The sequence below is a fragment of the Eleginops maclovinus genome, chromosome 20 (assembly GCF_036324505.1).
Source record: "Eleginops maclovinus isolate JMC-PN-2008 ecotype Puerto Natales chromosome 20, JC_Emac_rtc_rv5, whole genome shotgun sequence".
Taxonomy (NCBI): Eukaryota; Metazoa; Chordata; class Actinopteri; order Perciformes; family Eleginopidae; genus Eleginops; species Eleginops maclovinus.
The window spans coordinates 31287834-31358955 of NC_086368.1; the positions used below are offsets into that span (position 1 = coordinate 31287834).

The 71122-nt window shown below is 47.4% G+C and overlaps 4 protein-coding genes across 9 annotated transcripts in view; 2 read left to right on the forward strand and 2 right to left on the reverse strand.

The window, feature by feature from the left end:
• LOC134882942 (52 kDa repressor of the inhibitor of the protein kinase-like) overlaps positions 1–12825 on the reverse strand; it is a 439430-nt gene extending 426605 nt beyond the window's left edge. Inside the window, exons 1-4 of one of the 5 annotated variants that reach the window (XR_010168205.1) lie at positions 12052–12825; positions 11059–11560; positions 10603–10714; positions 10263–10460 (exon numbers count right to left, since the gene is read on the reverse strand). Coding sequence is in view for 2 of the 5 variants with exons in the window: in XM_063910976.1 (XP_063767046.1) it covers positions 11092–11560; positions 12052–12662 (1080 nt within the window). In the remaining 3 variants the exon portion in view is untranslated. Of the gene's footprint in view, positions 1–10262; positions 11561–12051 lie in introns of those variants that run through there. The other 4 variants (XR_010168204.1, XM_063910976.1, XR_010168206.1 and 1 more) reach the window with 4 other exon arrangements.
• A 22122-nt stretch (positions 12826–34947) lies between these two features.
• nicn1 (nicolin 1) lies at positions 34948–41081 on the reverse strand. Of its 2 annotated transcripts, none has more exons than XM_063911315.1 (7): positions 40940–41081; positions 39808–39945; positions 38876–39055; positions 36506–36619; positions 35779–35847; positions 35557–35661; positions 34948–35261 (listed from the first exon to the last, which is right to left on the reverse strand). In XM_063911315.1, exons 2-7 carry the CDS (start codon positions 39943–39945, stop codon positions 35220–35222), a joined length of 648 nt encoding a protein of 215 aa, XP_063767385.1. In that variant the 5' UTR covers positions 40940–41081; the 3' UTR covers positions 34948–35219. The 2 variants fall into 2 exon arrangements, with proteins under 2 accessions (XP_063767385.1, XP_063767386.1); XM_063911316.1 differs by having other exon boundaries at positions 39808–39974; positions 40940–41066.
• Positions 41082–52739: 11658 nt separating this feature from the next.
• Positions 52740–58622, forward strand: LOC134883402 (E3 ubiquitin-protein ligase TRIM35-like). The gene is made up of 2 exons (XM_063911751.1): positions 52740–52940; positions 56622–58622. The coding sequence occupies exon 2, from the start codon at positions 56869–56871 to the stop codon at positions 57262–57264; it is 396 nt and encodes a 131-aa protein (XP_063767821.1). The 5' UTR covers positions 52740–52940; positions 56622–56868; the 3' UTR covers positions 57265–58622.
• Positions 58623–69497: 10875 nt separating this feature from the next.
• Positions 69498–71122, forward strand: part of LOC134882332 (general transcription factor II-I repeat domain-containing protein 2A-like) — a 2587-nt gene continuing 962 nt past the window's right edge. The window contains exons 1-2 of the mRNA XM_063909972.1: positions 69498–70728; positions 70997–71122. The exon at positions 70997–71122 is cut by the window's right edge and continues 962 nt beyond it. Coding sequence (XP_063766042.1) covers positions 69856–70728; positions 70997–71122 — 999 coding nt within the window. The 5' untranslated portion in view covers positions 69498–69855. The remainder of the gene's footprint in view (positions 70729–70996) is intronic.

Genomic DNA, 71122 nt, shown 5'->3' on the forward strand with positions numbered 1-71122 from the left:
TTAGACCCTGCTCAACAGGATGCATTTACAGAGGAGGGGGGGGGGGTACTGCAGTACCCTGCAGTACTCTACATTTCTCTACAGTACTCTGCAGTACTCTACAGTACCATACAGTACTCTACAGTACCATACAGTACTCTACAATACCATACAGTACTCTACAATACCATACAGTACTCTACAATACCATACAGTACTCTACATTTCTCTGCAGTACTCTACATTTCTCTACAGTACTATACAGTACTCTACAGTACCATACAGTACTCTGCAGTACTCTACAGTACTCTACAGTACCATACAGTACTCTACAGCACTCTACATTTCTCTGCAGTACTCTACATTTCTCTGCAGTACTATACAGTACTATACAGTACTCTGCAGTACTATACAGTACTCTACAGTACCATACAGTACTCTGCAGTACTCTACAGTACCATACAGTACTCTGCAGTACTCTACAGTACTCTACAGTACCATACAGTACTCTACAGCACTCTACATTTCTCTGCAGTACTCTACAATACTCTGCAGTACTCTGCAGTACTATACAGTACTCTGCAGTACTCTACAATACTCTGCAGTACTCTGCAGTACTATACAGTACTCTGCAGTACTATACAGTACTCTACAGTACTCTACATTTCTCTACAGTACTCTACATTTCTCTACAGTACTCTACATTTCTCTGCAGTACTCTGCAGTACTCTGCAGTACTATACAGTACTCTACAGTACTCTACATTTCTCTGCAGTACTCTGCAGTACTATACAGTACTCTACAGTACTCTACATTTCTCTGCAGTACTCTACATTTCTCTGCAGTACTATACAGTACTCTACAGTACCATACAGCACTCTACATTTCTCTGCAGTACTCTACAATACTCTGCAGTACTCTGCAGTACTATACAGTACTCTGCAGTACAATACAGTACTCTGCAGTACTCTACATTTCTCTACAGTACTCTACATTTCTCTGCAGTACTCTACAGTACCATACAGTACTCTACAGCACTCTACATTTCTCTGCAGTACTCTACAATACTCTGCAGTACTATACAGTACTCTACAGTACAATACAGTACTCTGCAGTACTCTACATTTCTCTACAGTACTCTACAGTACCATACAGTACTCTACATTTCTCTGCAGTACTATACAGTACTCTACAGTACCATACAGCACTCTACATTTCTCTGCAGTACTCTACAATACTCTGCAGTACTATACAGTACTCTACAGTACTATACAGTACTCTGCAGTACTATACAGTACTCTGCAGTACTCTACATTTCTCTGCAGTACTCTACATTTCTCTGCAGTACTATACAGTACTCTGCAGTACTATACAGTACTCTGCAGTACTATACAGTACTCTGCAGTACTCTACATTTCTCTGCAGTACTCTACAGTACCATACAGTACTCTACATTTCTCTGCAGTACTATACAATACTCTGCAGTACTATACAGTACTCTGCAGTACTATACAGTACTCTGCAGTACTCTACATTTCTCTGCAGTACTCTACATTTCTCTGCAGTACTATACAGTACTCTGCAGTACCATACAGTACTCTACATTTCTCTGCAGTACTATACAATACTCTGCAGTACTATACAGTACTCTGCAGTACTATACAGTACTCTGCAGTACTCTACATTTCTCTGCAGTACTCTACATTTCTCTGCAGTACTATACAGTACTCTGCAGTACTATACAGTACTCTGCAGTACTATACAGTACTCTGCAGTACTCTACATTTCTCTGCAGTACTCTGCAGTACTCTACATTTCTCTGCATTTCTCTGCAGTACTCTGCAGTACTATACAGTACTCTACATTTCTCTGCAGTACTTTACATTTCTCTACAGTACCATACAGTACTCTACATTTCTCTGCAGTACTCTGCAGTACTATACAGTACTCTACATTTCTCTGCAGTACTCTGCAGTACTATACAGTACTCTACAGTACTCTACATTTCTCTGCAGCACTCTACATTTCTCTGCAGTACTCTACATTTCTCTGCAGTACTCTACATTTCTCTGCAGTACTCTACAGTACTCTGCAGTACTCTACATTTTTCTACATTTCTCTGCAGTACTCTACATTTCTCTGCAGTACTATACAGTACTCTGCAGTACTCTACATTTCTCTGCAGTACTCTACATTTCTCTACATTTCTCTGCAGTACTCTACATTTCTCTGCAGTACTCTACATTTCTCTGCAGTACTATACAGTACTCTGCAGTACTCTACATTTCTCTGCAGTACTATACATTTCTCTGCAGTACTATACATTTCTCTGCAGTACTCTACATTTCTCTGCAGTACTCTACATTTCTCTACATTTCTCTGCAGCACTATACATTTCTCTGCAGTACTCTACATTTCTCTGCAGTACTCTACATTTCTCTGCAGTACTCTACATTTCTCTGCAGTACTATACAGTACTCTACAGTACTCTACATTTCTCTGCAGCACTATACATTTCTCTGCAGTACTCTACATTTCTCTGCAGTACTCTACATTTCTCTGCAGTACTATACAGTACTCTGCAGTACTCTACATTTCTCAGCAGTACTATACAGTACTCTACATTTCTCTGCAGTACTCTGTGTCACGGTTGACAGAACTTTGAGTAATGAGTGAATGACCCTACGGATGCGCCTGCTATCTGTTCAGAACACTTGTATATAGCTTCATGATATCTCAATCAAACTTTGATATTATCATAGTGACATCCGCTGAATATACTTCCAGCTTTCAGAATGTGTCGTATTTTGGGTCCAAAATGTTTATATAGTATGTCAAAATGAATCACGTTATATAGGTGAGGTTGTCCTAAAAACAAACATAGACATGCTTAACATTTCTTACTGGGATTTAGTGAAAAAAGTAGCTTGAAAATCGTCAAATTAGCCCCAAGACTCCAAAGGGTTAAGTTCATCAAGTTGTTGTTAATTATGAAACACACACACACACACACACACACATATGTATTACCTGACTCTGAGAGGATCTGCCTACCAGCTCTGGGGGGGGGGGGGGGTGTCTAGACAGGTGTTATCTGTTTCATTGATGTATGGAGGTCCGAGCACGCCGGCAGGGTAAACAGAGACAACAGAGGATGGGGGGTGATGGGGGGGTGGAGGTGACATAGGGGAGGGTGCATGCTTTTTGTTTTCTTGCAGACAGAACACACTCCCACCTCAGTGAACATACCGCTGTAGACCTGCTGTGCTCTAGAGCAGCGGTTCCCAAACTTTTTTAGCGGTGCACCCCCTTCTACGTCCCAACCGGGTTGACCCACCCCCCAAAAAACGCAACAAAGCTTTGTTTTATCTCCATGTAAAGACTCATGTTTCATCATGCGCAAATAACCAGAACACGCATGACGACATCAACACAGGTTCAATATAACGCAACAAAGACAAACTGCAACGATCCACAACATTAAAGAGCATGGGCTCAGAAACAGAGACAGTCAATACAAACAGGATCGATCATTTCCTGACTCCCGCTCATTCTCTTCTCTCGGACTCGTTCCTATTCTCTCCGTCTCTGTCGCCTCCAAATCCTCACTCTCTCTCGGTCCCTCTCCTCCTTCATGACTAACGACTTTGTCATGAGACGTTCCACTTGACAGTTTCCCTGATTTCAGCCAGTGAGTCATATTTGAAAGAATGAACGAGTTGGTGCGCATATATCCGAGCCCACAGTGAAACGTAGAAGATTCTACGTTTCTATCAAAAACTAATGAATTGTAGTTTTTGATTTAAAATAAAAGGGATTACAAAGGAAATGTGTGTTGTTCCTGTTTTGTATTGTAGCCTATGGAAAAATCCCACTTAAAAAACAACACTGTAATATTTTTACACCAGACCACCATCACGTTTCATCTCGCGCCCCCCCTGGTGGCAGCTCGCGCACCCCTGGGGGCGCGCACCACACTTTGGGAATCCCTGCTCTAGAGGTTGACCAATAACAGCATAGCCAGCCAGCCGACCAATCAGCAACAGAGGGTGAACAGAGACAGTATGAGAAGAATGAAGAGCTTTCAGAACATTAGAGCATGGAGACGTGCAGGGCAGGTTCACGATGCAAACTCTTATTTATTCCCGTGGAAATGAATGTGGGTCTGACACGGTGATCAAACTACTCGTTAATTAGAGCGCTGTTCCGCAGATCAAAGCTCCTCCGATAATTGTCTGTGTCCGCCCCCTGCTGAGCATGAAGAGGAGCCCCTGACCCCCCAGTACTAATAACATCTTGTTCCCTGACAATAACAGTGATTGCAACATCCTCACCCTGCCTCTGAGAAGAGGTTAACGAGCCTAACGAGGTGTCAGAAAGCCTCCACACGGTTTGATGTGCCGCGTCTCAGATTCACAGGAAAACAAAACAGCCTTCAGTCATCCCGTCTGATATCAAAGAGGAGTCTGAGAGGAACGAATAAACACAAAGGAAGAGCCTTCCCTCCTTCAGCTCGTGCTCTGGTTGCAGGAGAACAGCTGATTATCATTCAGAGTAAGAGAGGCTGTGGGAGTGGAAGTTATTCTTTTTAAAGAGTCCATGGAGACACGTCACAGAGGACTCTAACAGCCTGTGGTCTCTTCTCCCTGACTCTGAATCAAAACAGAGTCCACTTGATCACCTTTAATCACAGATGTGTTCAGTCTCCTGAGCTTTCACTCATTTATTAAAACCCTTTTTCAACACAGGTTTCATTGAAGGAGGAAATGTATTAACTGTTGAACACAATAGAGACTTCTAATCACAGCTGACAGAAATGACTTGTGGAGTTCTGAATAGAGAAGAATGGAAGTCCTTCACCGGCGCTCCAATCAGTCCTCGTTCATCGAGAAAGACGTCAGGCCGGGGTTCATATTAGAAAGAGAGCACAAGAAAAGCTGGACCTACGTTTCAAAAGGTTTTTAACCTTTGCAGACCACATGCACTAACACCCACTACGGGGTGGGGGGGCACCACAGACGAAGAAGAGGGCTCATTAATGAGAGATGAAGTGGTGTCTGGACGTGAGAGAGAGAGAGAGAGAGAAAGAGAGAGGGAGAGGGAGAGAGAGAGAAATGAGACGTGTCAGAGGCTGCAGGACGCTATATATATATATCTCTTCCTCTCACACGTTTGAAATGTTCCCAAAATGTTGACTTGTTTTCCTCTGAATGCTGACACTTTTCAAAATGTTGACTTTCTCTCGGAATTCAGACTTTTTAGAAATGGGACATCTTCTCAGACTTTTGGACTTTTTTTCGGCTTGTAAAATAAAAGTGGTTTTAATGACAAACGGAAATGTACAGTGAAACACAGCAGCTCTCTAGGGAACACTCAATCCATCTGCTGTTGTAATAATGTACAAATATCTGTGTGTGTGTGTGTGTGTGTGTGTGTGTACACAGCTAACAAAGAGTACCTCTAAACGAGTGAACCACGGACAGTGTTTCACGCACCTACCTGGTCCATGATCTGCTGCTGATCTCTACATGACTCTTGATCTGTAAAGTCCCTCCAGATCGCACCGTGAGGAAATGTACCTTCCAGCTCTGACCCACCACATGCTTCAACATCCAAACACACACCCTGCACACACACTTCCTGTCTGTTGCTCTCACAGTTCAAAACTTGGGTCATGTCTATCTCCTTCTCAGAGTGTGAATCCCTGTGGGGGGGTGGGGTGGGGGGGAGGGTGAGAGGAATTCCTGCGGGCCAAGACACACACTAGAAGCTCCACTTTACTCTGACATCTACTTTGATTTACACCCATCAATGTCTCCTGCAGTTCCCATTACCAGAGAGGACACCAGGGAGCGGAGGGTTAGGGTTAAAGTGCGAAAAGACAATACAGGGACAAGGTGGAGTCGAACTACAAGGGCTCCAACGCCAGAAATATGTGGTCTGGACTAAAAACAATAACAGACTACAAAAGGACAACGAGTGGTGCTGAGGAAGTGTCTGCATCTCTCCCAGATGAACTGAACACATTTTATGCACGCTTTGAGAAGCCCCCGGCTGTGGAGGCACAAAAGGCCCAGGATCCCTGCTCACTGGTTTTAACCAGTGCAGATGTGTGTAGATCTCTGAAAAGGATCAACGCACACAGGGCTCCAGGACCTGATGGCATCCCTGGCCGTGCTCTCAAGGTGTGTGCAGTTCAGCTGGCAGATGTGTTCACAGACATTTTCAATAGGTCACTGCTCCAGTCTGTAGTCCCCACATGCTTTAAAGAGTCCATCATTGTCCCTGTCCCCAAAAAGACAAAACCCATCTGCCTCAATGACTACCGCCCAGTTGCACTCACCTCCATCATCATGAAGTGCTTTGAGCGGTTAGTCAAAACTTTTATCACCTCCTCCCTCCCTGACTCACTGGACCCCCTGCAGTTTGCCTACAGAGCAAACAGGTCCACGGATGATGCCATCTCCCTCACCCTCCACACTGCCCTCTCCCACCTGGACCGGAGGAACACTTCTGTGAGAATGCTGTTCATTGACTACAGTTCAGCATTCAACACCATTGTGCCCTCCAAGCTCATCATCAAGCTCAGGGACCTTGGGCTCAACAGCGCCCTCTGTGACTGGATCATGAGCTTCCTGACGGGCAGATCCCAGGCAGTGCGGATGGGGAACATCACATCCTCCACCTTGACCCTCAACACCGGAGCCCCTCAGGGTTGTGTGCTCAGCCCTCTCCTCTACTCCCTGTTCACGCACGACTGCGTGGCCACACACAGCTCCAACACCATCATCAAGTTTGCTGACGACACGACCGTCATCGGCCTGATCACAGACGGCGACGAGACGGCGTACAGAGAGGAGGTCAGAGCCCTGACATCTTGGTGCCAGGACAACAACCTCCATCTCAACGTCAGCAAAACAAAGGAGCTGATTGTGGACTACAGGAAGAGGCAGAGAGAGGCACACACACCCATCACCATCGACGGGACTCCTGTGGAGAGAGTCAGCAGCTTCAGGTTCCTCGGGGTAAACATCAGTGAGGACCTGACATGGACACATCACACCAGGGTCATATCCAAGACGGCTCGACAGCGGCTCTTCTTCCTCCGCAGGCTGCGGAAGTTCAACATGGACTCCAGGATACTCTGCAACTTCTACAGGTGCACCATCGAGAGTATCCTGACTGGCTGCATCACCGCCTGGTATGGCAGTTGCACCGCCCTCAACCGTAAGACTCTACAGAGGGTGGTGAAAACTGCTCAGCACATCACCAGGACGGAGCTGCCATCCATGGAGGACCTCTACACCCAGCGGTGTAGGAAGAAGGCCGGTAGGATATTAAAGGACCCCCATCACCCCAGCAACAATCTGTTCTGTCTGCTGCCGTCTGGCAGACGGTACCGCAGCATCCGGACCAAGACCACCAGACTCAGAGACAGTTTTATACCACAGGCTATAAGACTACTGAACTCCTGAGCTGTGTGAATGTCTACTCACATCTGTTTATAGTACACATATCTATATATTGTACATATCTGCCATATACATCTGTTATACGTAATATATGCATCTGTCCATACCTCCTCATTCCACAGTGTAAAGTGTTTAAATACTCTCAATGTATTCCACATATGTATATATTTCACATCCTCAAATCTGTATTGTTGATATTGTAAATATTCTTCTCTCTTTTTGCACTACTTTATTTATCTTTTGCACCATGCATGTTGAGTTGTTGGAGGAGCACGCGACATAAGATTTTCATTGCCAACATATACGCTGTATCTGCTGTGCATATGACCAATAAAACCTTGAAACCTTGAAACCTTGAAAGTCTGCACACCTCTTTCTCTCGCATCTTAAAGCCCGGACGCTGATGGCAGGCATACAGCTCCACCATCCTCCCCCGAAGGAACTGTGCTGTCATCCTTCCTGTTCACCCTCTACACCTCTGACCTCCGCTTCCCCTCCGGCTCATGCCACCTACAGAAGTTCTCCGATGACTCCTCCATCACAGATGACAGCAAGGAGGAGTACAGGGTCCTGGTGGAGAACTTCGTAGGCTGGTGTGACAACAACCACCTCCAGCTCACCATCAGCCAGACTAAGGAGCTGGAGGTGGACGAAGAGGTCTCTAACCCCCATTACCATCAGGGGAGAGGAGGTGGAGGTGGTGAACAGCTACAAGTTCCTGGGAGTGCACCTGAACAGTAAACTGGACTGGAGAGACAACACTGATGCTCTCTGCAGGAAGGGACAGAGCAAGCTGTTCCTCCTGAGGGGGCTCAGGTCCTTCAGCGTGTGCACGAGGCTGCTGCAGACGCTCTACCGGTCTGTGGGGGCCAGTGTGCTCTTCTCTGTGCTGGGGGGGAAACACCAACCAAAGGGATGCTGACAGGCTGAACAAGCTGGTGAGGAAGGCTAGCTCTGTAGTTGGAGTTAAAGTGGACAATCTGGAGGAGGTGGCTGAGGGGAGCACGAGGAGGAACCTGGACCGTATCCTGGATAACCCCTCCCCCCCTCCATGCAGAGCTAGTGAAGATGAGGAGTACGTTCAGCCACAGACTCATTGATGCTGTTGATGCTGCTCCTCTCTCTCCTGCTCCTCTCTCTCCTGCTCCCGCTCTCTCCTGTTGATGCTGCTCCTCTCTCTCCTGTTGATGCTGCTCCTCTCTCTCCTGCTCCTCTCTCTCATGTTGATGCTGCTCCTCTCTCTCCTGCTCCTCTGTCTCCTGTTGATGCTGCTCCTCTCTCTCCTGCTCCCGCTCTCTCCTGTTGATGCTGCTCCTCTCTCTCCTGCTCCTCTCTCTCCTGTTGATGCTGCTCCTCTCTCTCCTGCTCCCGCTCTCTCCTGTTGATGCTGCTCCTCTCTCTCCCGCTCCCGCTCTCTCCTGTTGATGCTGCTCCTCTCTCTCCTGTTGATGCTGCTCCTCTCTCTCCTGTTGATGCTGCTCCTCTCTCTCCTACTCCAGCTCTCTCCTGTTGATGCTGCTGCTCTCCAGCGGTCGATGCTCTCTGGATATCTGAGCCGTTCAATCAACTGATTTACAGGCTTGTACTTTATGGTGCAAAACATGTGGTCGGTGTGTATCGAGGCGAACTGCAAGAATACAAAACACACACACAGAGCAATACGGCAGCTTGTGTTACACACACACAGAGCAATACGGCAGCTTGTGTTACACACACACAGAGCAATACGGCAGCTTGTGTTACACACACACAGAGCAATACGGCAGCTTGTGTTACACACACACAGAGCAATACACACACACACAGAGCAATACGGCAGCTTGTGTTACACACACACACAGAGCAATACGGCAGCTTGTGTTGCACACACACACAGAGCAATACGGCAGCTTGTGTTACACACACACAGAGCAATACGGCAGCTTGTGTTACACACACACAGAGCAATACACACACACACAGAGCAATACGGCAGCTTGTGTTACACACACACAGAGCAATACGGCAGCTTGTGTTACACACACACAGAGCAATACACACACACACAGAGCAATACGGCAGCTTGTGTTGCACACACACACAGAGCAATACGGCAGCTTGTGTTACACACACATAAGAGATGAGGCTTCATTCTGCCCGGCGACTAAGCCCTCTGTCTGAGCCTCCACAGGTTATTCATTTAGTTTCCTCTCAGTCATCTCCACATGCACACACCTGCATACACAGCTCTCAATTGTCTGCTTGTGTCCTGAACATCAAGCTGCTGCATGTTGACCCCCCCCCCCCCCAGGGGCTCCATCCGTGATGGAGGAGTGCAGTACAATCAGAGAGGCATTACAGAAGCTGCAGCTCACTGACGAGCCAATTGGTATTCTAATGTAGTAATAACACCAGAGAAGAAGGCGCTCATCAGCCAATCATTTTGTCGGCGCCGCCTCCAGACATACGCACACACACACGCCCATCTTCATGTCTCACTGGCTGCAGCTTTGGATCGCCCATTAGCCAGGATTATTGTGTTTATTTATGGGTTCTAATTGAATGAAGTTAAATTATAATGTGTTCATATTCAGTCCCTGGAGTCCATTTTCCTAATAGCTGTGCTCAATTAAAATGCACACAGTTCTGGCTGATTGGATCCACTAAAGAATTAGCTGTGAAATGGGGAAAGGATTGTATACAGAGCCTTAGAGGTTCCCTACCACTGACACCACATGCTCACATTCAGCCAAATTAATAGTGAGTGCCACAAACAACACCAGGTTAACAAACGTTTCTGATACACCTTCAGTTCAGCAGGATAAACTCCACAAGCCAGGCCCGTAGCCAGCATTGTGGTGGGGGGGGATCTTTTCCCCCCGAAAGTGGACTTCATTTGGCTCCCTACTCCAATGCCCCCTAAATACACCAGCACACTTCAAATCTTTTAATTTAGACATATTTTATTCATCGTCAAGTTTGTTGTGAGTCTGTTGTTGCTGTCCTTCATTTTTTGTCTGTTGCTCCCCACTGTTAACATAAATGGACATGAATTGCTTCAATTGAGCTATCTCTATAGTCATTAAAACTTTAACAAGAATGAAGAATTTGATATAAATGTAAGTGTTACTCAAACTTCCTACATCTGTGATTGTCTGTCTCTGTTGCTCACCTCAGTTGTCTGTTGCTTTCTTCCATTGCCTGTCTGTTGCTGCCCTCCATTGTCTGTCTCTGTTGTTGTTCTGTCTGTCTGTTGTTGCTGTCCTTTATTGTCTATCTCTCCACTGTTGACATAAATAGATAAGAATTACTTCATGAAGTACACTATCGGTATGGTCATTAAAACTTAAACATGAATTAATAATGATATAAATTGAAGTGTTCCAGAAAAGAGCTTTCAAACAGCATCAAAACCATCTCTTTGTAATTTAAATAATCAAGGTTGAATGTGTAGTGCCCTACCCTCTTACTTAAAACATTCTTAGTCCATTTCTCCCTTATATTAGTGCCAGATTCATGCAAATGCAGTTCTGGGGTTCTACCTTACCACTAAGAAGGCACACAAAGTTTGATTAAAATCTGTGTCGGTTGGGCCCCAAAGTGTCTGATTTCACGTGAAATGACCCACCCCCCATGTCTCCCTCTTCTTCTTCTATGGCTTCTATTGCATCAGAACGCTCATCAGCTCCAATCGTCTTGGGTGCATTTTTGAGTATAGATCGACAGCTTCATCCAGATCCAGAGCCATGTCGTAGTGGGTATGGATGAGAGCCAAGGATGACATGCGGTCCTCTCCCATGCTGCTCCGCATGAATGTGTTGAGTCTCCGGAGAACACTGGCAGACCTCTCACATTCGCAGGAGGTCACTGGCAAGGTGCATGCAATTTTCAGGAGTTTGAAGATGTTCGGATACATCATCTCATCACACTCTTTGATAGCTGAGGCACATGAGCTTGGTCTTTGGTGTAATGCTTTGACCTGCCACTTCAACTTCCACCGTTTCAGCTCCTGGTCAATGACCTCTGGTGATGGCAAGTCATCTTGGTACAGAGCGACTGCTTCAGAGATGTCCACCGTTACATCTGAGTTGCACTGGACAGATGGAATTAGGCCCATGAGCCTTGATGCGGTCACAGAGAGGGGACTAAATCTGGACTCAAACTCTGAAATGACATGGTCTAAGAAGGGTATCGTCATGTTCCGGAGTTAGTACTCCTTCACTCCTTCAGCGGGTACATTTTCCCTGTGTTTCTGCCTTCCAGCTGCTCTCGGCTGGGTTGGTTCCACGTTGACCTGAGCAGCCATCCTAACTGCTTGTTCGTAGATTTGATTGAAGTCGTCGTCGATGGTCTCGCGGAGCTCCTTGTAGACAGACTTCACCTCATCAACCATGCTAAATGCCTCGATGATGTCGAGTGAGGTGCTTTGCAGTTTCACCGTGATGCCCGCCAGGTGGGATAAAACTTGGTATACGGTGAGGAATGTGAGGATGAATCCAAAGTTTTGTAGCCCACTCAAGAGACCATAGGCCTCTGCTTTGTACTTGCCCTCCCATCCACTGGTGACATCTTCACTGTATGGAGACCCTGTGCCATGACTTCCAGAGCCTTAATAATGAAGACAAAGGCACTGTAGAAGTGACTGTAGGCATCATGCCGTGCTGCCCATCTTGTGCGGCTGAGGTCAATCAGGGGCTTCCGCTTTCCGGTAGAATGTGCCTCCTTATCTACAACCTCCTTGAGAAGGTGTTCCCTCTTCGGGCTGCAGGTGAAGAACATGACGATGTACTTCATCTTATCAATCATGTTGCGCACAACTGGAAGAGCACAAGAGCGTGCAATGACAAGGTTCAAGCAATGCCCATTGCAGTGCATATAAACTGCCTTAGGCGCATCCTTTTTTATCAAAGCTTGAACGCCAACATTTTCGCTGCTCATATTGCTGGCGCCATCGTACCCCTGGCCTCGACAGTCAGCAATCTCTATGCTTAGATGACTCAGCACATCTTTGATCGCGCTTGCAATGTGGCGACCTGTGATCCGTGGCAAAGTACAAATCTCAAGCAACTCCTCTCTGATATTTAAGTCTTTGTCCACGAAGCGAACACACATTGGCATCAGCTCTTCATTATGGGATGTGACCTCATCAGCTAGGACTGTGTACATCTGAGCATGCCTGACCTCTTCCACGATCTTGGCCTGAATCATGTGCTTCCCTATTACATCAATCATTTCATTTTGGCTTTGAGGTGATAGATATGTGGCATTTTTTAGCTTTGGTTTCTCCAAATGCTGCTTCAGCTTTTCATCGTGATTTGAAAGCAGTTTCAATAGGGCCAAGAAATTCCCAGGATTGCCACTACAATGCTGCTGCTCAGCTGATCCTCTCAGTGCAATGCATTGACAGCCACAGTAGAGAACAGCCTCTGCAACGCACTTGAGAATGTGCCTGTTCTCTTTGATGTTGGTCTCCTTTGCACTGTCCATACGGACTGATATCCGGGTATTGGGGTTTTCATGTGACTGTCGAAACAGTTTTGCTCTTTCAAATGCCACTAAATGGTTTGCTTTCGATTGGTGGCTTCCAATTATCTTCGTTTTCTTATGCCATTTACTGAAGGGCGCATTTATCAGTGAAGTTGACTGTTTCCTCTCTGTGGCATTGAGAAAGAGAGCACAGCATATGCAGAAAGCGCCATCGAGTTTCATGCTGTAAACCAGCCACCATCCATGCTCCTCAAACCAATCATACCTGAATGCCCTGTTGCACCCACCAATAAATGTAGTTGGAAAATGAAATGTTTCGAAGGTCTGACGTGGTTTTTCACCAAATTGTACTTTTGGCCATCAGACATCTGACACACAGCCTGTGCTATTTCCTCAATAGATTTGGTTGCATCTATGAAGAAGCCAAGGTCACTGTCAAGTACAGAGCTCGGCTGGGCTACCTCACATTCTGCTGCCTGTCTCACTCTCACATCCTCAGCCACTTCAGGAGCTGCTGCATCTCTCTGCTCTTCCACTGCACTGTTACCTGGCAAGGCTGTTTCATTGCTGCTACTACTAGCTGCTGGTAGCTCACCCTCCACATGCTGACTCACTAAATAAATACAGCAAAAGAAAGACATTTAAGTCAATTTTAGGTATTTCAAACCAGACATAATAATATTTTATTCTCTGAATTATTTTATTTTCTATTGTGCACATAGAATTGTGAGGGTTTGGGTAATTTCATCAAGCAGATATATTGCATTTGTCATAAAACGGTTTTAACAAAAAGCACACACAACAAACGTCTGACAACAAACATCTGCACCTGAAACACAAACATCAGGTGCAGGGAAACTACACTGATTGACTCACATACACCCTATCCATGTTTAACCCCCTTTTTTTTTTACACCTCTATACTGTATTTTATTTACTATGGCCTTAGGAGCAACAGGCATGGTGACAGTAAAATACAGCCTAGCTGGAGCAACAGGCATGGTGACAGTAAAATACAGCCTAGCTGGAGCAACAGCATTGCAAAGTGAGTTACTGAATGTTATTGTCACTTACATTTCTAAAAATCAACTAATGGGCATAAAATAATTTGGCTTTAGTGTGGGGGGAACCCCTCATAAAATCCGTTTCACTTTCAGGAAAAGGTGGAGAGGCACCAATAGAGACCGAGGTCGAAACTGCACCATAATAAGTTCTGTCATAGACATCTGAAGCCGCGAGCACAAAATGGTAACACTCTGCGTCAAGACAGTAGACTCAGGAGACAGACACTAGTCTAAAACAGACGGGGGGAACTGTCAGCTATGTGGCACTTGCAGAGCACAAGCATAACGAGATGGAGGGGGGAGACATTGAAGCACCGAAGTCACGTTAACACGCCAAGCAATACACTTTTAACAATCCCGAAAATAGTTTACTGTTACGTTCGCTATGTTTCCTACAAAATTGACAGTGGTATTTTCTGTGTTCGGCGAGGGATGGGGCTAGCATATAGCCTAATGGAGCTAGGCAACCACTGACAAGTAGCCTAGGTCAGTGAGTGTTCAGATGCAGCTAGGTCTAGCAGCTAAGTAGTAAAGAAATAGAAGCCCTGCACTCAGCAGCTTACCGATTTTGGTCCTTTTCTGGAATAAGTCACCAATGTTTTGGACAATGTTGCCGCCGACTTCTTTCGTTTACGTTCCTTGTCTTCTTTTTTTACCCATTTTCGCTATTCTTCTGATTCTTCTTTGTTCCTATGTAATAGGCGATTAGCCTAGCTACCAACAGAAATGGGGGCATTACCGCCACCGACTGGATTGGTGTAAAACAGTCTGAACAAAATGTGTAAACAGAAATATTAACCATTTTTCTTACTCGTCACTTCTCTGAGTCTACTTTTCTTTTTTATTAGTCTGGATTTTGATATTGTAAATTTAGATTTGAATCATGTATATTCACCGGAGATGAACAATTCATTCATTGAATAGCCCACATATCTTGAGGGGCGTGTCTGTGTATGGGGGGAGGGGGGGGGGGGTCGAACGAACCCTTCGATCCCCCCTGGCTACGGGCCTGCAAGCTAAAGACAGCTAACAACGGGCTACAGAGAAACTACAGCACGGTCACATGACTTCACGTCACCACCGCTAAGCTAAAGGAGGCTAATGTTGGGCTATAGAGGAACTACAGCACGGTCACATGACTTCACCTCACCACCGCTAAGCTAAAGGAGGCTAATGTTGGGCTATAGAGGAACTACAGCACGGTCACATGACTTCAGGTCACCACCGCTAAGCTAAAGGAGGCTAATGTAGGGCTATAGAGGAACTACAGCACGGTCACATGACTTCACGTCACCACCGCTAAGCTAAAGGAGGCTAATGTTGGGCTATAAAAGGAACTACAGCACGGTCACATGACTTCACCTCACCACCGCTAAGCTAAAGGAGGCTAATGTTGGGCTATAAAGGAACTACAGCACGGTCACAATGACTTCACCTCACCACCGCTAAGCTAAAGGAGGCTAATGTTGGGCTATAGAGGAACTACAGCACGGTCACATGACTTCAGGTCACCACCGCTAAGCTAAAGGAGGCTAATGTTGGGCTATAGAGGAACTACAGCACGGTCACATGACTTCACCTCCCCACCCGCTAAGCTAAAGGAGGCTAATGTTGGGCTATAGAGGAACTACAGCACGGTCACATGACTTCAGGTCACCACCGCTAAGCTAAAGGAGGCTAATGTTGGGCTATAAAGGAACTACAGCACGGTCACATGACTTCACCTCACCACCGCTAAGCTAAAGGAGGCTAATGTTGGGCTATAGAGGAACTACAGCACGGTCACATGACTTCACGTCTCCACCGCTAAGCTAAAGGCGGCTAATGTTGGGCTATAAAGGAACTACAGCACGGTCACATGACTTCAGGTCACCACCGCTAAGCTAAAGGAGGCTAATGTTGGGCTATAAAGGAACTACAGCACGGTCACATGACTTACGTCTCCACCGCTAAGCTAAAGGAGGCTAATGTTGGGCTATAAAGGAACTACAGCACGGTCACATGACTTCAGGTCACCACCGCTAAGCTAAAGGAGGCTAATGTTGGGCTATAAAGGAACTACAGCACGGTCACATGACTTCACGTCTCCACCGCTAAGCTAAAGGAGGCTAATGTTGGGCTATAAAGGAACTACAGCACGGTCACATGACTTCAGGTCACCACCGCTAAGCTAAAGGAGGCTAATGTTGGGCTATAAAGGAACTACAGCACGGTCACATGACTTCACGTCTCCACCGCTAAGCTAAAGGAGGCTAATGTTGGGCTATAGAGGAACTACAGCACGGTCACATGACTCACGTCTCCACCGCTAAGCTAAAGGCGGCTAACGTTGAGCCTTTACATCTCAATAGACAGACCTCTTTCTCTCGAAGGTCGTAGATCTCTTCCATGGGGCTGGGGCTCCTCCAACAGCAGGAAAGAGTTTCAGTCTTGATGTGAAACCGTGGCTTTTGATAACTTCTCCCCCCCCTCCCTGCAGGACTCTCCTGGGGGAAGGTGGTTGTCTGAGCAGTGTGCAGCCAGGGGGAACATGACTGTACCCCGGACGCTTAGAGGCTCTGAAACACGTCCTCCGGAGGAGTGACGTGGAGCGGAGGTCTGGGGATGTTTCGCTGTCAGCGGACACGTCATGCATGACCAGAGCCAACAACACACACAGGGAGGAAAACCCCGACAGAGACCCAGTCAGAGGCCCCGTCGGAGCCCCGTCACCACAGAACTGCAGACTCAAACATGCCTGACAGACGGTCTGCACAGCTCTTGCATGTCACTTAGGACTAAATACAGGGGTGAGGTTTAACACCAGCTGCCGTCAGGTTCAAACTACATTAGTTTGTTAACCGGACATGACATTCTAACTGTACATCTTCTTACTCTACTGCTGGTTTAATTCTGTTCTATTTTGAGATGTTTATATTTTTGAATTGTTTGTTCTACTTTTAATTTCTAATGATGTGCATTATCGTGTTTGTTCCATGCAGCAGCAACCTTTACCAGTTTGGGATCAATAGAGCACCTCTCCTCTCATGTCTTTGTGTGTCACCATCACTGCTGCAGCTGGAAGTTATAAAGGTCCAAATCACCAGCTAGACTAGATACCTCACTTCCTGTCCCTCCCTCTCACCTCACTCACCTGTCTCTCCCTCTCACCTCATGTCTGTCTCTAAATGCCTGTCCCCTTCTCTCGGTGCATGTTCAGCACAGCGTGAGCTTCTTGAACTCTTTCTCAGTTTGTGTTTTTATTTCATCACTTAATCTTAACATGTTGTTCCCTTAATACGAGTTGTTCGCTCCACCCTGTGCGTCACCGTGTTCCAACAAACCCCAGATGGTGACGGAGAAGTACCAGAGAGTCAATCCTCCACCTTCACTTCTTATTTACAGTCTATGGGTGGAAATAACACTTGATTACCCACCAGTGTTAGACCCTTTGTATAGGCCCAGTTTGTGCTCAAATATCATGCAGAATACACTTCCCAGCATGAACACACACACACACACACACACACACACACACACACACACACACACACACACACACACACACACACACACACACACACACACACACACACACACACACACACACACACACACACACACACACACACACACACACAAAAGGGTTAAACAGCTTTGGGGAAAGGTCAGATTTAATTACATCCAATACTTATCCGTCTCCTCGCCCTGAAACAATTACAAGTTAATGGAGAAAGTCACAGGAAGTGACTTTCTAAACGACTGCTGAATACTAACCTGTGTGTGTGTGTTTGTGTGATGTCACTTTGCACGCCAACCAATTTAGTCCGTACGTCTGTGTGTGAGTCACGTATTCTATATAAGTATGTATTTCTCTTAGTGTGTGTGGGAAGCTATATTTACAGACACTTGGCGCTGCTTACGTCGTGTGTGTGTGTGTGCGTGTGTGTGTTACGTACATATGGCCTCCTTTATGGCTCGTCTCGAATATCCAAGTCATTTCAGCAGAGCCCTCCCCCACCCCTCAATCTTCCTGCTAATCACATGCAATTGCCCAATTAAGCCGGCTGTGGTTGGCAGACCGGCGCTGTAATGAGCCCGGCAGCAGAACCGACTCACCCCAAATCAGAACCCACTCACCCTCAATCAGAACCCCATGCTGGGGTATTTATACGTGTGTAATTACATCCACGCGCCCAGCGTGAGAGCTGCTGTCTGCTCTGTTTTCTCTCAGGAAGCTTGGATTGGAGCCCAGTGAACGCCTGAGGCGGGGTTGGGAGGGGGAGAGAGACTCCCTTTGCAGGAACACTGGGATTTAGCCTCTGCTGACCATTAACATGCACTATAGAACACACTGCAGGAGAGGGAGCAGCACAGAGTATAAGAGGGACTCTTTCAGGAAATAAAGAAAGGCTGAATGAGTAATGGTCCTCCAGAGAGAGGATGTGTTTCATTGTGGCTGCTGAGCTGAGTGTGTATCACTGCTGTGTGTGTGAATGTGTGTGTGTGAGTGTGAACGTAGTTTGTTTTATCTCACACTGACCCCGGTGTGTTCCGGCAGGATTCCTGGAGAGCAGCGAGGATAGAGCGAGCGGAGAGAAGGGGATTACGCCCCCCCCACCCTCGGCCTCACGCTGTGAAGCGGCAGCTAAAACCTTTGGTCGTGCCTCGCCCAGGGCTGTTCTCACTTCCTCAGAGTCCCCCCTTTACACCTCAAACACCTGAGCCAATCAGAGGGAAGCAGCTGCAGGGAGTGAGGGAGGACGATTAGCACCCCCATGACCTGATCCTTCCTCAGGGAGTAGACCCTGGCACTATAGCTATAGAGGCTCACATTCTGCTGGACACCTATCAATCTTTACTTAACCAAGAGTTCAATACTTGGGTCTTGAAGGTAACAGTCCTGATTTAAAATGCTCACCACTACAGTAAAACTAGCATCAAAATGTACTGTAAGTACAGAAGAAGTCCTCATTCTGCACAATGGCCCCTTAAAAGTGCTTAAGTTCTATCAGCTCAATGTTCTGTAGAACAGGCCCTTTCCGGAGCAGCATTGGAGATCCAGGCTGGGGTTTGGCAGTAAACATATTTGACCTTTTGAGATTTCTGCAAATTTGCAACCCAGCAAATCAGAAAGGACGTTCGAAACCCTATATTTTAAAGGGTTTTACGTGAACCGGGGGCGTATTTTTCAAAAGCTGGACATGTTAAGTTCTCAGAGGCTCTTTTAATCAGAAAGACCATGAATATTAACCTGCCCCAAACCCCCGAAACCCTACACAGGGGGTTAATGCCAGACTTTTAAAAAGGGTTTCCCCAAAATAAGGACTTTTTCTAAAAACCTGTGAAGGTTTTCCCAGAGTGCTTTTTTACCGATCCCTGAATCATCTCGACCACACACACTCCTTTAAACCCCTTACTGCCTCTTGAATTGAAACAAAGGGTCCAGGGCCCTGGCATCCTCCCCCGGGGCCGTGAGCACAGACTGCAGCCCGGTTTAACCCAAAGGGCGCCACGGCCGTCCAAATTCAGTCGCGGAGAGATCGAAAACATTTTCATTTTGACGCCCCTGAAACTCATCACACACACAAAACACCAAACACAAACAAACACCACACACAAAAAAAACCCCCACCCACACCCCAAACAAAACACCCACACACACCCACACACAAACACACAACAACCACCCCACACACCAACACCAGCCCCGCGGCAAACAAAACTGAATAAAAGGGAAGCAGTGTGCAGGGGTAGTGCTTTTTCACAAGGGCAAACAAAAAGTAAAGAAGGCTAATCAGCGGGGGGTCCGGTGCTTTGATTTGTGAAAGGGAAGCCAGAAACAGGTCCTCGGGGGGGTTGGCCAGCATAGCTTGTTACATTTTTAAAGCTGCAGACACAGTTCGATCTTTGGGAACAGGGCAAAACAGGGGGGGTTATGGGAAAATGACTTTTGGTTTTCGGCCAATAAGAAAAGGCCTGGTTATCTGAAAAACCGGGGAGTTCGTTAAAGAAGGGATGAAGGAGCCCTTTAAGGTAGGAAGAAGAAGAAGGATGTAAAAAGGTTTGGGTGAAATTTACTACAGAGGTTGTGAAGCAGCAACATGAATGTTGTGTAGTAAAAGAAGTCTCACCCTCACAGGAAACTCCAGCAACCCCCGTGGACCGCTGATACCAAAAACCTCCCACGGGTTTCACCCGGGGGCTCTGAGGGGGTTCCGCTGTGGGGGCACTTCAACCAAGGGGATTAACCCTTTGGTTGAAGTCCTCAACCTTCCAATATTCAAGCTACTTTATTACTTCCATGTAGACTTGGCAGGTCAGACTGGGGGACACAAACCATTAAAAAAACTTGTAAACCCCACAAGGACCCCGAAGAACTTCCCCAAGGAAAAGAAAACTTCCCCCCAAGGACCTAAGAAAATTCCCCCCAAAGGAACTGAAGAAATTCCCCCGGACCTGAAGAACCCCCAAGACCCGAAGAACTCCCCAAGGGCCCCGAAAACCTCACCAACAGCTGGAACCTTATCTTAAGCCCCTAAAACCTCATCGAACCTTTAGAAGCTTTAAAAGCCTTTGAACTTCCCCAATGAAACCCCTAAAAGCTTTAAGACCTTAGAACCCCACCCTGAAAACAGAGATTTAAAAAATTAATCGTGGGGGCTTCCTTTTATCAAACGCACTTACAGACACTTCACCACACTTTTCACCACCTTTCACATGCTTCCCCAAACCCCCCCTTTCCCCCTCTCTCCCTTTACTTCCTTCTTCCCCAGAGTGAACCGGGGGAGAAAGTGTCAGAAAAAATCTGCTCCTCACCGAGCGTGCCGGGGGGCTGAATTAACATTCAAAACAGAGAGGAGCTCATTAAGTCTCACTCACCCCCACACACCCAAACCAAAACACACACCCACACAACACACACCCCACACACACACACACACACCACAACACACACACACACACACAAACACACACACACACACCCCCCCCCCTTACTGCGGCTCTCAATTTGCTGGGGAGCTGGATCAGGATCAGGGGGGGAAAGGGGGAACTTTGAGCCGTCTTAGGAGGGTGCTTCCCCCCCCGACCGGCTGACACCACTGGTCTACCCCTTTCCACCCGGGGTTTCCTGACCACGATTTAGGGTTTGGGGTCAGAAATTTCATTCCGCAAAAGCTGCCACAGCCCCTTCATAACTGTAACCAGAGAGTCCAAGGGGACTTAGGGGGCGGAGCCAAACCGGAGGAGGGGGGATCTTGCCCTCCCAATTTAAAACCCCTTATTCATACTGAAAACCCGGAGGGGGGCTGGTATCTCAGGGAATCACTGGTTGGCCTTTTTTCCTAAAGAGGTGGGACTCAAACCCTCAATGCCCCCCCGGTGCGGAGGGCTCGTGGTTAAAAAAAGCAAAATGGTAAGAAACATGAAAGTTTTTCCACAAAACTCGGTCTTAAGGGCCCCCCTTTCCTGCGACTCGGATACCTGGAGTCAGAGAATCCTTTAAGTGTTAACGAGGCTCCTACCCAGAGTTTAGTCGTGGTCACCTCCATTCTTTTCCCCTCACGATCACCATTAAAGAACATCTTGAAATTAATCAGGACCCTTTTAATCCTTTTCAGGACCTTTAGAATTTTTCAAGGACCTTTTAAGGGCCTTTAAATCTTTTCCCAAGGGCATCTTTAAGTTTTCAAGGGGCCCGATATTTTTAAAAGGGCCTTTAGATCTAATCAAGGTCGAAAATGTTAAAGGGCCTATGAAGGACCTTTTGGGTAAAGTTCAAGGGCGTTTTTGATTATTTTCAAAGGGCCTTTGAAAACTTTTCAATGCCTTTGGATATCAAGGACCTTTTAAGTAATCAAGGGCCCTAAGATCATTTTCAAGGACCTTTACACCCTTTAAGTGATCTGCCCCTTTAGAATTTGCAGTGCTAACATTCCCGGGGAAAAATAGTGTGGCTGCACGCTAACTGCTAGCAGCTCACTGTCCCGGGTTGCAGATCCTTTCTGTAACAGTGATGTGCCACATCATCTACCCTTTCACAAACACAGCCAGCCCCCCTCCGTTCCTCTTACCACTCTCTCTCGTCTGTCCGCCCCCCAACCGATGAAAACCATCCAATGTAGCATTAGTGTCCGGGGGTTAGCTCCGTTAGCTCCGTGTCTGTAAACACCATGATGCTGCTTCTCTCCCGATACCCCCTAACCTGTGTCGGGTCAACGCCGCTAGCTCGTCCATCTTGTTAGGGAGAGATCTTACGTTCCCCATGATGACGGAAGGAAGGACAGGTCTGTGTCGTCTCCTGCTTGCCCCAGCACGGCGTCCCGTCTCTTTCTCCTCCTCCGCTGGGGGAACAACGCTCTATCGCCGGTTAGCATTGCCATGCTACGGGAGGCTAACTGCTGATCACGGGTGTGAACAATGGGACGTTCACTGCACGACGAAAACCCGACCCGTAGTGAACAGAAAAAGTAACCAAAGCATTGCAACAATATGGGCTTGGGGTCCATTGTGCAACTATATGTTGTAAAAGCGTTATATACAATAAATAAAAACAAAAGAGCAAAAGGACGTACGTTAAATAACGTAAATATAAAGGAAGTTACCAGTGCGAGTAGTCCGCTGGCTGGAGGACGGCGAGACGCCCCTGGCGGATGGGCCGGAGGAGGGCGAGACCCGTGATGGGACCCCTCTGGAGGACGGGCAGGAGGCCGGCGTAGGCAGACGGTGGAACCCCGCTGGAAGCCTGGCGGGCTGCGGGACCGCTCCAGAGGACCTGGAGCAGGAGGTGGTGGGACCGAGATGAGACAGGAGCTTGAGTTCGGCGGGACATGTACTGGCGTTGGCGGGAGCCCCGAGGGAGTCAGGTGATGGCGTCGCAGGACCCGGAAGGAGTTGGAACAGTGTTGGCGGGACCCCTGGCGGAACAGGGGACGGCGGGACCCCCAAAGGTGAAGGAACAGAGGCGGTGGGACCCACCAACATAGCAGGAGCAGGTGTTGACGGCACCCCCATCAGAACAGGTCTTGGCGGACCCCCATCGGAACAGGTGGCGGTGGGACCCCCACCCGTAGCAGGAGCAGGTGTTGACGGGACCCCCATCGGAACAGGTGTTGGCGGGACCCCCATCGGAACAGGGCGGGGGGGACCCCCTTTAAACGGGTGCCCGGGGGGGACCCCCCCAAAAGGGAAAAAAAGGGAGGTTTTTGGGGGGAACCCCACGGAAAAAGGGGGAAGGCAGGACCCCCAAAAAGGAGCAGGGTTGGGGGTACCCCCCCCAACGGGAAAATGCAGGTGTTGGGGGGACCCCCCAACCGGGAAAAGGTGGTGGCAGGGGGCCCCCGGGCGGAAAACAGGTTTTTTGGGAGGGCCCCCCCGACAGGACAGGATCAAAAAAGTACGCGGGGCCCCCCCCAATGAGACAGGAAAAGGGTGATCAGCTGGACAGGGGAGGCCGGGGACAAAAACGACAGGCGGGACGGGGTTGGCCGGGTCCCCGACAGGGAAAAAGGCGGACTTTGATCGAGACCTTGGGAAATCAATTTGGGGGCCCCACAGGAAAGGGGGGGCTGCAGTCGGGGGGGGGGGGCCGGCCCGGCAGTAGGGGGGGCCCAAAAATTGACCCGAAAGCAAGGGGGGCCGGGGCCCGGGGGGCCACGAAAACCGGGGGGGCCTGGGGCCTTTTTTCTCCCTTAGGGGACTGGCAGGCCCCCGTGGCCCCCCCAAAGGCCAAACGGGGGCCAACAAAAGGTTCCACAAAAGGGTTTAAAGGGGGAGGCCCCGGTGGCTGGGAGGGGGCTAGCATGCCTGGGGGAAACAAAGGGTGGGGAAAAAGGTTTTTTCCTCACAGCTTCCCAAAATACCCCCTCCCCCCCCATTTGGGTAATAAAAATCCCCTTTTGGGCCCCACCTCGAATATATTCCAAGGTGCCTCGCCGTGATGGCACGGGCCCCCCTCTGTACTGGAGGCTACCGCAGTCCTGGTTTTTAAAGGGAAATTAAAAATTTTTACCCCTAAAGGGCCCGTCTGCTGGGGGCCATCTTTTGGTCGCGTTTGGAAACCCGTCAGGGTTGGGGAAAGGGGCCCCGGTGCAGAACAATAAGGAGGGGGAAAGGGGGTTCAAAAACGAAAAAAAGGGCGAGCTTTTTAATTTTTAAAAAAGGGCGGGTAAAAGAAAATCAGAAAAAAAGGGAGAACGAAAGAAAATATCCATTAAAACAAAGGAAAAAAACCCCTTTGGGAAAAGGGGGGGGCTGAAAAAGGGGGGATCCAAAAGGGTTTTCCCTTAAAAACTACAAACCCCCTTTCAAAATCAGTTGGGACTGAAATATGAAAAGATTACACTAAAAACCCCCCACGGGCCTTTAACAACATATCAAAAGGTTTAAATGTTTCCCGGGCTCAAGAAATTTCCTGGAATTAATTTAAAAAAACAATAACTTAAGAACAATAACTGGGAAGACTGAACAAGAAGTGGGGTCGAATGCCCAATCCCTCCCTACAAGATGTGGGGGTTTATTCGCCCGTAGAAAAACACTCCCGCTACCCGGGGGACCTGCCTAATTTTTGGCCCCCAAATCCTTTTTAATTTCCCGGAGGTTTTTTTCACTCTTGGGAGGTAGGGGTGCCGGAGCTCAGGACGCCCAGGGGAACTGGGCCCCTTTTTGCATGTTTTGGACCACTGGCTGAACCCCGGGGAAATTGCTTTTCCCGGGCCCGGTGAAGGTTCCCGGGGCTTTCTGGCGCCACCACATAGAGACAGGTGAATTTTTGGTTTCGGCGCAGGATTTCCCCCCCGGGGTTGTCTATGACCCTAGGGGGGGGCGATATGGGCCCGGGAATGAAAAAAAAAAAAAAAACGGGATTGGGGCTGCGCCCCTGATTTTAATTTTAGAATATCGTTGATACCCCCGATTTCATCCATCCCATCCATCCAAACCCAAACTTCCCCTTTCCCCTTTTTTTTTTTTTTTTTTCCCTCAGGGGCGCGGGGGGAAAAAGCTCCAGCAAGAGCCCCAAACTTCCTTTCCCCGGGCCAAAAATCAACCAGCTCTACTGGGGGGTTCCAAGGCCTTTCCCCGGGCCCCGAAGAGAAATAAAACCCCCCACCTGGCCTAGGGCCCTCCTTTGGGGCCTTCCCCTTTCCCCGCTGTACTGCCCGGAAACACCTCCCAGGGGGGGCCCGGGGGGCAATTTTCCCACCCCCCCCCTAGGTGCCCCGGCCACAACCCCAAATTTTGGCCCCTTATCCCCAAACCAAAGGGCCAAAAGGTTTTCTAACTCCGAGCCCTCCCGGGTGACTAACTTTTTCACCTTTTCCCAAGGGATGCCACCACCCTGCGAAAATCCCCCCCCTTTCCGGGGCCGGGGTTTTATCCCGCATCTCGGTTTTTTTCGGTCATGGGCCCATCCCCCCCATGACCAAAAAGGGGGAGGGTAGAACAGAGAAGGCCCCGGGAACCGAGAGCTTTTTTCCTTCTGGCTTTACCCCTTTACTCACAACGGTGCGGTAAAAACGACCTTGGGAGTAAAACCCCCCTTTCCCCGCCCCCCCCGATTTCCCCTCCGGCCCAATTCCTTTACGCTCCAAGGGTTCCCCCTTTACTCGAGAACAAACCCCAGATACTTAACTCCCCTTTCCCCGGGGGGGGGGCCCATTCCCCAACCTGGGGTGGAAAAAGTCCTCGGGTTTTCCCGCTGAAACCATTCCCGATGAAGGAAGGGGCTGATCTTCATTCCCCGCCGCTTCAACACCTCCGGGGCCAAACCCCGCAACCGATCCAGGAGGCTGAAGGTCCCCAGACCGTTTAAGCCATTTGGACCACCCCATCCAAAAAGCAGTGGGGGCCCAAACCTTAGCCCAACGAAACTGCAGACCCATCCCCCCACACTACCCCTTTGAAATCCTGTCCATAAGAAACACAAACAAAGGGTTTGGGGACAAAGCCACCCTGTTGGAGGCCAACCCTCACCCCGGAAAAAAAAAAACGGGGCCGACGTGCTGCCGGGACCCCCAAAAAAGCTTTGCGCAATTTGGGGGAAAAAGATTGGAAGGCCCTGACAGAACCCCTTCACCCAAACCCCCAAATTCCCCCCCGCACCCCCACAAAAATCCCCAAACTCTCTGGGAAAACCCCGGGCAAACGCCTTTAAACCCAAAACCAAAAAAGCACAGTAGAAAAACCCGGAAAGAGCGTACTCCCACCCCCTCCAAGGGTCCTTGCAGAGTGAAAAGCCCCGGGCCGTCCCTCCCCGACCAGACGAAAACCCCCATTTTTCCCCCTTTAAAACAGGGCCCCCCAAAACCCGGGCCGGGCCCCCTTTTTCCCGCACCTAGATAAAAATTTTTTAGGGAGGGTGATTTAAATGGTGTAAGGGGGGGGTAATTTAGGGGGGGGGACACACCCCCAAAAACCCCCTTTTTTAAAAAAGGGAACCCCCCAACCCCCCGTCTGCCACTATGGGCCTTCGGGGAAATGTTTTTTACTTCCAAATCAATTTTTGAAAAGGGCGTTCCAAACCCTACCGTCCCCCCAAAAAAACCCAGGGCCTTCAGCATTTTTCCTGGGGGGATTTTCATCCACCCCCCGGGGGGTTTTCCCACGTGGGGCTTTTTAACCCCACTTTCAGTTTAAATTTTCCCCCCCCTGAAAATTGGAGTTAAAACCCCCTTTATACTTTTCCCGCTCCGCCCCCCTAACATAGGTGCAGTTTTTAAAATTTAGGAGTTTCCTCAAATTTTAACCTTCCACCCCCCTAAAAAAAAACAAACAGTTTTAGGTCAAAAAATCGCCCCCCCCTACTGAACCCCAAAACTTGGATGGGGTTTTCCCCCCTTTCCCCCTCCTGAGGTGTCGGAAAAGGTTTTTTTTCCCGAACAACTTTGGGGCCGGGCCGAAAGTCCTTTTTCCATGGCCCCTTCTCCCCAACTTCTCCACACCCCCGCTTTTTTTTGGCCCTCGGCCAAAGGCTGAGGCTGTGCCCTACGGGCCTGTCGATACCCTTGCAACTGGTCAAGGAGTACCCAGGGATAACAAAAATCCCCGGGAAGGGGGCCCCCCTTTTTTCATTCGGAGGCTTCCCTGACCACCGGTTTTCCCCCACGAGGTTCGGGGTTTTACCGCCCTTGGGGAAACCCAAGACCCCGAGCCCCCAGCCCCCTTTCCGGGCCAAAAGCTTTTTGGGAATGGAGGCTTTGGGAAAAAAAACCGCCCCCTTCGGGGGTTTTTTAATTTTTTTTCCCCCCCGCCTCCACAGGGATGCCTGAAAAAAACTCTGCTGGGGGTGTGGTTGAAGGCCTCCTGGACAAGGGATTTTCCCCCAATGTTCCCCGTTCCACCCGCACTACACGTTTGGGGGTTAACCCAGCCCGTCCAAGGGATTCCCCCCCCCACTCGACCCCCCCAAACTAAAAACCAGATGGTGATCCCTTTGAAAAAAAATTTGCCCCCTCTTCAACCCCAAACCCCGGGGTTTTCCCCCAAAATCGGCCCAGATCCGATGATACCCTAACAAAATCGATCTGGGCCTTCTGGGCCCGGGGTTGCTCTGGGACCCACGTACACTTATAGCATCCTTATTTCCGGGAAAATGGGGTTTTGTTACGGGGCCCAAACCAGGGCAGCACAGAAATCCAGAAAAAAACCACCACTCTGGTTTCAAAAAAACAGGGGGGGGCGATTTCCCCCCAATCACGGGGCCCCCAAGTGTCCCCCATTAAATTTCCCACGTGTTTCGTTGAAGTCTTTCCCCGCAAGACTAAAGGGGTCCCCCTTTAGGAAGGGCCCCACAAGGACTTTTTCCCGGGTCCCAAGAAGGCCAATACTCTGAAAGCTGTTTGGTGCATAAGCACAAAACAAAAAGCAGAGTTTCCCCCCCCCCCTGACCCCCGGGGTAGGGAGGGGGGACCCCACCCCCCCCACTGGGGTAAAATCCAACAAAGGGGGCCCCCAACCCCGGGGGGTTTGAGTATTCCCCCCAAAACCCCCCTTTGGGGGCCCACACCTTGGGCAACTCCGAGAAGAAAAGTCCAAAAAACCCCCCCTCCAGGAAAATAAGGGTTCCATAGGCCGACGCTGTGCGTAAGGTGAGCCCCCCCAGGGTCCAACGGTAACCCTCCACCCCCCCCACAAGCTTTCCCGGCCCCCCCCCTTTCCCCCCCCCCCCAGAGAGGTGACATTCCACGTCCCCAAAGCCAACTTCTGTCGCCTGAGTCTGGTCCGTTGAGACCCTCTGCTTTCACTGCCACCCTTCTGGCAGCGCACCCGACCCCATCGTTGTTTCCCGTAGGTGGTGGGCCCGCGGGACGGAGAAGCGGAGGTGTTGCCCACGTTGCTTTTTCGGGCTGGTGGCTCCGTGGCAAGCCCGGCCACCAGACGCTCCCTGACGAGTCCTCCTTCTGGGCCGGGCTGCAGAAGGGGACCCCGGGCTTCCTCCGGGCCGGGTATCCTCGCTTCCAATTGTGTTATTCATGGAGTCTTTTTGAACCAATCTTAGTCTGGCCCCTGACCTGGGACCAATTTGCCATGGGAGACCCTACCAGGAACACAAGGTTCCAGACAACACAGCCCCCAGGTTCATCGGGGCACACAAACCTCTCCACCACGATAAGGTGCTGGTTCTCGGAAAGGTATTCATAAATTCATAAATTGGCGTTCATGTTGGGTCGCATTGTCGAACATTCTTTGTCTTCTGAAGTATATTCAAACGGGCTTCGGAAGATTAACCTAACAACAGATCTCCGCTGGATTAATGAATGCCTGGACGTGTTCCTAAACAGCCTGTCTGTTCCTAAAACAGCTGTGCACAGAGTTCTCTTGCACCTAATTTCCATACAAAACCGCTCCACGAGCTCCTTATAAGGGCATGCAGGACGTGTGAACAATCCAGACTCCACAGGCAACGCGAAAGCAACTTTAAACGATCAAAACCATGACATTATTTTAGGACATCACGATGTCTAGTAGAATCATGAATGTAGATAAGCATAATAGCGTGTTTAGAACTAAGTTTCGGAAATCTTTTCCCCCGTGACTGATTTCGTAACTTCTAGCAAGCAGGGGCTGGCTTGAGCGGAATGGTTTTTCAGTGAGGAGACGCACAACGCTAAATGCATATGCAGTGAATGATATTAGCCTACTGTAATTATGCCCATTATTTGATTTAAGTAATACAATACAACAGAGGGTAAGCAAGAAATGAAGGCCTGGTCCATATACAAGCCTGCCCCAAATAAAGGCCAGTGCGATGTGCAGCCTAAGTAAATAAAAGCACTCGGCCACAATTTGAGGATTTACGGTGTAGACCTATTTTTATGAGCGGATGTTGCAAGCATTTTTTGCTGCGCGGAAGTAGTGCTAGCAATAGTGGATCCAAAACATTGAAAATTAAAGATGAGTCAACAGGCAGGAAAGAATACCCAGGTGCAGGATGACGAATTGGTGAAAAAGAAAGGGGGCACCTCTGTCGTGTGGAACTGGTTCGGTTTTAAGATCTCCGACCTCGAACAAAAACATATCTTATGTAAATTGTGTCGCCGTGCTGTTTTAGCGAAAGGTGGAAACACCACCAATTTATTAAATCACCTTAAATCGATGCATGTACGAGAATATGCAGATTGCATCAAAATGCCAGAAGCAATCAGCCCAGGAGCTCGACCAAAGACAAGCCAGACTTCCACTCAATCGCTTCAGCAATCACTACAAACATCATTCGTACTCGCTATGAGCGGACAAGCAAGACATGGAGAGACATCACGGAGGCTATAACCCATCACATTGTGAAGGACATGGGACACCCATCCAAACTGTGGAGAAAGTGGGTTTCAAAAAGTTACTTCAAACTCTGGACCCAAGGTACGAGATCCCGAGCCGCAAGTACTTCAGCCAGAAATGCCTGCCTCAACTGTACTTGGAATGTCGGGAGAGAGTTTACGGCGAAGTAAGCCAAGTCGATTTATGATGTTAAGAAGGGCTATTCAAATGGGATTCAGATGTTTCCCCTCATATATCGTGATATAATATCGATATCGTCTGGACAGTGAAACATATCGTGATATGAATTTGACCTCATATCGCCCACCCCTACTATGACGTAGGACCTTGGTGCTTCCGCCTGTCTTATCACTGTCCCCTTCTCCTTTGTGTCCCTTACCCAGATATGGTCGCCTGGTGTCAGTCTTGTGAGATGTTGAGCTCTGTGTCTTTTGTTAAAGTTCCAGCTCAATCTCTGTCTCTTCCTCTGTTCCTCCTCTTTGAGTTTGGTTATGTCAGTCCAGCCTGGGTTCAGAGATGACAGAGTGACCGGAGCCGTTGTTCTGAGCTGCCGGCCCATAGACAGTTGTGCTGGACTGTACCCGTTGGCGATTCGGGTGGCTCTGTAAGCCATGAGGGCCAGATAAGGGTCTTTTTCTTTCTGGAGGGGCCTTTAACTGTCCGCACCATGCGTTACACCTCTCCATTGCTCTGAGCGTATCTGGGGCTGGACGTTGTGTGTGTGAACCCCCACCGTGTTGCGAACTTGGTGAAGCATTCAGACGCGAACTGGGGTCCATTGTCTGTCATGACCTCAGACGGTATGCCATGCCTGGCGAAGATAGACTTACAATGTTCCACTACTGCTAATGAGGTTGTTGATGTGAGTTTAGCTACCTCAATGAAACGGGAAAAGTAATCTACCACCAATAGATACTGGTTATCGTTCCACTGAAACAAGTCAGCACCCACCTTTGCCCATTGTCTGTGTGGGAACTCTGTAGGAAGCAGTGGCTCTCTGGGGTTGACTCTTTCCTTTGCACATGTGTCGCAGCCCTTGACCACTTTCTGAAGCTGTGTACACAGTCCCGGCCACCAGACAGATTGTTTTGCTCTTTCACGACACTTTGCAATACCTTGGTGTCCTGCGTGCAGTTTCTGAAGGATGTCTGTCTGTCGCAGCTTGGGAATAACTAGTCTACATCCTTTTAGTAGTAAGCCGTTCTCCACTGATAGCTCTTACTCGACATGTACGTATGGTAGGTAAGCTCTGTCTATTGTGGATCTGTCTGGCCAGCCCTCATTACATACCTTTTCACTTAGCTCAGTATTTCATCACGTTCTTGGTGTTTCCTTATTTCTTGTAGCCTCTTTTCTGTAGCTGTGGGGGTTGACATGACCATGTTTACATACAGGTTGACTTCCTCTTCCAGCTCCGGCTGCCCTCGGTCTCCCAACGCCGCCCTTGACAGCACATCTGCTGTGGCCAACTTCTTGCCGGCCACATGGGAGATGGAGTAGCGGAAAGCCATCAGTCTCATTCTGAGTCTCTGAATGCGTGGCGGGAGCTCATCCAGGCTCTTGGAGCCTAGTAACGGTACCAGAGGCTTGTGGTCCGTTTCCACGTGGAACGTGATGCCCACCAAGAAGTCTGAGAAACGCTTGCACGCCCATGTGATTGCTAAGGCCTCTTTCTCAATCTGGGCGTACCTTTTGTCAGTGTCTGTGAGTGCTCTGGAGCTATGGCTTGAGGTGGCCCTCCTCCTGTCTCTGGAGTAGCATGGCTCCCAGTCCAAATGATGACGCATCAGCTGAGACGACTGTCTCTGCTTTTGCGTTGTAGAGCGCCAGCCCTGGTGGTGAGCTCAGCTTCTCTTTGATGTTGATCGTGTCCCCACTGAAACAGGTTTTGCTTCTTCAACAGGTCCCGGAGTGGCTGTGTCTTTTCTGCTAGATGAGGTAAGTACTTTCCCAGGTGATTCACCATTCCGAGGAATCGTCTCACTCCGCTCACGTCCTCAGGCTCCATGTCTGTCACTGCCCTCACTTTGATCTGCTCTCACGCCGGCTGCATCTATGATCTGTCCGAGAAATTTGACATGGCCTTTTGAGAATTCACATTTCTCACCTTTCAGCGTGACGCCTGCCTGCTGCAGCCTCCCCAGCACCACAAGCAGTCGTGTGTCGTGCTGGGCCTGTGTGTCTCCGTACACAAGCACGTCGTCCATTTGGCGCACATCGTCCATTTGGCACACGACGCCGTCGAGTCCCTCCAGTATCTGGGACATTCTCTTCTGGTAGTGGTCAGTTGCGGAGGATATGCCCAAGCAGAGGCGGTTAAAGCAAAACCTCCCAAAGAGAGTGAGGAATGTTGTGAGGAGGGGGGAATTTGCCAAAACCCTGAATTAGCATCGACTTTTGAAAAGACTTTGGCGCCCTCTAGCTGTCCAAGTGTGTATTCGACTGACGGAAGCATGTGTCTCTCCGTCTTGACTGACTCGTTCAATTTTGTCAGATCAATGCAGATGCGCACCTCATCCTTGCCTGGCTTTGGTACGGTGACCATTCTGGCGCACCAGTCTGTGGGTTGTTCAGCCCTTGAGATCACCCCTATCTCTTCCATGCACGTTTACTCTAGACATGAGAGGCAGCAGGATTTGTCGTGGGGTTGATATGGAGAATGGTTTGGTGTCTGCTTTAAGCTCTATCTTGTATTCTCCCGCCATCTTGCCTAGCCCTTTGAACAGTTTGGGGAACCGCTCCTTGACTCTCTCGACTGAGTCCAGTGCCACTGTATCTACTCTCGCCACTAGCCCTAGTGCTGGACGTCCCAGCAGGCTAAACTTCAGACCTGGGACTACATGCACTTCCTGTGTGGTGCTTTTACTGTCTGTTCCTATGGTAGCTGTGAACTTTCCCCTCACGGTGATGGGTGTCTGACCTGGACCCTGCAGCACTTTCTTTGCTCTCTCTAGCTCTGGAAACTGCCCCTTCTGAAATACCTCTTCAGATAGCACTGTTACATCAGCCCCCGTATCTATTTTGAATACAGCTGTGTGCTCATTCACATTAAGGTTGATTAGCCAGGGTTCACCATCTGAGCTGAGTGTGTCTAGGAAAGCTATTCCCTCCTCATCTGACTCTGCTGTGTTAACTTCATTGAGAGCCCCTGACCTGCACACTTTTGCATAGGTCTCTAGCTGGGCACTGGTTTTTGCTGTGTGCTGGCGTTCTACCACACCACATGCACCATGTCTGGTTACCTGGCTGTGTCTGATAACTGCTTTTGTCATTTGTCCTAACCTGCATGTTCTGCTGTCTTCCTTTGCCTATGTCAAACGTTCAAGCTAAAAAAAAAATGGACTAAAATTAAAATGAGTTCTCTGCAGTTAATTTGGCAAAACGAAATCTCATGTTTACCCGAATGGAGTAACTGAAGTCTTCTGACACCATGGAGAGTTAAGTAGTTCTAACTTAGAAATGATTATGGAGAGAGGTTTCCAGCGTTTGCTCTTGAAGCATGACTTTATTGAAGTGCCTTCTTTACAACCTCCCAAGCCTAACCACCCGGGGCAACGTCACATCCTGTGTCCTATCCATGCATTACCACTACAGGGTTATTACATACAAACAATCCTAGCCAGCTAGTTCTTATCAATTAGGCTGATGCCAGCTGAGCTAGCCAGCATGACAAAAGTACCAACGTTGTTCCAACTTGTGCTTACATTAAAGCTACTCCCTCCACCCCAGAAGTGCATTTACATCATGAACCACTGCCTTACCCATATTCTCCTGTGAGCTTTTTAAATGTTCCTTTTCTCTTAACCAAAGATATGTCCATTTGGATGCCATTATTATCCATTACGCTCGCTGCGCTACCGTTATTCTCCTCCCTGACGTGCCGTGCCGCTGTCAGTCATCCCATCGTACCTGTGGGCAGACGTCACTCACTGCGTGACAGCCCAAAGGTCATTGGGACTTGTTTAACCCACACACACAAGCCACAGCTGTCATTGCAGTTTAGATTTGTTTATAGCCTTCATTTGATTTTAAGCATACAATGCTTCACTGAACACATGAGGGGGCTTGGCTTTCTACAAATAAAGACGGCTTATTTTAAATCTCCCCAAATATATTGAGGCTGAACATTCAGTTTGGGGCCCCTAGTGGCTGCGGGGGCCCTATGCATCCGCATAGTCCGCATATAGAAAGAAACGTCTCTGGTTATCTGGAAGGAAATGGCTGTACTTCACTGATAACAAACCCTCTGTCTTCACCTAAGCTTTGTGATGTTCTGCAGCAGGATCAGACCGAAGACATCCTGCAGACTCCGGAGTGTGAGCGGATTCTATCTGTGTCTTTAACCCCATGTGAGATGGGACACTTGGAGGAATAAAACGGAGGCCCCTCAGAGCGCTGCTAACGCACTGGCGCTCTCAGGGGGAACCATCGGAGAGGAATGGTCAGTAACGGGCTAACGAGTGTGACGCGAGGAGCTATGATTGACCGGCTCTGTTCGCTGTGTGGAGCGATTAGCGCCGCTCTGACAGTCCAGCTCGGCTTCAGATTGGATTTTGGTCCAGAAGGTTGTTCATAAGAGCCTCGGCAGCAGCTGTGACACAGCAGTGAGGAGGACTGGGTTTATTATGGTCTGTGGTTCTGTTGGAGCTCTCTGCCTTCACACAGTGAGGTCATCAGTCAGTCTGATCAGAGGATACAGGGGGACAGCAGACAGAGAGGAGGGGGGCTGTGCAGCGATGTGCAGGACAACAGCGCCCTCTGGTGGAGACAAGAGTCCGGGTTTAAAGTGTGTTTTCACTCTGTGGGACCAGTAAGGGCTCCTCCTTCTGGTTTACCTGTAGATTTTCCAGAGTACTTATTCTCTGTCTGAGCTTGATCCAGAGTTTCTGTTTTTTATTCTGATGTGTGAACCCGTGTTTAAATGTGGAACACCTTCCACACCGAGACGTTTTTGCAAATATGAAAAGCCTCTGACGATGTCTCTCTGACATCAGGGCTTTCTGATCCAGTTTGTGTTCGTGGATCTCAGTTCTGTGTGAGAACATCTGACACAAACTACCCATGGGTATGAAAGAAAAACTCAGCTACTGTATGTTCAGGTGATGATTTAGTTGCTGCTTTTCAAAGTAAGAGCATGCAGTTCTAAAAGAACGTCGCCTTGACGGACAAACCGTCTCTACACCTTGGTTGGTAAAAGAAAGGGAACCATGATGTGGGTTCAGATCAGAGCATTTATTCACTGAAGATCAATCAGTTAAGAGCCAGGAAATAACAGGTACATCACACACACACACACACACACACACACACACACACACACACACACACACACACACACACACACACACACACACACACACACACACACACACACACACACACACACACACACACAGTGTTACTCTGCTCTCTCAGGTTGTGGTTCTGCAGGTATGTATTATGCTTGACCTCCGCAGAGCGTTGAGCAGGGAGAGGCTCCGCGGGCTCACGTCAGGGAGAGTAGGTTGATGTCGTAGCATCCGTCCACCTGCACACACACACACACACACACACACACACACACACACACACACACACACACACACACACACACACACACACACACACACACACACACACACACACACACACACACACACACACACACACACACACACACACACACACACACACAGCTTTAAACGCATTCACAAACTGACCGTTCTGGTTCCTGAAAGCTGTTCCACACACTCCAGGAAACACGTCATGTTTAAATATCTGAGCTGTGTGTGACATGTAAAGTGTGTGTGAGATGTATGTGTGTGTGCGTTTGTGTAACTCACGTCAAAGCGTCCGATGGAGGCCGTGGTCTGGTTGCTCTGCATCACCTCGGTCAGAGCCCACATCTGCTGCAGACTGGAGGAAACCGTCTGAGGGTCCGGGAGACCCTGAGGAGGCAGACAGGAAGTCTGTTAGTCACACACACACACACACACACACACACACACACACACACACACACACACACACACACACACACACACACACAAAAACCTGAAGTGTACCTCGAGGTCGGTGTTTTGGTCGACCAGCGTCAGGTCCGACAGCCAATCAGAAACTTCCTTCTCCGGGTCCTGGGGGGGAGGGGGCACACACTATTTGAATGCATCTGGTTTCACCACCATGCTAGAATACTGCAGGGTGATCTAAAGTTGATCTAAATGGTGAGCTTTATTTCGTGTGTGTATTCATCAGTTAGACCCTCTGTGTGTGCTGTAGGACTCCGACTCCCTCTGGTGGACATTCTGAATACTACAGTGAGACCCTGACCCAGAACAAGAGGAGAGGGTCTGCTTTAGCTTCAATGCTGCTATCATCACATAAATGATCCTAAATTAACTCCGTCATTAATCTAACCAAACACACATGTTTCTGTTTCCAACCCGACTGCTCACATAGCTCTTCCTCAGGAAGTCATTCACTCATCACCCCCTGCAGAGCAGCACCACTGCTGTAGGGAAGCTAACCCACCCACACATTATTTAAACATCTTTATTGGGATTAGTATTTTACATCTCTGTTCTCTATTTTATTTTGTTAGAACACATTTACTTTCTGGTGTTTACATAAATATCTTTATTCCATTTCTATCCTTTGTGTCTGCAGGATAAGTGGATCTGAAAACCGCTCGGTAAGTCCCTTATTGTCCCTCTGCTGTCGTTGAGTTACTGAGCTTTGTTTACTTGTGACTGTTTGTCTGTTTATTGAAAACAAAAGGAAGTAGTTTCTGACCGGCTCTGAGTGAGGGAAGATCCTGATGTCCTCCAGGCTGAAGGAGAGCCAGGTGGAGGATGGCTGTCTGAGGATCAGCCTCACAGAGATCACGTGGTCCGGATCCACCTGCATCTATTGAAACACAAGAACATGACTCAGCACTTCCTGTCCCCTGGTCTGGAGGTCAATGGTTTCTGAATGTGTTTCTGGTTCCTGAAATAAGGTCTGAGGTTAACACGAGCTGAAGAGGTTTTAACGTCTTGTTCTACCACAAGAAATACGTCAAGTCAAGTGTCTGAAGGAGAAAGGGAGGCTGTGGTGGAGCACTGGTTCCAGTCCCTCTGCCGTCAGCATGTGGTTGTGTCCCTGGGTGAGACACTTCACCTCCTGATTGTCCACAGTATTCAGTGTATGAAAGTGATGAGATGACTAAACATCATCACGGTCAACATTATTTCCATTTTAACAACCAGCAAATGTTACGAGTGGAAGAAAAACACTGATGCAGTTTTATTCTCCATACTACAAATGACTGCAGTGGTTTGAAGAGTAAATATCCCAAACAATCCCCAATAAACGTAATTCAGCATTACCCTTTAAACCGTCAGACTCCGAGCAGCGTCTGAAGGAAGCCTCCATTAACTGTCTGCCTCAGTGTACAGAACATTGAGACATGAAGAACTCTGAGGCTGCCTCAGTGTACAGAACATTGAGACATGAAGAAGAACTGAGGCTGCCTCAGTGTACAGAACATTGAGACATGAAGAAGAACTGAGGCTGCCTCAGTGTACAGAACATTGAGACATGAAGAAGAACTGAGGCTGCCTCAGTGTACAGAACATTGAGACATGAAGAAGAACTCTGAGGCTGCCTCAGTGTACAGAACATTGAGACATGAAGAACTGAGGCTGCCTCAGTGTACAGAACATTGAGACATGAAGAAGAACTCTGAGGCTGCCTCAGTGTACAGAACATTGAGACATGAAGAACTGAGGCTGCCTCAGTGTACAGAACATTGAGACATGAAGAAGAACTGAGGCTGCCTCAGTGTACAGAACATTGAGACATGAAGAAGAACTCTGAGGCTGCCTCAGTGTACAGAACATTGAGACATGAAGAAGAACTGAGGCTGCCTCAGTGTACAGAACATTGAGACATGAAGAACTCTGAGGCTGCCTCAGTGTACAGAACATTGAGACATGAAGAACTGAGGCTGCCTCAGTGTACAGAACATTGAGACATGAAGAACTGAGGCTGCCTCAGTGTACAGAACATTGAGACATGAAGAAGAACTCTGAGGCTGCCTCAGTGTACAGAACATTGAGACATGAAGAACTGAGGCTGCCTCAGTGTACAGAACATTGAGACATGAAGAAGAACTGAGGCTGCCTCAGTGTACAGAACATTGAGACATGAAGAAGAACTGAGGCTGCCTCAGTGTACAGAACATTGAGACATGAAGAAGAACTGAGGCTCCACACGTCATCACACAGAGCAACACTCTGTCTGATTGGTGAGCTGGCCGGCTCTGTTGTGATTGGTCCACCGCTTACAGATGTCCCGCCCCTTAGCCTATCACATATAATGTGTTGTAGCGCTAGCTGTGTAGTACACAAGGTACATATTGGTCCGGCTGTACAAACACCACGGCCCCTGGAAGAACCCCTCCCACACATAGAGTGGAATACCCCTGGTGTGCAGAAACACTGGAAGTATAAAATAGACCCTCCTGTAACGCGTGTTACCAGGGTGTACGTATCTGCCACTTCACTATTGTGTTCTTAATAACGTGTGCATACTCAGCCAGTTCAAAAGAGAAGAACCACTTTTCATTATGTTACCTTTCTCTCTCACTGGGGATTTCACTCTGAATTTGACCTCCTCATCAGAGTTTCATTTCTTCAGGATTCTGACCCGCTCATAAATTGGACTTTTCCCCAGAATGTTTACCTTTTTTTTGTACATTGTTGACTTGTGTTTAGAGTTTGGACTTGTTTCTCAAAGGTCTTCTGATTGTTTACAATATTTCAGCTTTTTTTCAGAATCTTGAAGTTTTTCTCGGAAGGATTACATTTTAGAAACATTCGGAATGTTTACCTTTTTCAAAGTCAGTGATCATTTTGATGAAATAGTCTGAAATTCAAAAAAGGAAAAAAAATTGGGAAACAAAAAGTGTGATTTAAAAGAAGATGATAAGGGCCGCATGAAGAAGGAGGTAGAGCGATGAGCAGACAGTGGGACGCTTTGGAAAGTCCAAATTTAAAAGTCAAATTCTTTAGGAAGTGACAATTTAGACTTTTTCTCACATTGTTGACTTTTATTTAGAGTTGTGACTTTTTTCAGGACTTTGAACTTCACTTTAAGAACACACACACACACACAGCTCACCTGTGTCCTGTGTATGCAGCAGTAGTCCTGGGATCCCCCCTCAGTGTGGGGGTTTTCCATCAGAGGCAGGTCTCTCACAGCAGTGACCCACTTAGCAGGGGCCTCCTGCTCGGGGGCTGTCCTCAGCAGACGCACACTCACTGAGGCCGTGTAGTGGTTCTTAAAGCTGATCTCGTCAATCTGACACACACACACACACACACACACACACACACACACACACACACACACACACACACACACACACACACACACACACACACACACACACACACACACACACACACACACACACACACACACACACAAATTCCTCTTTTTTTTCTTCCTAACAGCGTACCTCAAAGGTCCCTGAATTCAAACAATAGCTCCAAGTTATTTGGATACATGATGAAAGGTATTCTGATTCTGGTTAGTGTGTGTGTGTGGGTGTGTGTGTGGGTGGGTGTGCATGCAGACCTCAGCATTAAGCAAAGACAAACAGAGATAACGCCTTTGAAGCTCTACATTAAAAAGGACTTAAATTAGGACTAAATGCTTAAAACTGGGTCAGTATGAAACAGCTCGAGGTCCCTCTGAAGATAGATTCAGATTCACGTTTGTTTTGGACTGCATGTTATCCATATTCAAGATATCAAACATTTATGTGTTTTGCTTCACCTTTATGACTTTTATACACTAGGTATAGTTTCTCCTGTTGATGGACAGAAACAATAAGTCATAAGGAGTAACAATATTTCTGTAAAGAAAGGAGCAGGTTTCAACCATAACTCTGGTCCCTCTGCTAAAGGTAACATGGTTTTCTGCTGCAGGCTTCACACAAAAGCATGAATACATGCAGCTGGACATACAGTGGTTTGAATGGACAGCTTGCATTACATGTAGAGGGTTAAATGAGTTAAACTGAATATGGGTTGGCAGTGTTGGCTTACATTGACCGTTTTCCCGAAGGGCAGGGTGACGTCCACCACGCAGACCCCGGAGAGAGCCTCTGTGTCTCCGATGTGCAGATACACCGGGGGTTTGATGCTGCTCTCCACGGGCCGGACGTCCTCGCTGCTGCCGCTCATCTGCAGGACAGATTTGAATCACACATCGTCTGCAGGGAGCAACAGGGATGTTTAACTGCTGGAAGGAAGCCTCCGCACACACTCTTTATCCACCCCAGAAAAGGTGGTGCGTTGCATTAAAGCACGGCGTGTTGTTTTCAGTAGTGTAGGTCCTGCACAACAGGAGGAAACCGTTCTGCTCACCAGCTCTTTAACTTCTGCTCTAACTTGAATTCCTTCATCACATTTGGAATATTAACTGAACTCAGTTCCTCACACATTTGTATTTTGCGAAAACATTGTCGTGATTTTTACAACAGGCTGAAAATAGTTTTCTTTTGAATATCTTTTATAAGTTATACTTTTACCTCTTTCTTTTTTTTAAACGACGTCATGTATGAGTACACGTACTTGTTCCGATACTCTTGTGTGTGTTTGTGTTGTGTTGTTGTGTTGTTGTGTTGCATCACATTACGTCTATAACTAACAACATGTCATTCTGGAGCTGGTGATCACATTTCAAGGTGTGTCAACAGTTTCCTGGATCTGTCCTCGGGTTCATTATCAGCATTACTAAACCTGCCCTCTCAGGTTCTCTCTCAGACTCTCTCTCAGGTTCTCTCTCAGACTCTCTCTCAGGTTCTCTCTCAGGCTCTCTCTCAGACTCTCTCTCAGGTTCTCTCTCAGACTCTCTCTCAGGCTCTCTCTCAGACTCTCTCAGACTCTCTCTCAGGTTCTCTCTCAGACTCTCTCTCAGGTTCTCTCTCAGACTCTCTCTCAGGTTCTCTCTCAGGCTCTCTCTCAGACTCTCTCTCAGGCTCTCTCTCAGGCTCTCTCTCAGACTCTGTCTCGGGTTCTCTCAGGCTCTCTCGGCACCACGGACAGCGACATGCAGAACACACAGCCGCACGTTATCATAGCTGATAGCATCGCAGCTAACGGATGAATCAGCAGTATCTGATAAATGCGGGTCGAATACATCAGTTAAATACCTCTGTGTTGTTTCAGTACTCACCTTTTGTTCCAGGGAGGAGGAGCAGTTTGAGGAACAGTGTTTAAAAGACGAATAAATCAAGAAATGTGGACTAAATGTAGACTAAGGTCTTTCTGTTGACATGCTACGGAGCCTCTGCTACTTCCGGACTGTAACCATGACGACAGAGGGTCTTAAAGGGCCAGCAGCCCCTCAGCTGCTGAGGATCACTGCGTATTCATTGCAAACATCTACAATCATAAATATAAAATGCTTTTATCCAATGTAATAATCTTGTAAGAAAGTGTTACATTCTTTAGGTACAGTTGCCTGCGTTTCAAAAATGTTGTCTTTTCTACCAGTTTGCATCATTCTCACAGATTCACTTTAATGGACATGTACCTTTGAATATCCTCAAACAGGTGCTTGAATCATATTCTTGTAATTGCAGGAAGTGACTAAGAAAGCATTTCCCGGAAAGCCCTCTGAAGGGTGAATATGTGACAGCAGCTCTGCGTTCTGTGGCAGCAGGTTCCTGCAGGGTTCCTCCCTCAGCCCTGCAGCAGAGGGCAGCCTGACTCCATCAGTGGAAACCTCTGCTGCTCCAATCTCCTCCTTCACACTCTTCCTATTTTGAGAAGTAATTTCAAACACACAAGGACTTTTGTTTAGCGCGTAAATAAAAACACAGAATCCAATTGTAAGAAAAGGACCAAAAATATAACTATTAGAAAACTATTAAAGAACTAGGATAACATTCTGATACAAGAAGACTGAAGTTACGATGATATCAGGAGGAAGAGGAAGAGGAGAGAGGAAGAGCAGAGAGGAAGAGCAGAGAGGAAGAGGAGAGATGAAGAGCAGAGAGGAGAGAGGAAAAGCAGAGAGGAAGAACAGAGAGGAAGGGGAGAGAGGAAGAGCAGAGAGGTGGAGGAGGAGCAGAGAGGAGAGAGGAAGAGCAGAGAGGAAGAGCAGAGAGGAAGAACAGAGAGGAAGAGGAGAGAGGAAGAACAGAGAGGAAGAGCAGAGAGGAAGAACAGAGAGGAAGAGCAGAGAGGAAGAACAGAGAGGAAGAGGAGAGAGGAAGAACAGAGAGGAAGAACAGAGAGGAAGAACAGAGAGGAAGAGCAGAGAGGAAGAGGAGAGAGGAAGAACAGAGAGGAAGAGGAGAGAGGAAGAACAGAGAGGAAGAACAGAGAGGAAGACCAGAGAGGAAGAGCAGAGAGGAAGAGGAGAGAGGAAGAATAGAGAGGAAGAGCAGAGAGGAAGAGGAGAGAGGAAGAACAGAGAGGAAGAACAGAGAGGAAGAGCAGAGAGGAAGAACAGAGAGGAAGAGGAGAGAGGAAGAGCAGAGAGGAAGGGCAGAGAGGAAGAGCAGAGAGGAAAAGGAGAGAGGAAGAACAGAGGAAGAGGAAAGAGGAAGAGGAGAGAGGAAGAGCAGAGAGGAAGAGCAGAGAGGAAGAGGAGAGAGGAAGAGCAGAGAGGAAGAGCAGAGAGGAAGAGGAGAGAGGAAGAGCAGAGAGTCCAAAATTCGATGCTTATCCAATGCCCCGGGCCGACGAACTCCTGGATCGGCTGGGCACGGCTCACTTTTTCACGACACTGGATTTAACCAAGGGCTATTGGCAGATTCCCCTGTCGCAAGAGTCGAAGGAAAAAACAGCCTTGTCCACTCCGTACGGTTTGTACCAATTTGTCACACTTCCTTTCGGGTTGTTTGGGGCCCCAGCCACCTTTCAGCGGCTCATGGACCGGGTCCTGCGTTCCCAATCTGCATATGCTGCCGCCTACTTGGACGATGTCATCATTCACAGTGAGACGTGGGAGCAGCATGTGCAGCAGGTGGGGGCGGTGCTTGAGTCCCTGAGGCATGCCGGGCTCACGGACAACCCGAGGAAGTGTGCGGTTGGGCGGAGGGAGGTACGGTATCTGGGGTACCACTTGGGCGGCGGGCAGGTGCGGCCACAGGTAGAAAAAACAGCCACCATTTCCGCCTGTCCGGGGCCCAAGTCGAGAAAAGAGGTCAGGAGCTTCATGGGGCTGGCCGGCTACTACAGGCGGTTAATTCCTTCCTTTTTTGAGCTGACCAGTCCCCTGACCGACCTGACCCGAAAGGGTGCTTCAGATCCAGTCCAGTGGACGGAGCAGTGCCAGCTGGCGTTTGAGAGGGTTAAGAAAGCCCTCTGTGGAAAGCCACTGCTGTACACACCTAACTTCTCTCTCCCCTTTGTTTTGCAGACCGACGCCTGGAACAGTGGGGTGGGGGCGTTTTGTCCCAGGAGGTGGAGGGGGTCGACCAACCCGTACTGCATATCAGCCGTAAGCTCGCTCAGCGGGAGGTGAAGTACAGTACGGTGGAAAAGGAGTGCCTCGCCATACGGTGGGCGGTCGGCACCCTGCGTTACTACCTCCTAGGGCGCCCTTTCACCCTCTGGTCGGACCATGCCCCGCTCCAGTGGCTCCACCGCATGAAGGATGCCAACGCCCGGATCACTCGGTGGTATCTGGTGTTACAGCCTTTCAGCTTCAAGGTGATCCACAGGCCGGGTAACCAGATGGTCGTGGCTGATTTCCTCTCTCGCTCGGCGGAGTGGGGGGGAGTCAGCTTTCGGCCGGCGAGGTCCCGGCCTGAGTCAGGCGGTGGGGGTATGTGGCAGCGGGGTGTGGTTAGGGCGCCGGCTGCTGGAGTGGTAGGAGTGGCTCAGCAGGAGGCCAGACAGCTGATCGGGATCAGGTAATCAGGCATTGATTAAAGTCCTGGTCGTAACCTGGTTCTGGGTTCTGTTGCAGTAGACTGGGTCCTGAGGGAGAACTGTCTCCACCTCCCATGCCGGACGAGAGCGACGAGCCAGCAAGAATGTTGTTAACGGACTGTGCGGAAATAACTATATTTGGTTTCAAAGTACCAGTGGTCCTTCCATCATTGGGAACCCAGGTGTGAGCCCGAACGCTCACTAAGGGGTCGTAAATACTTGAGAAGCATTTTATAAATGCAGTCCATTTATAGCTATAGTACAGTATATTGTATCGTATGGACTTGAGTTGTTTCATTGTATGGACTCTGATTGTATGCTCTCGACATGAAGCGTCTTGTATCTGATTGTATTTTATTGTATCTCATTAATTAAATCATATCCGATCCTATTGTATGGTAGTGTACCTTATCTTATCGCTTATGAGCACTACTGTAAAGACGTAGAAAGCTTGATATAAATGCAGTCTATTCAGTAATATCCTATCTTATGAAATCAAATCGTATTGAAAAGTATCAAATGTTATCCTATCATATGGTATGGTACTCATATTGTTGGTGCTTTAAATGTGCTTTTACTGTCCTATCTTATTGTATCCTACACTTTGGGGGTTTTAAATCCAGTCCATTTACTATTATTATCTTATAAAATCAAATGGTTTTGAGTTGCATCGTGTCTTACTTTGACATTGTACCGGTTCTTATTGCATCATAACAAATCGAAGCTTCTTTAATCATCATATTGTATCTTATCAAATCCTGTCCTGTCCTATCGTAAAGACTTGAAAAGCTCTGTATAAATGCAGTCATTTAGTATATCCTATCTTATTGTGTCGGAGCACTTTGGGGGTTCTGAATATGTTACAGTCTTACATCGTATCTCCTGGTTCCCGCACCGCTGACGGCAGACTGACGGAGGAGGAAGAGGCGGCATCATTGAGGAGTGACAGCCTGAAGATCTGCACATGAGTTCATACCTTTCACCGTGTTGTCTTTCTGTCTTCATTTCCCCCGCCAGGGTCATCCCTCATTTCCACTCCTTCACTCATCTTCCTCACATCTCCTCCTCCTGCTCCTCCTCCTCCTCCTCGTCCTCCTCCTCTCTGTGATTCCTTTACGACCCCACCCCCCCACCCCCCCGAGTGACATATTGGTGTGAGATGTTCCCAGATCTGCAGTGAAGTGAGACGATGTGACTGTCCTCTGTGAGAGGCATAGAGAGACAGAAGAGGGGGAGGGGGACCAGAAGAGAGGAGAGGAATATCCAGATATTCAGAGAGGTCGGAGCTGTGCAGCCATCTGTGTTTACTCTGTGATCTCCGTCAGGATCACAATCTCTTTATCGCCATCAAACACATCACGGAGGTTCACTGCAGTAAACAAACACAAATAAACAAAAGCAGAGGAAGCCGCAACGAGCTCTATAGTACATAAATAAAATACATGAGCAGTTCTGACAGATGACAGGACTTCCTACTGCAGATAGATTTGACTGGACCCTTGATCCTCCTTAGCAACGGTCTGTTCTGGTTAACAACGGTCTGATAGCGAGAATGAAGTGTGTGTGTGTGTGTGTGTGTGTGTGTGTGTCCAGTGTATTTGTATGAAGGGCCGTGTAGGCCACAATTCAAACTCACCTCACACACCACAACTGAAAATTAAACCTCACACATACTATTGAAAATGCTCAGAAGGGAATATGCATGTGTTTCCACTATGCGTGTGTGTGTGTGTGTGTGTGTGTGTGTGTGTGTGTGTGTGTGTGTTAGGGTGACCATTTCCATAACACCGAAAAGGAGGACATTATGCGGCATATCAATAAATTACTATGATGTACATAGGACTCTGGTATACTCTCATTTACAATACAATTTTGTGTGGTTTAAAGATGATGTTTGTGTAGCTGAATAGGAAAAAAGATGAATGAAAAGTCAAAAAGGGTTTGTTCACAGTATTTGTATTTATTCAATACATTGTGGTGTTCAAAAACTGACCACTGAGATGAATCTTTTAAAGTGCAGAGTGCTACAAAGCATAACATGTGTGGACTTAAATGGAAAAAACAAATAACAGGTAACATACATAATAATACAAAAATGCTTTTTTGAAAAGCATAAATAACCTTTTATGTAAACAACAAAGGAGATTGTAAAAAACAACAACATTCACATTCAACTGCTCAAAAGGTATAGCATTTCTAAAGTGCTTCAGTCTTTTGGGGACTTGTCTTCAGTGTCTTCATCTGTATATGTGTGTGTGTGTACAGCAGTCCACCTGTATTTAGGCAAACTCCACATTCACCCTCTGTAGCAGCTCAGGAGACAACAGCACCTCTGACATCATGGCTTCCAAGCCCCCACTGCCCCTGGGCCTGTTTATATCCTGCAGGGACTGGTACAGATAACAACATAGCAAGAATACTGTTATCAACCTTCAAACATCTGTATTGTTTTCAACCCAATAAATATAAATATTTCATGCAGCCCATCAGTGAAATCATAAGACTAGTGTACTCACCAAAGTAGTTGATTGTCTATCTGCAATACTTCTGTTCTTTCCTGGCTGCATCCAAGAGTTTTTTGTTTTCAATGAACTTCTTGTACACCTCTGTGCAGGGATAAGTGAAATCGACACACACTTGCAGCTCAGCCTTGACACTGTCCACATCCAGGCGATTCCTCTCGTTTCTCCATGCAGTTGTCATCATTGAAAAGACACGTTCTGTGTGTGCATTGCTGCATGGGATGGAGAAAATATAGGCGCTGACCTTCCTGAGATTCACAAGTGGTACATCTGCTTTGGAAAACAGTTTCAAATATCGTTCCTCACTGTGGCAACCTTCCATTTCTGGTGAGCTGAAGGAACCTTCCACCATGGCATATTCCTCATACAGTCCATCCATATCAATGTCCAGATTGCAGGCCTGGACAGCAGCACTGTAGTCTTCAAATGGCACAGAAGTTTTGAGGCCAAGCTTGGCCACTTTGCTAGCTTGTGTCAGAGAAGTCATATCTTTCACTGATGTATTTCTTTGCTCTTTCATAAAAAAGCAGAACATCTGCTTCACATTTTTTTGACTGGCAAGGGGGCAGCTGCTTCAGTCATCCCTTTAGCTGTGGGCGAGTCACTGAAAATCTCCCGGTCCACTTTCACGCCGCAGTCTACACTTCTGTACGACTGGTGTTGCTTTACAGCATGGTAAACCTTGCACAGCTCAGCAGCGGTTATTTTATTATCCAGGGGCGACGAGGCTTCACGAAAAAATGTCCTCATTGAAGAGGTACCTGCCGCACGTCTATTAGTTTTATGCTTCTCCGTATCCGCATGTCGTTCAATGGCAGCTTTTCCCTTACTGCTTATGTCAAAATCACAACAACAAAGTGTGCAGAAGCCATGAAAGGAGTCTCGACTGGTTTTAGATATAAAATCGTGCTCTTTCGTCCATTCTGGATTGAATGAGGTCTTACGTTTTGGCATGATGCAAACATTCTGTCAAAGAAGCCGGCATATGTATGAAGTGGCAGCACATGGAGCCTTGTTTACGTTTTTAACCAATGATATAGCAGATATTTATCTGACACCGCTCTTAGCCAATCATTTGTTAGAACAGATATGTTACGGCATTGGACGTTGTGCTGCGTCCCAGCAAAGATTCTAGAACTCCGCTCTTCAAGCCTAGTGCCTCAAGAAGGAGGACAAATACGCGTCCGGCTTGATGCTGCGCCGGACGCCGGACAGGGCATTGAAAAGCCGGACTGTCCGGCCTAAAGCCGGACGTCTGGCCACCCTAGTGTGTGTGTGTGTGTGTGTGTGTGTGTGTGTGTGTGTGTGTGTGTGTGTGTGTGTGTGTGTGTGTGTGTGTGTGTGTGTGTGAGGAGGATTCTTGCTGTAACGGACGTTATTGTGATGTAACGGATATATCAAAGATTGAAGAACAATGCTACCGTGATACAGTAGGGGGCAATAATGCTCGTCTGGTTGCAAGTCGCCATTAAAAAGAAGAAGAAAAATACTGAAGCTGAAGGTCCAGTTGAGCATGGATTTATAGAGAACCAGCACCGCAGCCGTAGGCTGGACCCTGTACCGAGCGGTTTACAAGCTTAGACAGTCTGTTCTATCGAGGTGTTCTTCCTTACATCACCTGCCTGATACGCGCTGTTCGGCAGGGCAGCTCGTGAGGTCGCCAGCATCCCGCTAGCATCTTGCTAGCATCAAGCTAACAACCCGCTAGCAACAAGCTAACAACCCGCTAGCAACAAGCTAACAACCCGCTAGCAACAAGCTAACAACCCGCTAGCAACAAGCTAACAACCCGCTAGCAACAAGCTAACAACCCGCTAGCAACAAGCTAACAGCCGAAATTGAGCCTGTTTTTTTTTTTTTTTTATCATTTATTGAAGTGATTGATATCTCAGGCTGAGAGTACAATGGCCAGGTAAATAAGGTAGATTAAGCTGTGTACTTCCAGCCAACAGTTATGTTAACATTAGTTAGTTAACAGTAAGTCAAATATAAGGAAGTAACCAATGTGTGTAAACTGACCTTAAAATGGCGCCGAGGATGGCTGCCGTGTCTCGAGCTCCTCAACAACTCCACATCTTAGTGTTTTTATTGTTTTACTTTGTTGGTTGTTTTTAACTTTTTTTGCAACATGCAAACCGCCCAAGCGAGCCCTATCATCCAATATGATAGAGAACAACTTTTACACATCAGGTCGCTGGTGGACAGCAATAATCCACGACGACCTGCAAACAATGGAGAGTCTCCGTGTTTACCTGCTGGAGCTCTACCTGTGGAGCGCAGGAGGAAGAGACCACGAGGTTCCCGGGCCGGGGTCCTGGTCAGGCTGAGGAAACGTGAAAACAGGCCTCCTCTACCGAGTTTACTTCTGGCAAATGTCCAATCCCTGGATAATAAGCTGGACGAACTCCGTAGCAGGGTGGCATTTCAACGGGACATTAAGACCTGTAATGTTTTGGTTTTCACGGAGACTTGGCTCGACCCCACGATACCGGACGCCGCCATTGCTCCACACGGATTCTCCATTCATCGCCAGGACCGGACAATAAACTCAGGGAAGAGCAAGGGAGGAGGTGTCTGCTTCATGATTAACAACAACTGGTGCTCAGATGTGGAGATCATTTCTTCGGACTGTTCTCCCAGCCTAGAGCACATCATGATCGGATGCCGGCCTTTTTATCTGCCGAGGGAGTTCACATCTGTTGTTCTAACAGCAGTGTATGTTCCGCCGCACGCTGACAACAACACAGCGCTGGAGGAGCTGTATGGGATTATCGACAGGACAGAGACTTCTCGGCCAGAGGCCGCATTTATTGTGGCCGGGGATTTTAACAGAGCCAACATGAAGAAAGTCCTGCCGAAATACTATCAGCACGTCAGCTGCCCCACGCGCGGTGGAAATACACTGGACCATGTTTACACTCCTTTCCGGCATGGATATAAAGCCCTCCCCCGCCCCCCCCCTTCGGCAAGTCAGACCACATATCTCTTCTTCTGCTCCCCGTTTACCGGCAGAGACTGAAGAGGGACCGACCTGTGACAAGGACAGTGCAGCTTTGGTCCGAGCAGTCTGACTCTGCTCTCCGCCACTGCTTTGGCATCACGGAGTGGTGTGTGTTTGAGGAGGACGATATAAACACACACACTGACGCGGTCATTTGCTACATCGGCAAATGCATCGATGACGTCGTGCCGCGGATTACTGTACGGACATTCCCAAATGAGAAGCCCTGGATAAACGGCGAGGTCCGAGCTAAACTTAAAGCACGGGCCATCGCGCACAGCGGCGGTGATTTGGATGAGTACAGGAATTCCAGGTATGCACTCCGGAGAGCTATTAGCAGTGCGAAAAGACAATACAGGGACAAGGTGGAGTCGAACTACAAGGGCTCCAACGCCAGAAATATGTGGTCTGGACTAAAAACAATAACAGACTACAAAAGGACAACGAGTGGTGCTGAGGAAGTGTCTGCATCTCTCCCAGATGAACTGAACACATTTTATGCACGCTTTGAGAAGCCCCCGGCTGTGGAGGCACAAAAGGCCCAGGATCCCTGCTCACTGGTTTTAACCAGTGCAGATGTGTGTAGATCTCTGAAAAGGATCAACGCACACAGGGCTCCAGGACCTGATGGCATCCCTGGCCGTGCTCTCAAGGTGTGTGCAGTTCAGCTGGCAGATGTGTTCACAGACATTTTCAATAGGTCACTGCTCCAGTCTGTAGTCCCCACATGTTTTAAAGAGTCCATCATTGTCCCTGTCCCCAAAAAGACAAAACCCATCTGCCTCAATGACTACCGCCCAGTTGCACTCACCTCCATCATCATGAAGTGCTTTGAGCGGTTAGTCAAAACTTTTATCACCTCCTCCCTCCCCGACTCACTGGACCCCCTGCAGTTTGCCTACAGAGCAAACAGGTCCACGGATGATGCCATCTCCCTCACCCTCCACACTGCCCTCTCCCACCTGGACCAGAGGAACACTTATGTGAGAATGCTGTTCATTGACTACAGTTCAGCATTCAACACCATTGTGCCCTCCAAGCTCATCATTAAGCTCAGGGACCTTGGGCTCAACAGCGCCCTCTGTGACTGGATCATGAGCTTCCTGACGGGCAGATCCCAGGCAGTGCGGATGGGGAACATCACATCCTCCACCTTGACCCTCAACACCGGAGCCCCTCAGGGTTGTGTGCTCAGCCCTCTCCTCTACTCCCTGTTCACGCACGACTGCGTGGCCACACACAGCTCCAACACCATCATCAAGTTTGCTGACGACACGACCGTCATCGGCCTGATCACAGACGGCGACGAGACGGCGTACAGAGAGGAGGTCAGAGCCCTGACATCTTGGTGCCAGGACAACAACCTCCATCTCAACGTCAGCAAAACAAAGGAGCTGATTGTGGACTACAGGAAGAGGCAGAGAGAGGCACACACACCCATCACCATCGACGGTACTCCTGTGGAGAGAGTCAGCAGCTTCAGGTTCCTCGGGGTAAACATCAGTGAGGACCTGACATGGACACATCACACCAGGGTCATATCCAAGACGGCTCGACAGCGGCTCTTCTTCCTCCGCAGGCTGCGGAAGTTCAACATGGACTCCAGGATACTCTGCAACTTCTACAGGTGCACCATCGAGAGTATCCTGACTGGCTGCATCACCGCCTGGTATGGCAGTTGCACCGCCCTCAACCGTAAGACTCTACAGAGGGTGGTGAAAACTGCTCAGCACATCACCAGGACGGAGCTGCCATCCATGGAGGACCTCTACACCCAGCGGTGTAGGAAGAAGGCCGGTAGGATATTAAAGGACCCCCATCACCCCAGCACCAATCTGTTCTGTCTGCTGCCGTCTGGCAGACGGTACCGCAGCATCCGGACCAAGACCACCAGACTCAGAGACAGTTTTATACCACAGGCTATAAGACTACTGAACTCCTGAGCTGTGTGAATGTCTACTCACATCTGTTTATAGTACACACATATCTATATATTATACACATCTGCTATACATAATATATGCATCTGTCCATACCTCCTCATTCAACAGTGTAAAGTATTTAAATACTCTCAATGTATTCCACATATGTATATATTTCACATCCTCAAATCTGTATTGTTAATATTGTAAATATTCTTCTCTCTTTTTGCACTATTTTATTTATCTTTTGCACCATGTATGTTGAGTTGTTGGAGGAGCACGCGACATAAGATTTTCATTGCCAACATATACGCTGTATCTGCTGTGCATATGACCAATAAAACCTTGAAACCTTGAAACAAACGTTCCAACGCAGAGGCTGGGCAAAAGCAACGTTCACATAACACTGAACACAGCAGCAAAGCAGTGTCTTCATTATGAGTTATTATGCTAGAAATATCGATAAAAACATACTTCATAAACATCAAGGTGATCAACCCTAACTGTTGTTAAGATGTTATACTATTCATGTCACTAATTTAAACGTGATTAAAGCGTTAAATTCATTACTGGACTCCAGTTGTGACCAACTTCAGTCAAAAAGACGGACGACAGAGTGTCCCCTGTAATCGTTCATCCAGCAGGCCAACTGGAACCCGACAGGACAATTATATACTCTGTTTATTCTGTTTGTGTCTCAATGCTTTCTCCAAACGCACCTGCATGTAACGAGGGAACAGGAAGGGATTTAACTCCACTGGAGTCCGTTGCTGTTTGGATTACTGCGTCCTCTTCAGGACTGGGGGGGGGGCGACGACGACAATACAGGGTCTCTGTCTTCTGGAGCCCTAAAGATAATTTATACATGAGATCTATCCCGACTGACACTGGGCCCACATTCAGGGAACAATCCTTTGGGCCCACATTCAGGGAACAATCCTTTGGGCCCACATTCAGGGAACAATCCTTTGGGCCCACATTCAGGGAACAATCCTTCCAAAATTACCAAAAGGAGTGGTGGAGTGAGGAGGTTTTTCTTTAGTGGTCCCTGACAGCAGCATCTCCCTGGTTTCCCCTGAAAATGAGCTTTGTGATTTCTCTTCTTGAATGCAATGGGCAGAAGTATAAAGCTGACGTCAGGCTGTTGATGAACTGCAGGTTGTGTATGTGTGAGGTGAGTTTGAATTTTGGCCTACATGGCCCCTCATATATTTGCCTGTGCTCTGCTCTCTCTCTCTCTCTCACACACACACACACACACACACACACACACACACACACACACACACACACACAGCAGAGGTAATATCACTGGTACTTCCTCACTTCTCTGCAAGCTCATGCACTGATGCTGCTGATCGACGATCCGTTATTAACTTCTTTAACCCTCTAATCTGAGGCATGATGGGTAAAAAAGGGAGGATATATAAACGACAGAGTCCTCCCCTGCTGATGTTCAGGTGTATATCAGTATGTTGGAGAAAATGGGGGTGCGTCCTGTTAGTTTGTGACCTGATTTCCCCACAGTACTCCAGAGCTGCTGCATCACAAACGGTCTACACATCCAGCTATGAACCAGAGCTCTGGACTGAGACACTCCTCTGCGTGACAGGTGAAGCAGCAACGTCAGCAGAGGAGGCGTGACGAAGCTCACCTGACTCACCTGAGACAAACCAGGAACAGTTAGTGGTTGTTCCTCCCTGCAGAGAGACACACGGACTGAAAGACAGACGATCAGATTCACCTTCAGACCAAACTAACTCCTTCCTCTGAGTTCAGCTACAGGAGAGAAAAGAGGGAGCTACAACACTGCTGCTTCAACCTGCTGACCCCCCCACCCTGAAGGTGAGTCTGACTCTAAACACCACTCAAAGTGAATACTTTTATAGATGATAATCAGTTTCTAAAACCATGTCAATTAAACTGTTCATATATTAACCTCAAGGAGAATTAAGATTACGCAAGAAAAGTGGCAAAAATGTACGTTTTCCGGCTGGGTGATGCGTCTCCATCGCCGCCAATACAAAAACAGGAACAATCCTTTTTCATTGTAGGAAAATGTGCCAAGACACCAGAACAGAGTGAATTATTTTGTGCAGCTGAATGTTCTGCAATACTCCACAGATCAGAGCTCCGTTAAACTGAGCTGTGGGATGCATTATATGCTCTCTGCAGTTTCAAATGTCCCGTACTGTAGAGAGAAAATTATGTAAAACCAGTCACTGTTGAGCTGATGAGGGGTGGCTGGTGTTTGTGGAATGAGACACACCTTTTACAGGTAAACCTCAGATAAACCAGGAAGCAGTTTGCTGTTCTTCCTCCCTGCAGACAGACAGGCGGACTGAAAGACAGATATGTTATATAGCACCTTTCAACACAAGGCAATTCAACGTGCAGAAACATTATAACAAGGCTTTTAAAAACAGTCATTTAAGAGCAAAGGTGATGAGATAAACACAACAGGCATAAATCCATGAATAAAGTCACAGTGTGAGATCAGAACAGTTCTTTAAAAGCAGCGGCAAAAAGAAGTGTTTCCAGCCTGGATGTAGAAGCAGTAAGAGTAGCAGCGGACCTGCAGGGTTCTGGGAGTTTGTTCCAGATATTTGGAGCATGATAACTGAACGCTGCTTCTCCTTGTTTAGTTCTAACTCCGGGGACAGAAATCGGACCCGTCCCAAAAGAGCTGAGAGTTCTGGATGGTTCATAATGTAGCAGGAGATCAGAGGTGTATTCTGGGCCTGAACCATTCAGTGCTTTATAAACCAGCAGCAGAACTTTGAGACCAGTTCTCTGACAGACAGGAAGCCAGAGTAAAGACCTCAGAACTGGACTGATGTGGTCCCTCCCCTTCTCGAGTTAAAAACCCCCAGAAAAGGGGTGAGTGCCCCCTCTGTGTAAAGACCTCAGGGGACTGATGTGTCCCCTCTTCAGAGTAAAGACCTCAGAACTGGGCTGAGTGCCCCCCCTCTAGAGTAAAGGGCCTCAGATGGGGCTGTGGGTCCCCTCTTGGTAAAGACCTGAACTGCGAACTTTGGACCCCTTCTCTCAGAGAAAGTAAAGACCTCAGAACTGGACTTGATGTGTCCCCTCTCTCAGTGTAAAGACCAGAACTGGATGATGTGTCCCCTCTCTCAGTGTAAGACCTCAGACCTGGACTGATGTGTACCCCTCTCTCAGAGTAAAGACCTCAGACTGGACTGATGTGGTCCCCTCTCTCAGAGTAAAGACCTCAGAAACTGGACTGATGTGGTCCCCTCTCTGTGTAAAGACCTCAGACTGACTGATGTGGTCCCCTCTCTCAGAGTAAAGACCTCAGAACTGGACTGATGTGTTCCCCTCTCTCAGAGTAAAGACCTCAGACCTGGACTGATGTGGTCCCCTCTCTGTGTAAAGACCTCAGAACTGGACTGATGTGGTCCCCTCTCTCAGAGTAAAGACCTCAGAACTGGACTGATGTGATCCCCTCTCTGTGTAAAGACCTCAGAACTGGACTGATGTGATCCCCTCTCTCAGAGTAAAGACCTCAGACCTGGACTGATGTGGTCCCCTCTCTGTGTAAAGACCTCAGAGCTGGACTGATGTGGTCCCCTCTCTCAGAGTAAAGACCTCAGAACTGGACTGATGTGGTCCCCTCTCTCAGAGTAAAGACCTCAGAACTGGACTGATGTGGTCCCCTCTCTCAGAGTAAAGACCTCAGACCTGGACTGATGTGGTCCCCTCTCTCAGAGTAAAGACCTCAGACCTGGACTGATGTGGTCCCCTCTCTCAGAGTAAAGACCTCAGAGCTGGACTGATATGGTCCCCTCTCTCAGAGTAAAGACCTCAGACCTGGACTGATGTGGTCCCCCAACCAGTTTTCTAGTCGGTCTAGTAATATGTTGTGGTCAACAGTGTGGAATGCAGCGCTGAGATCCAATAATACTAACACTGAGATTCTGCAGCTGATGTCATCGCAGACCTTAACAAGAGCAGTCTCAGTGCTGTGGTGCGGTCCAAAGCCTGACTGGAACACATCAAAACAGTTATTCAAATCCAGGAAATGACTCGGCTGTTTAAAAACGACTTTTTCAATGGTTTTACCTGAAATGGGAGGCTTGATATGGGCCTGTATTATTCATTACTGAAGCGTCCAGATTATCCTTTTTTAAGAGCGGTTTAATGACTGCAGTTTTCAGGGCCTGTGGAAATACACCTGAGTGAAGAGACCTGTTTACTATGTGAAGCAGATCTGAGCACATGCTATGAATAACATTTAAAAAGTTTGTAGGTCTACTATCAGAATCAGAATGACTCCATCCCAAACTGGGAATGTTTTTTGTTACAGCAGCAAAATACAACGTGATCAAAACGAATAATTAGCAGGGCTGTCAATCGATTCAAACACATTTCTGTAATTAATGGCGATTAATCTATCAATAAATTAATTGCATTTTTCTACTTAAGACTGAAAGTTATAATGAATATTTATGTAAAATCAATCATCAAATGAATGTAGAATAAACACAGAAAGTATATTTAAATTCAGAGACCATTTGAATGGCTGAAGGTGCCATATGCACAGTGCAAAACAATAATTCAGAACATTGAACATGTTTCACTCCAAAGACATCATTTACTTAGTCCTGCTGTACATTCAGCCAGTGACTGAGGCAGACCAGTTTACGTTATCAGGGGACAAAGAAGCTCGCTTCTTTTGAATGATGTGGCCTGAGAGTGAGAACAACCTCTCACAAGGCACTGTGGTTGCAGGGGTTGACAGGTACTTGCGTGCAATGGGTGCCAGCCTGGCATGTGCCCCCTCTCTCTTTGACCACCATTGTAGTGGACACCCCTCTATGTCCATGTTTGGCTCTGCTTTGTAGCGATCCAGACAATGCTCTATGGACTCCTCCTCGTCATCTGTATCTGAATCAGAAGAACACAGCAAGATGGACATCCTCCTCCTCTTCTTTGGTGACGGCTCCTCTGTTGTCTCAGCAGCTGGTTGTTGTGCACGTGTCTCTCTCATCATCAGGTCACGTACTGAAGCCCACACCTCACTCCTTTCATCTTTTGGAAGGCACTTAAGGTCTTTAAACCTAGGGTCAAGGGCAGTAGTGATCTTCAGTAGAAGTTTGTGGAAGTGGTTGTAAAAAGCCCTCCGTCTGTTTACAAAGAATAACTGTCCCAGTGATAACCTAATGTCCAGGAGCCGCTGCTCGAAGTTAACAGAAAATAAAAACAGGATAATAAAAACGTAAGCACAAGCAAGAGCAAGCAGTAAATCGTCTGCACTGTACCAGGCCAGATCTGGAGCTTCGGACCAAACTAACTCCCCTAGAGGGGCTGTAAACCTCAACAGCTGAATATTTATAGTTTTTAGGAGCTCCATGAAGACTAGAATGCTCTGTGCTTATCCTTAAAATGACAGAACATCAGTCGATCATTCACTTTTAGAAATGTTGTATGGTTCTTGTGAACTTTGAAAGGAGACACACCTGTGTAAGAGGCCATGACTGTACTTCCTGTCTGCTGTGTTTCCAGCTTCACTCAGAGACAACATGGTATCCGGTCTGTCAGGAAGTCTTCAGAGATCCTGTCCTCCTGTCCTGCTGCCACAGCTTCTGTAGAGCCTGTCTGCAGAACTGGTGGAGAGAGAAACCAACACGAGAGTGTCCAGTTTGTAAGACAGAATCTTCAAGAGGAGAACCCCCCTGTAACCTGGTGCTGAAGAACCTGTGTGAAGCTCTTTGAAGAAGTTAAAGTGAAGTTTGATCAGACAGCAGGACACATGGAGGCCCAGGCCCGACGCACAGAGCTGCAGATTAAGGAGCAGTTTAAGAAGCTTCACCAGTTTCTGGAAGAGGAAGAGGAGGCCAGGATGGCTGCACTGAGGGAGGAAGAGGAGCAGAAGAGGAGGATGATGGAGGAGACGATGGAGGCTGTGAGCAGAGAGATAGCAGCTCTTTCACACACAGTCAGAGCCACAGAGGAGGAGCTGAGAGCTGAACACGTCTCCTTCCTGCACAACTGCAAGGCTGCAGTGGAGAGGCTGCAGCGCCCCCTGCTGGAGGATCCACAGCTGCCCTCAGGGGCTCTGATAGACCAGGCCAAACACCTGGGCAACCTCAGCTTCGTCAGGGCCTTCTCTGCTAGCCCTGTAACTAACAAAATAAAGTGTGTGTAAAAGGCTTTTCTTGAGTATTTAGTTATAACTTTTAATCGTATAATATCCTCAAAAGTGGAACAAGTACACTTGTTGAGGCTGTACTGGATTTCCCTACATCAAAAAGTCTGTTAAACACCTTTATTTTAGTTGGCGGGGGCCCTTTTGAAAGAGAACACATTGTATTTGTAATAAGCATTAGTGACAGATTCATCAGCCAATCACATTTTGATGTTCAATGACGCCCCCTGGGCCTAGCAGCGTGTCCTGAGCTGCCCTAAACTTCTGTCGTGAACTCCCTTCACAGCTATAGAGCGAAACAAACATGGCTGCCGCTGCCAGTGCCGAAGCAAGTCTTATTGCCAGTCCACTGAAAACACCTTTTTCAAGGCGTCCTTTTGGAGAAAAAGCGAAATATTTAAAAAAGGAAGACTAACAGTACAGGTGATCTCCTGACTGCAGACGGTATGGCAGAACTGGATGCACTCACATGCCTGATCCTAACTATCCCAGTGTCTGCAGCCTCAGTGGAGTGCTCGGATAGAAACCTACACAAGGAACACAACTGGACAAGTAAGACTGTCTTTTTTGGCGTCTCTCTCCATTGACAAAGGACTGCTCAATCAACTGGAAAGGACATCTACATGATGCGGTGATTGAGCGCTTTCTTAAAAAAGACCGACGCGTGGACTTTGTTTACAAGTGACGGCTGAGTGCTACTGTTCGCGTCTTTCAGAGTGACGTGACACCAGTGCACAGTGACACGAGTAATAGCAGAGGACTTTCTTGCTTTGGCTGGAATGGAGACATGCGATATGTATTTATGTGCTTTTCAATTGTTTACTGAAGGCCCTGTCTGCACCCCCACGGTACGCTACTGACTGCAGGAGAAGAGGAGGGCCTCTTTAAATCACTGGGGACGTTTCATGATATCTGTGCTCTAAATCTCAGGTGTTATGAGATTGTAAATACTTCACATTAGATATGGAGGAGCCTGTTTATTAGAGGTCCTTTAATGAACCTCTTCAGAGTCCACACCGTGTTCCTGTCTGTCTGCTTCTGCTGATCTGTCGGCCGTCCAGCTCCTCAGCACTCTGTACTACTGTCATACTGACCTCTGAAGTATCCCCATTGACCAATCACAATTCAGTATTCAACTAAACCATGTCATAAGTCATTTTACGCAGGGTCCTTGTTTTCAATAAAGACTTAACCATTCAGATGAAATGTTCCTCAGGGTTAGCTGACCCACATTGGTTCTTGGAACCGGGACCTTCTCTTACAGTAACGGACGCATGTTGCTGTTTGGGATCATTTGTGTGAGTGTAAAGGTCAATGTAGGTCAACGTCTCCTTCTTCACATTAACTCATTTTTCTATTTTACTTTCAGCTCTGATGTTTAACATTTGGTTCCATAGTTTTATTTGATCTGTTCCCCCCGGGGGAAATAAATCACTTTGAATTCTGATTCTGATTTTACATCTTGAGCGTATAACTTCTCCGTTAGTTCATAATAAATAGAAACACGTTTATAAGTTGTGCATTTCGATGCAATCAACCTGTTTACCCAGGTGTGTGTGAGTGATCTCCCTCACACAGTAACCTGTTCATACTCTCTCTGGTTTGTCCACAGGCAGCAGTCATCCTCCTCACACACACTCTGCCCCGGATCATACACACCTGCTGCTGTCAATCACACACAGTTCCTCTGCAAGAGGGTGTTTTTCTGTGTGTGTGTGTGTGTGTGTGTGTGTCCTATCACACATCACTGCTGGGTGTGTGTGTGTGTGTGTGTCCTATCACACATCACTGCTGGGTGTGTGTGTGTGTGTGTGTCTGTGTGTCCTATCACACATCAGTGCTGGGTGTGTGTGTTTGTGTCTGTGTAAGTGACACCCTCAGACATGCTACAGCAGCTGTTGTGTCACACACACACACACACACACACACACACACACACACACACACACTGAGGGCTAAAACAGGGAGCACAGTGCATCCTGTTGACCTTTTTGGTGTAATATTACTGAGAATGGAACGTGACAGGCATGTATGAAAGCATGGTGGTGTGTGTGTGTGTGTGTGTGTGTGTGTGTGTGTGTGTGTGTGTGTGTCTTTAAGACAGGTTGCATATCTATCTACTTGTGATTCGTTGGGTCTTCCTTTGACAACAACCAAAACAAGTTGATTGATGACCCTTTGTGCCCGTGTCTTTCATTAGATGTGATTCTGATTTATGTGAGTTTATAAATATTTTTCACAAACTGAGATTCAATGGAGACGATTCAGAAATGAGCCTAAACCAACTTGAGGAGACATGCGCAGCATTTACTCGACGGAGACGCACACCCCTGGTCTCCAGCTGTGTGCGTCTCTCTTTAGTGTCCCCTGGTCTCAGCTGTGTGCGTCTCTCTTTAGTGTCCCCTGGTCTCCAGCGGTGTGCGTCTCTCTTTAGTGTCCCCTGGTCTCCAGCTGTGTGCGTCTCTCTTTAGTGTCCCCTGGTCTCCAGCTGTGTGCGTCTCTCTTTAGTGTCCCCTGGTCTCCAGATATGTGTGTCTCTCTTTAGTGTCCCCTGGTCTCCAGCTGTGTGCGTCTCTCTTTAGTGCCCCCTGGTCTCCAGCTGTGTGCGTTTCTCTTTAGTGTCCCCTGCTCTCCAGCGGTGTGCGTCTCTCTTTAGTGTCCCCTGGTCTCAGCTGTGTGCGTCTCTCTTTAGTGTCCCCTGGTCTCCAGATGTGTGTGTCTCTCTTTAGTGTCCCATGGTCTCCAGCGGTGTGCGTCTCTCTTTAGTGTCCCCTGGTCTCCAGCTGTGTGCGTCTCTCTTTAGTGTCCCCTGGTCTCCAGCTGTGTGCGTCTGTCTTTAGTGTCCCCTGGTCTCCAGCTGTGTGCGTCTGTCTTTAGTGTCCCCTGCTCTCCAGCGGTGTGCGTCTCTCTTTAGTGTCCCCTGGTCTCCAGCTGTGTGCGTCTCTCTTTAGTGTCCCCTGGTCTCCAGCGGTGTGCGTCTCTCTTTAGTGTCCCCTGGTCTCCAGCGGTGTGCGTCTCTCTTTAGTGTCCCCTGCTCTCCAGCGGTGTGCGTCTCTCTTTAGTCAGGGTGAGGTAGGCCTGCTTCGTCGCATAAAGAAGCAATTTTTGGTTTTTCAAATTCATGACCCGTTTTTTTTAAATTATTTTTTACAATGCGTTCTGCAGAGAAGGGAGGCTGGTGTTGGTCACGGTTTGGAGTGACAGAAAACAGGACAGAGTAACACGGCGAATATCGCTCATATATTTTCTTGGAAGACCTTAGTTAAGGCGGCAGGCGTGCGCTGCCTGAGCTGTGAAGTGCTGTGGGGAAACCCTGCCACTGCTTCCACGCTCACACTGCTGTATCTTGTACGCATACAGCTTTTAATAAAGACCACTCATCTGACCCCCCCCCCCCCCCCCAGAAAGCAGTGTGTTTAAATCTTACAGAGCGACTGTAGATAAACTCACCACACTCAGATCCTGTGTTACTGCACCACCTGCTCAGGTTGACACCATGAATGCAGGGTTTTTATTAAGGTGGTTTCTGGCCGAACCTTAAAGAGAACAGATAAGAAACCCCATCCTTTAGGAGCCCAGGTAGCAATGAGGTTATTGGCAGAGATTATGTAATAACAGCTGAGCACGAATGTCCCGACGTGAGGGTGAATGATTCTCCTCCATTACCTTTAGAAGTGTTTTTTCTCTGGAGATCCATTAGGCCTGTAAAGCGAGCGCCTGCTCTTTAATAAAATCACTCATCACTTCTTTTAGGGAAATGTGCTGCGTTAGGATTTGTCTCTGATTTGGGTTTCTGCTCACATCAGAACGACTGTTTTTCTGTCCGCTCATCAGAGCGTCTGATAGTTAGTGAAACCGTTCTCTGCAGCCGTTTCCGAAAGCCCAGTTTGCACCGTGCAACGTCAGATCGTTTAGGAAAGAAGTGATCATTTTGAAGAAATAGTGGATATTCAGAAAAATCAGAAGTTTGAAAAGAAAATCAAAAGGAAAAAAGATCGAGAGACAAAAAGTGTGAATTCTTTGAAGAAGATGATGAGGGCCACATGTACAAAAAGTTAAGATCTAATCCTGGCCTTGAGAGGAAGGCAGTCTGACTCCAACACTGGTTCAAGACTTCACTAAACAAAAGCAACTGACATGACACAGGAAATAAAACCAGGAGAGCACGTTAGCACAAGGAACAACACAGAACCACAGCAGAACCACAGGACACAGTGGGAACCAGTTCAGGAGGATCTGACAGAGAACTCTCTGAAACACAGGCAAGTGTAGACCGAAGAACTGGATGACACACCGCTGGAGAGAGCAGACAATCACACAGGAAGTAAAGCACAACGACAGGAAGTCAAAACGGACAGATCCCGAGGTTTAGGGACCGGTTCAAGTCCCCGAAAATCCAATTCTACCGAGGAGTCCCTGAGCCAGGCAGCGTTCCTTACACTGCTCCCCGGGAGCCGTACATATGGCCGCCCTCTTCTCCTAACACTGGGATGGGTTGGATGCAGGATGTAAATGTCCCGTAAGCGCTCTTCCTGATTCCTCTCTACCTTATGGTATGTTATTCCCATGCAGGTTCTTGGTGCATCACACACTCCGTCCATAGCAGCAGGAAACATTTACATCATTCCCGAGTGAGTTTAAAAAGGGAGACTGAGACAGCTGTTATTATTACACCATGGTTTCCACATAGCAGCTGGTACAGCGTGGATGCCATCATGTGTCTGCGCAGGTGTGTTCGACCTGAACATACCTGAGTAATAGATGTGTGTGAGTGTGTGTTTGATATGAGCCCTGAGAGAAACTGGCATTATAAAGCACATTCATTATTATTTCCTCTCCAGGTGTTAGGCTTTATGGGATCAGTCCATGCTTCAGAGGGCTGTAAAAGAGCTCCAGGAGGCGCGGATAACAGAGTCCTAAGCCCGTGACAGTTCGTACTGGGAATTTCTCCTGTCAAATATAATCATTCAGCTGTATTCTCCTGAATTAATACTCAGACGTGAGCCTGCCGTCAGAGAGGAACGTCCCAGAGACACAGCAGGGGGTGGTTTCTGAAACCCAGACAGAAGGTACCGGAGGACGGTGAGATATTGTCTTTAATCTCCTGCAGCATATCACTTCCAGCTATCATCAACGTCATCGGGCAAACTCTAACCCCCTAAATGACGTCCTCCATCCTTATCTACCAGTAAGAATCACAAAGTCCAGCACCAGGTCCAGAGTCCTGCGTCTCAGGTCAGTAAGAACAGGGAGTCCTTTATGATCCACTGGGTGGCAGAGGCTCAGTCTGCAGGGACTTCGTCTTTGAACCAAAGGGACCCCAGTTCATTGTACCTGGACAGGTCCCAGTTCACCTCCTGGTTACTGCTGAGGTGCCCCCAGCGCTACACAAAAGCTGCCCACTGCTCCCAGTTCTGAGATGGTTAGAGGTCCACTGCTGAGGTGCCCCCAGCAGTGGACCTTTAACTGCATGAATGTGTGAGAGTAAAAGAGGGTTTCATTCGTATAGACTTTAAATCCTGTTGGCCCAAGCACTGAATTAAAACATATGACCACGCATACACTTTATTTTGAAAAGCCGCTGTGAGTATCTGACTCGTGCTGGGAGTGATACCGTGATGCAGAATAACGTGAGGTTAGTTTAAACGCCTGCAGCTGCAGATCTACCTCATCATCAGAAGGATTAAGAGCAGAGGGAACTGAGGAGCGTTACCACCCGGACATGTTTCAGGGATGCCGCCCTACTCTGTGATTGATGCTGATTAGACACTTTTCCCCAGAGCAGCTTTAAAACACTGCAGAAATTAAAACGATGAAAGGAAAGTTTCAGACAAACCGTTGCCATCATTTAAAACTCAGTCTCACCAGCGGAGAATTACACACTCCAATCCCACCCCGGGTACGCTCATGAGCTTCTGATTGCTTTCCTTTGCATTTATTACACCATGACAGCGCGACGCAGGGGCGCTGCCGCAGGGGCCCAAACGCAGGGGCCCAGCCACAGCAGGAATCCAACGCTGCAGTTTCCCTAAGCTGAGCTTCAGGTTTAACACCACGGCCACTTAGCGAGAGAGAGAGCCCTGACCTGCAGCTCAGAGGTGATACCGGACTCATCCAGGACGGGGACCCCATCACTTGATCACTTCAGGCTTCGGAGGAAACATGTTCTTCGTTGGTGCGTTCACATGAGGACATGTGGTCGACGCTCCTCGCCTCATCTCAGCGCTGATGTGTGGGCTGATCCGCTTAACGGTCTGACGGAGGAGCTGACAGAGGAGACGAGATTGATATTAATTGCACGGCAAGGTGGCACTCCCCTCCAAACACACACACACACACACACACACACACACACACACACACACACACACACACACACACACACACACACACACACACACACACACACACACACACACTTATTTTCCTTACATTTAAATGTTTTCATTCATGTCATTTTGTGTCTTCTTTAAAATAGCCTCTATTTACTGTATGCAAATATATGTAAATGAACACTAAATGAAGCAGCAGAAGAAGACAGACAGGAAGTACACACTAAGGTCGTCGGTACACCGTGGATCAGAACATATTTTGTTCTTAGTGAATGCAACACAATCCTTTTTAAATCAATAAAATCATTTAAGATCGGGGCTGTTGGTTTATTAGTCAGTAGCCGTTTAATAAGCGGGATGATGATATTTAGTGTGTTCTCTTACCTGTGTTTCCTTTGTCTCCTGTTGTCTCTCAGCAGTAGCCTCAGTGGGCGTGCTTACTTCCTGTTAGCGCTCGCTAAATGTAGAGCTAACTTTAGAGCTTTGCTGTTGAACACATGCTCATTAAACCAGACGATTCCACTGCAGTCTCTACCTGCTGTCTGCTCAGGTAGATTACAGGAGGCTGGAGAGGATGCAGCTATCTGTTAGTACTCCCTGCAGGGACACACTCAGTAAAGCACAATCACCGAACACAGGAACCCACACACCTCACACTCCACAAAATAGATTAGAGAGGAAGTCAATTTCATTGCAGTGTTATCGCAGCGAGGAATATAATTGTGTGGTATGTTCATGGAGAGCAGGGTGATTACACTGGGTAATACTCTGCAGCAGGGACAGGATAATGAACACATGAAGTTATGTGTTGTGTCTAAATGTAAAGGCTTCTACACACAGCTTCATTTAACAGTTCCACTCTGTCTGCATCGGTCTGCTTTACCCTATGTCCTTCCTCTTTACCGCGCTCAGTCGGCTGTTGAGAGGCTCCACGTCTCTCCCCGCGGTAAACTGGTTTGTTTTGGGGAACAAATATAAAGACACACACAGATAAATGCTGGAAATATCCAATAACATAAAGAACCAGCAGGGTGAAAGACCAAACAGTCTGTGTGAGTGATGTGTGAAAGACATGTTTCCATACAATATGCAATGCCCTGTTTTGTTTCCCAGTTTGGAATCAATAAAGTACCTTTTATCATAAGCTCCAGTTATCTCCAGTTATCTCCAGTTATCTCCAGTTAAGCTCCAGTTAAGCTCCAGTTAAACTCCAGTTAAATCTCGAGTTAAAGCTCCAGTTAAATCTCCAGTTAAAGCTCCAGTTATCTCCAGTTATCTCCAGTTAAGCTCCAGTTAAACTCCAGTTAAACTCCAGTTAAAGCTCCAGTTAAACTCCAGTTAAAGCTCCAGTTATCTCCAGTTAAGCTCCAGTTAAACTCCAGTTAAAGCTCCAGTTAAACTCCAGTTAAAGCTCCAGTTATCTCCAGTTAAGCTCCAGTTAAACTCCAGTTAAAGCTCCAGTTAAAGCTCCAGTTATCTCCAGTTAAGCTCCAGTTAAGCTCCAGTTAAGCTCCAGTAAAGCTCCAGTTATCTCCAGTTAAGCTCCAGTTAAGCTCCAGTTAAGCTCCAGTTAAAGCTCCAGTTAAACTCCAGTTAAAGCTCCAGTTATCTCCAGTTAAGCTCCAGTTAAACTCCAGTTAAAGCTCCAGTTAAAGCTCCAGTTATCTCCAGTTAAGCTCCAGTTAAGCTCCAGTTAAGCTCCAGTAAAGCTCCAGTTATCTCCAGTTAAGCTCCAGTTAAGCTCCAGTTAAGCTCCAGTTAAAGCTCCAGTTATCTCCAGTTAAGCTCCAGTTAAGCTCCAGTTAAGCTCCAGTAAAGCTCCAGTTATCTCCAGTTAAGCTCCAGTTAAGCTCCAGTTAAGCTCCAGTTAAAGCTCCAGTTATCTCCAGTTAAGCTCCAGTTAAAGCTCCAGTTAAGCTCCAGTAAAGCTCCAGTTATCTCCAGTTAAGCTCCAGTTAAGCTCCAGTTAAGCTCCAGTTAAGCTCCAGTTAAGCTCCAGTTAAACTCCAGTTATCTCCAGTTATCTCCAGTTAAAGCTCCAGTTAAGCTCCAGTTATCTCCAGTTAAGCTCCAGTTATCTCTAGTTAAGCTCCAGTTAAGCTCCAGTTAAGCTCCAGTTAAGCTCCAGTTATCTCCAGTTAAGCTCCAGTTATCTCTAGTTAAGCTCCAGTTAAGCTCCAGTAAAGCTCCAGTTAAACTCCAGTTATCTCCAGTTAAGCTCCAGTTATCTCCAGTTAAACTCCAGTTATCTCCAGTTAAGCTCCAGTTATCTCCAGTTATCTCCAGTTAAACTCCAGTTATCTCCAGTTAAGCTCCAGTTATCTCTAGTTAAGCTCCAGTTATCTCCAGTTAAGCTCCAGTTATCTCCAGTTATCTCCAGTTATCTCCAGTTAAGCTCCGGTTATCTCTAGTTATCTCTAGTTAAGCTCCAGTTATCTCCAGTTATCTCCAGTTATCTCTAGTTAAGCTCCAGTTATCTCCAGTTAAGCTCCAGTTATCTCCAGTTATCTCCAGTTAAACTCCAGTTAAAGCTCCAGTTATCTCCAGTTATCTCCAGTTAAGCTCCGGTTATCTCTAGTTATCTCTAGTTAAGCTCCAGTTATCTCCAGTTATCTCCAGTTATCTCCAGTTAAGCTCCAGTTATCTCCAGTTAAGCTCCGGTTATCTCTAGTTAAGCTCCAGTTATCTCCAGTTAAGCTCCAGTTATCTCCAGTTATCTCCAGTTAAGCTCCGGTTATCTCTAGTTATCTCTAGTTAAGCTCCAGTTATCTCCAGTTATCTCCAGTTATCTCCAGTTATCTCCAGTTATCTCTAGTTAAGCTCCAGTTATCTCCAGTTATCTCCAGTTATCTCCAGTTATCTCCAGTTAAGTTCCGGTTATCTCTAGTTAAGCTCCAGTTATCTCCAGTTATCTTCAGTTATCTCCAGTTAAGCTCCAGTTATCTTCAGTTATCTCCAGTTAAGCTCCAGTTATCTCCAGTTAAGCTCCGGTTATCTCCAGTTATCTTCAGTTATCTCCAGTTAAGCTCCAGTTATCTCCAGTTAAGCTCCGGTTATCACCAGTTAAGCTCTGGTTATCTCTAGTTAAGCTCCAGTTATCTTCAGTTATCTCCAGTTAAGCTCCAGTTATCTCTAGTTAAGCTCCAGTTAAGCTCCAGGTATCTTCAGTTATCTCAGGTTAAGCTCCGGTTATCTCCAGTTAAGCTCCGGTTATCTCTAGTTAAGCTCCAGTTATCTTCAGTTATCTCCAGTTAAGCTCCGGTTATCTCTAGTTAAGCTCCAGTTAAGCTCCAGGTATCTTCAGTTATCTCAGGTTAAGCTCCGGTTATCTCCAGTTAAGCTCCGGTTATCTCTAGTTAAGCTCCAGTTATCTTCAGTTATCTCCAGTTAAGCTCCAGTTATCTCCAGTTAAGCTCCAGTTATCTCTAGTTAAGCTCCAGTTATCTCCAGTTATCTCTAGTTAAGCTCCAGTTATCTCCAGTTAAGCTCCAGTTATCTCTAGTTAAGCTCCAGTTATCTTCAGTTATCTCCAGTTAAGCTCCAGTTATCTTCAGTTATCTCTAGTTAAGCTCCAGTTATCTCCAGTTAAGCTCCAGTTATCTCTAGTTAAGCTCCAGTTATCTCCAGTTATCTCCAGTTAAGCTCCAGTTATCTTCAGTTATCTCTAGTTAAGCTCCAGTTATCTTCAGTTATCTCCAGTTAAGCTCCAGTTATCTTCAGTTATCTCCAGTTAAGCTCCAGTTTTCTCCAGTTAAGCTCCGGTTATCTCTAGTTAAGCTCCAGTTATCTTCAGTTATCTCCAGTTAAGCTCCAGTTATCTCCAGTTAAGCTCCAGTTATCTCTAGTTAAGCTCCAGTTATCTTCAGTTATCTCCAGTTAAGCTCCAGTTATCTTCAGTTATCTCCAGTTAAGCTCCAGTTATCTCCAGTTAAGCTCCGGTTATCTCCAGTTATCTCCAGTTAAAGCTCCAGTTATCTTCAGTTATCTCCAGTTAAGCTCCAGTTATCTCCAGTTAAGCTCCAGTTATCTCCAGTTATCTCCAAGCTGCAGTCAATTCTATTATGGATACCATTAGAGACGTTATGTGTCTAGACTGTCAGACCTCTCCTGAATCAGATCCAGCACCCCGGCTCTAAAGCGCCTCAGGAAACTTTGGGTTCTTTGTGTTTCTCACAGTTCTGGGCGGCTCTGAGCCCAGGAGGCAGTGCCGATGCTCTTCCTAAACAGTCTCATGACTGAAAGTCTTTAAATCGGGGTCCTAAAGTGGGCTTTTGACCCACTGTACATCCTGCTGCAGGCTCCAAACTTTACCCCCCGTCCCTTCAAGACCCTCCACTATAAATGAGTCCTCTGCAGAGAAGCTGAAACATGATTAAAACTCCATTTCAGTTCAAACAGGGACTCATCACCACAGAATCAAAACTCCTTAAACTGCACCGCTCGCTGCTCGCTGCTCGCTGGATACCAGATTCTTCTAACGGACACTTCCACTCTCTCCTGTGATCACAGCTGAGAGGGAGACCACAGTCTCTCCCTAAAATCAAAGTCAAAATCCACTTTATTGTCAAAGTTTCCACATGTGTACAGAAAATAGAAATACCGTTTCTGGCAGTCCCACAGTGCAAATATGAACAAGAACATACAACATAAAAAGATAAGAACCTAGAAAAAATAGGGGGGGTAAAAAGGGGTATACAAAAAAACCCTAAGTATTATATACATGTGTTAGACACCATGACTCTACAGTCAGGGTATTGTGGATGCTAACGGATGTGGGAGTAATACGGGTTGACTTGTTGATGTGGTGACCATCCACGGTGGCATCCTTTCTTAATGTTTCTCATCCTGTTCACAGAGGGATTCATTTTATAAGTCAGAAAATACTGAGATGAAATATAACTGAGACAACCAGCCTCTGGATTTAAGACAGACACCGTACACACCTGTCCTGAACCTAAAGCTTTCACAGAGGTTACCCAGCGGTGTAAAAGAACCCAGATACTTTACCTGAGTGACAGCTGCCACACTAAAGGGCAAAATGACTACAGTCCGGCAGTGGCTTATCACTTATCATTGATAAGGGGAAAATGTCTTGTGTCCATTTGGGACACTGTTCATATCCCCACATGGCAGCTAGGGTCAGAGAGCTTTGCCTAACAGCTGCTGCTCTGTGTCTGACCCCTCCTGGAGTCCATCCATAGCTTTGAAACATGTCAAGCTTCAGAGGGACCTTTTGCAAACATGCCGTCTATCATCTTCAGATCAACTCGATGATAAGAGTTTATTGATCTTGATATTTAACATCATAACCTTAAATACACTCGTTCATTAAAGGTAAGCCTCTTGTGATAGATACATACAGAGCAGGTGATAGGCAGCAACTTGAGGCCCCTTGGTCCTTCTACTCCACTACAGCTCAGAGGCTAACGTGTGGTTTACTCCTCTATATTTATGTTAGTTACTTTGCAGATTTGGATTCTTGATATGCAATATAAAGAACCCTTAAATAGCACTTCAGTTACGCCTGAGTATGATTCAGGGAAGGTGATTATCAAGTCCCTCAAACCGTTCAGCAGTAGATCTGACAGTGGGAGATGAGGATCCTGCAGATCCTTAGAAAGCAGATCCATTACCTGCTATTCTCTAATGGTTCAATAAAGACTGCTGGATATTTTGCACATCCCTCTGACGATCCACATAGATCTTATGCGCCTAACACAAATGTATCATGTCAGTTGGAATCAGTGCTTCCACATATCCACAGAGCGTTGTGCCTGTTGAACAGAACATCTCACCCTAAAATATCCTTTAATTACTAAAGCCTAATCAGTGTGTCTGTTTGGCTCCTCCTCCTATCAATAGCTGTGGACAGCACTGAACTGTGATACTCTAGATCAGGGGTCACCAACGCGTCGCCCGCGGGCGCCATGGCGCCCTCGAGGACTACTTGAGTCGCCCGCGAAGGCCTGTTCTAAAATAGCCTAGTTCTCACGTGACACACAACTTTATTTTATTCGTTGTTAAACTTTCTATTATTTTTAAATATATTGCATTGCTTGTAAGAAGATAACAATATGCAGTATGCACGCATATAAACATATGCCTACTTATAAAACGTAATTTGTGTAAAATAAAATGCTTCAGATTACGTAGATTGGACCTAGCTGGTCTCCACGACAACCGTTGCGTGGAGACCGAGTCCAGTCAGTGCAGTGAAGCGAAGTCAAGATGAACGGATGATTACAATTTAATCGAAAACATGGCAGAAAAAAGAAAGAGAACGTATTATTTTCACGGTGAATGGGAGCAAGAGTTTTTTTTTACCACTGTAAAAGATGCCTGCGTGTGTCTCATTTGCCGGGCGACTGTGGCGATACCAAAGCGGCACAATGTTGAGAGGCATTTCAAGACCTGTCACGCAAGCTACCATGCTAACTACCCACCGGGCAGCGCACTACGAGTGGAAAAAGTAAGTGAGCTAAAGGCAGGATTGTGCAAGCAACAGTCTTTTTTCACAAGACCAGCTAAAAAATCTCAGAAAGCTACCGAAGCCTCGTTCAGAGCAACAGAACACCTGATAAAGAAGAAGAAGGCATTTACAGATGGAGACCTTTTCAAGGAAACGATGATGATAGTTCTGAACACTGTGCTTAAAGACGAGAAATATGGGAAGGAAGTGCTCTCTTCTGTAGCTGATGTTCAAATGGGGGCAAGCACAATGGTCAGGAGAGTGACAGCAATGTCCGACAACTTGACTGATCAGCTGGACCAGGATCTCAGGGAGTGCAGGTGGTTCAGCATCCAATGTGATGAGTCCATCGACAGCAGCAGCACGGCGCAGCTGATGATGTTTGTTCGGATGGTGTTTCAAGATTTCTCTACAAAAGAGGAACTTCTCACACTACTCCCCCTAAAAACCAGCACAAGGGGGGTTGATATCTACAACGCGGTGAAGGAGTTTTTCAACAACAGAAACATACCACTGGAAAAGCTGGTGTCGATTACCACCGATGGGGCTCCTGCGATGACCGGACGGCATGCAGGGTTCATCGCGCTCTGTAAAAGCGACCCAGCGTTCCCGAAATTCGTACAGTACCACTGCATCATTCACCAGCAGGCCTTATGTGCAAAGGTGCGTTTTCATTTTGTATTTTATTAATTTATGTTATCCTTGTTGTAGGCCTAATATCCTATTTGTAATTATGAGTAGGCCTATTGGGCATATTTTACGCATCTGCTTGTAGACCGGCCCCTACTGCGCTTTTTGGTCGTTAGAGTCAACTTCATAGTTGTGATACGGCGCTATATAAATACATTTTGTTTTGTATTGTATTGTATTGTATTGTATTGTTATTGTTTTTAAGTGCTTTGAGTAAGAGTGATTTTATTTTATTTTTAAGGTGATCGGCTTCGAGCACGTAATGACTCCTGTTGTGAGGATCATAAACAGCATCCGTTCCAAAGCTAAACAACACCGAAGTTTCAAGGTGATGTTGGCGGAGCTGTCGGCTGAATATGGGGACCTG

Bases quoted from the DNA above. Each gene is read 5' to 3' on its own strand.
- nicn1 (XM_063911315.1), bottom strand. From the start codon at position 39,945: ATGAGCGGCAGCAGCGAGGACGTCCGGCCCGTGGAGAGCAGCATCAAA. The intron at 39,056-39,807 runs GTAAGCCAACAC...TGTGTGTGTCAG, and splicing joins CCTTCGGGAAAACGGTCAAT to ATTGACGAGATCAGCTTTAA. The intron at 35,262-35,556 runs GTGAGTTACACA...GTGTGTGTGCAG, and splicing joins CCTCCATCGGACGCTTTGAC to GTGGACGGATGCTACGACAT.
- LOC134883402 (XM_063911751.1), top strand. From the start codon at position 56,869: ATGGAGGCCCAGGCCCGACGCACAGAGCTGCAGATTAAGGAGCAGTTT.